The following is a 72089-nucleotide window of genomic DNA, read 5'->3' on the forward strand; positions in this document are numbered from 1 at the left end:
CCGTAAAAGTAAACAAGCGCTACACAACAACAACAACAACAAGAACAACCACTCGCACACGACTTTTGAAGTGCCCACAAGAAAAGCAACAAAAGCTATGGGCAAATAAAGATCTACAATAGGCAAACTCTTCGTCATCGCGGCAAACGTCCATTTACGATTAGAATATTTCGTATACCCTAGCAAAGGTTGTAATCGTTTCAGATACATTTTAGACCCTGTAAAGAGGAGTTATTTCTTGGGATTTTAATGACCAAGAACATTACAGTTATAGAAATATACTATCAGAACGATAAGATAATTTAGGCATACTTTTATCTTATTTGGCTGAGGAGTATTCAAAAAAATATACATACATATGTACTTTTGTTAAATCCAAACCTTTTGTTTATTGTTTTAATTGTAAGAGAATATAAAACTCGGCTTTTCGAATTTACAACTTCCTAATAGCTTGTGTATTTTGTGTCGCGCCGTCGAAATATTTTTGGCGCCTTTTTGGGCTGTTTTTTTTTTTTTCAGCTGGCTATATTTGCTTTTTTTGCATGTTTTTTTTATAGCCCGCAGTGTGATTAACACCTGAAAACGGGCTCTTTCATTATCAATTTTTGGCACGTGTTAAGTGCAACAACTGCAAGGTTAAAAATCGCCAGAGAAATGAATTTCGATCGTAAATAATCGTAAAATGCAAGAGTTTCGGGGGCTTTGTTGCTTTCCGCTTGAAAAAAACATAATAAAATGTTAACAATAGAGAGAGCAAAGCGACAACCTGTTTCCAAGCAGCTCTGACTTTTGTTATTTTTCGTATTATGTTTTTTTTTTTTTTTTTGCCATTTTCGCTTGGCTGCGTTGCGTTTTTGAAGGTCAACTTTTAGCTATATTCCGTTTTTTTTTTCTCTGCCTGTTAAATGAGCTTGAAAGAGTTGATTTTGATGTTTAACGGATCTGGCTAAAAAATCTTCCGCAATTGCGTGTAGTATGTTGTATGTTCCTAAAAAACCTAACCAAAGTACAAAAACATGTCCAACAAATGTTGGACAAGCAATTTTGGCGGTCAGAACAAACACGCCACGAAAAATTAGTGAAGGGAAAAATACAGAAAATTCATAAGAAAAATGTGTCAAAGCCGGCAAAGCCGAAAAATAAAGACAAAGACAAATGCGGCATGTCTTGGGGTACATGAGAAGCGATTAGCGACAATTTCTGTCCAGTCATAGCTTAATAAAGTGGGATAGAAATAGCACTGCCAAGGTCAACATTTTAGAAGCATTAAAAATTAAAAAAAAATCCGTTTAAAACCTTTCAGTACTAAATACAAAACCATAACCATAATAGTATGTACCATCTTCTATTTTTTTTAGTTTTATTCGTGCTAAATTTTTTTAACGCTTTTCAAACTACTATTATTTTGACCTCAACTGTGAAAATGGAGATGGACAGCTGAAAGATGCGATGATGCAATCGCATTTAATTAACAAGCGAAGAAAGAACTTTGCTTTGTGGCAGGTTCTCTTGACCAAAACCGAAAAATGGTAAATGGAAAAAACTACGAAATCCGAACGAGAGATGAACATAAATTTCAAATTTATGACTGCCACTTGAGCACACAGCCACATAGGAGAAACGTATGGACACCTTGACAGGGCCCCTAGATTTATGAGAGGCCCATACAATTCATACATCAACAGCTCTTTTCATAATCTCCCCACAGAATTGTATTTCTCTTTATTTCTTTTATATTTCTTTTTCAATAATAGAATTTGGAAAACATTATAATTTCCCTTCGTCCCATCGAAATAAATCTTTGATGGCATTGCGTAGGCGCACAAACGCGCACATCATTTAGGCCACGCCCTGTTTTTGTTACTTTTCATTGAGGCTCATCCAAGAGCCTCATGAATTTCAATGAAATTTATGACAATAAATCAGCTGGGCCTAAAACTGAAACGAACCCAAAGTTTAACCAAATTTTTCAAATTTGTTTTTCGGTAACTCTTTGGCAATCCAAAAAAGGTTTGTTACACTTCACGGAAAATTTAGATAGTTTTTTTGACGGCCAACAAACAATTTTATAGTATTATTTGGACACATATTTCAAAAATTCATATTTTAACAATGGAAGGAAATCATTTTAAAAACTTTATTAAGCCAATCATCTTTTAAGATATGACTTTAAATATGCACCATTTAAATTATTAAAATCAAACTGCTTTGTGGTAAACTCATAATTAAACCATTTAAAATTATACCCGTTATGATGTGGTAATTGTATGCTTTGATCTGCTTTAAATTGTGATTTAAAATTAATTGCAGCTTTAATAATTTATGTTTTTTTGTTATTTAATGTGATAATTGTTGCACCATAAAAAGCGTAATTTACCCAAAGCTTTTAAATTGTTTTTTATGTGTGGTTAGAGTGAAAGAGCGAGGTAGAGTCTGGAAAATTTGCGATTGCTTCTTATCTCGCTCGTTCACATACAGATCTGTGTCAGCAGACAAACTTTTTTTCGGGCAGAAAGTTTGTGGCACACTTTTTCCCAACACTTTTTCTTTTTTCTTATTTTGTTATTTTTTTTGTATTTTGGGGGTGCCACAAGGCGACGCCTACAATCATGTGTGAGTGTGTGTGTGTGTGTGTGTGTGTGTGCGAAGGACAAACATGGCTGTCAAACGCCTGAAGTCCTGGCCAAGAAAACCACCACAGACACACACATGAGAGAAAAGTTATGAACTACCCAGGCGAAGGCAACAAAAATTGTAACACATATGAGCGAAAGGGAGGAATTATATATGGATATAGATCAGGGGTGACTTCCCCCACATTCGTCGTGTTGGCCGGGTATTACTTATTGATTATTGTTTTCCTACGGCAAGGAAAAGTCAGGAAAGTGGGGAGAGTGACGCATTTTCCGGCCATCCCTTTCGCACATTGCGTGCCTATTATCATTCACATGTTTTTCCTTTTTCCTTTTCCCTTTTTTCCTCCAGGGGAAATGTCTCATAAATATGATTTATATAGCCCCGCATATATAGCCCAAATACGAGTACATGTACATGTAATTGCGTGTACAAATCTGATATAGAAAGTGTGTTCTGCACCAGCTTATTAAGACTCCGCAGATCCCGCTCTCAAGTACCCACGGATTTTGGGCCATCTGAGGAGGTGTCTCGGGCATTTTCGAGTGCAGTATTAACAAAACTGCAAACCGAACGCAAAGCAAACACTTGCCGCCAAAAATAAACGATATGTGTATCGCTGCCAACGCTCCACTCCCTCACTCATTCATTCGCCCGTTCAATCGACCATGTCAATCATATGCCGGACGAAAAGCAGATTGAAAATAAAATTGAAAATAAATTCATTTGGGCTTGCCTTTTGTCTTCAAAGAAGCACTGAGAAAAAAGATATTGGAAAATAGGCTGTTTTTTTAATTTAAATGGTTATTTTTATAAAAGCTTAATATTGTTGGGTAATTGATAAATATTTTTCTAAACCATTTAGTTAAAAAAAAAAAATGTATGAAAATGTATTTTTTCAAAATTTAAAGTCAGTAATAATTATTTTATTTTTAAAACCATTTGGTAATAAAAGTAAGGGGAAAAAAAATTAGAAAAACCTTTGATCAACCAGAGAAAAATCATTGTAAATGTAAATATTTTCAATTTGAATTAATTATTTTTGGTACTGATTTGTTTAAATCAAAATGTGTAACACTTTAATTTTTTAGTTTGCAATAATTTTATTTTAAATTAAAAAAAATTAATGTTATTGTTAATAATAACATGACCGTGTTCTTAGTTTATTTTGAGAAAGTTCATATTTCGACAAACAAATATTTTAACATTTAATTTTACTATGGGGTTTTTCTCTGGGTTCACTAAATGTTTAAATTTTATAGCATGCAAGAATAAGGTTTTTGAACAAAATAAATGTTTGTCTCTCAAATTTTCCCCAAGTGCATTGTGTTTGTTTTGCAATTGAAAGTCAATTGAGCAGACTTCTCATTTTTATTCAGTTTTTTGTTCTGAGGCTGAATTTGGGTAACTTTTTGCGGTCCTTTTCCTGTCCTGCGGTTCCTTGATGTAAATGCAAATTCACGCAGCTGCCCGAAAGTCCCCCCCACTGCCCGCCCCTCCCCCTTTGTTCCTGTCATGCATTTTAGCAATTTGCAAATTTACAAGTTGCACACATGAGAGAAAAAGAGAGGGAGACACGCGTGCATGTTTAATATCAAATTATGAAGCGGCTTTTACCCTCTTCCGCTGCAAAACCCCCACCCCCACCCCCCCCTTTTTAAAGCCCCTGTGATTGTGCAGTTTTTGAAGTGCGTTGGCAACATTTGTATGCAAATTGCTTTTGGCGAGTGCATGTGCAACATGTTGCCTTTGTGGTTCCACAGTTTCTCCAGTTCTTCAGTTTTCCAGTTCTTTTTCTGGGTTGGGGCTATGGAAAGTACGGGTTCGGGTACGGCTGCCGTCTGCCTGCAAATAAAGAACGCATTGAGTTTTTATTAGTTTTTGATGATGCTCATAAAACGACGCGACGGCAGCGATGATAAAAATCAGTTTGCTTAAGTAAAGTGAGGCATTTAGAGGGTAGGAAGAGTTGAATTGATTGTTCGAAAGTAAGCGTTGCTAAAATGCAATAAAAATAAAGTGAGCTCACTCCTTTGCCTTCGTGCCTTCATGCCTTTTGCCATTTGATGGCGTTGACAAGTGGCCAAAGTGGCGCTGCAGAGGAGAGTGTGGCTTGTGTTCCCTGGTAAATGGTGATTCAAACGATATGTTCGAGGTCGTATCTGTATCTGGGCATTCGTATCTGGCAGTCGATGAACCTGTTAATGTGCGCAGTGGATAGATACTCCTCCACCTGGAGAAAACTTTAGGGTTACTTCCATAAAACCAGACAGAAACCAAAATGGACCTCCATAAAGCAGCAATGCAAAAGTTCTCCAAACATTTATGGAGCCTCCATTATGATGCCCTGCCCATTGAAATCTTATGCTATAAAAGATGGCACAGACTCGGGCATAAGATCGAAAAACTTTCCATTGTATAATTTTTATGACCGATTTTATTTGCCTTGTAATTGTGCTTTATACGTGGCAATCTTCAACGATAAAAAATCTATAAAAAATATTTTTATTGGCTATTACTCGACAGTTCCATAATATTGGTGTCGTATACCAAAAATAGAATTGGCTAAGTAATTCGGTGTATTGGAGCATTGTGAAATATTTCAATTTAAAAACTATTTCTCACGGTTAAAATTAATAAATTGTAATCAAAAATTAATAAAGATATTTTGGTACTCCTATTCCTTGGTATTATAAAAGTACCAATAAAAAAAAATTTTTTAAACGTCAGAAGCTTTAAAAAATTCTCCGTTTTTTAGCTTTAAAGACTGAACCCCATCGATGTCCTTTGGTTATTCTGCCAGCTCGAGGCAAAATCAGGTTGCCCCATCATCATCAAGGACAGTTCACTGTCCCTGAACATAATGATAATGACTGTCGGCCGTGCTGGCTGCATGTCACACATCATAATAATTACGGCTATTGATGGGCCCTCTACCTTTCGGCCATAAGGCATAAGGTGTAAAGCAGAGGTCCCCGAGTGCCTAAATACGTATAGTTCCATCGGCCAGCCATAAGAACTGTAACGTTTAATGGACTTTTAGCTAAATTAACAAAACCAACAACGAGAGGGGGAGCAAAGCTAATCGCTGACCAGACGCGCCCCTCTTTTTCCTCTAATGACACAACAATTCATTAAAAATAATTTCACAAAGCATTCGACGTATTACGTGCAATTGGCATTTCTAATGACAAAACAGCTGTACATAGTCTAGTCCATCATCCCTATCTCTCCGGTTTTTGTTATAATTTTGTTTGTTTTGTTGCCGCGCTTGTTACACACTTTGTTTAGCTCGTTTTAGTTGTAGTTTTAGGTAGACAATCTTATCACCGTTAAATCACTGTTAAAACGTTTTTAATTTTCCAATCGCCGGGGCACAATCGCTTAATTATAGTACCTGATGCAAAAAGAAAAAAAATATTGATTCACTTGTAGATCTCTTATCAGACTTTTTGTGCTAACAACGATTTTCCCAGCATTTTTTTTTAAGTAAACCTGTTTTGCTTAAGCAAATCTGTGGACTCCATTAGGCATTATTTTGTTGTTTTTTGTTTTGTTTGCCAGCTGCTGTCAATCAAGTGTCAGATGCAAAGCCATCAACAATATCGAATTTCTGGCCTCAGCAAACTAATTAAATTACGAGAGAAAAGCTATATGTGCTAATCGTGTTCATAATGATGTTGTTGTTGCATTTGCATTGGCTAATTTTAAACAAGTTGAAGTTGCCGTTTCTGCTGGTAATATATTTTAATTTATGCTCGGTTGGCAATACTTTTGGCCAGGCTCGCAGGCACGCTGTAAAATTGCGCGTAAATAAACATTAATTTTAATTTAATGAATTAAATTCCAACAGCGAAAAAGTGAGAGAACGAGGCGGCCCATCACTTGAAAGTCACCAGGGTGACTCACTATATATCTGGCCATAGTTTCCTCGCTTGCCGGCGAGTTGGTCGCCTTGGCACAATAAGAGGTTTCCCTGGTCGATTATGCGCATAGTGCAAGTGTTTGCCACACATTGTTTATACCAACACCCCGGGTTGATACATATATTTATAGATAAGTCTGCGTATATATAGTCCAGCTGATGCATTAAACAAATGCAAATCGGACAGAAAGTTGTTGTCATTCACAAAGAGAGTCATTGCAGTTCATTCAGGAATTGAGTAATAGCATTCTCGAATCAAATTCCATTCCAATCTTATTTTGTGAAATTTTAATAAACTTAATAAACTTTCTTACTTAAAATCTACTTAATCTAAGTTTCATACCGCAAAGTTCAAAATATTTCTTAAGACTTATTAAAAAAATAAAAAGTAATATAAGCTCATAAAAAGCATAAAATTTCTTGGTTTTGAATTTAATTTTATTTGAGTATTAAATGTAAACTGGACAATTTAAAATCTTGATTACTGCTCAAAAACTATAAATTAAATGTATGTATTGGCTGGAATAACAATTAATTAATTACTGCTGGTTCATGGGCGTATCAGGTTTAAATGGCAGACATATTTAATCTTGTTTCAAGGAAATCAATAGGTTGTTTCCCTTTTTAATTGCGTTTATCACTTGATTGGCTCTCTCAATAAATTAACCAGCACTCGCTCATTAAATCAAAGCAACCACAGCACTGCAGCATAATTATGTTTGCAACCAAAAACTATGTACAATTAAATTAAGCCAGGCTTTGTTGCTACCGTTGAAGTTGGTGTTGTTTATGTTGCTGTTGTTTCTGTGGGCTTATCAAGCCATGCATCGCCTGTTGCAGGTTGCTGGTTGCTGGTTGCCAGTTGCAGGTTGCTGGTTGCCAGTCGCAGGTATTTCCTGTCAGAGATTTTGCATAAATAATTTTTGATAATCAAAGTTTGCGACGGCCACATAAATTTAATTAGCGGCATATGTTGCATTTAATTAAGCAGTAAGCTCGCTGACTTAGTGCGTCTAACTTTTGCTGTTGGCGGTGCTTTAATTAAAATTCACACGATGTGAAATGCTCATTTCGTAGGCCAACTGCGTGCCGCGGTTCGTTTGCCATTATTGCAACGCTCTCGTATTTGTATTTGTATCTTTATTTTTTCCTGCCTCCCCTTCATGATTTTTTGTTTTGCCACTGCATTATTATTATAATTTTTCGCTGTTGTTTTGTATTTTATTTTTTTTTCTCCTTGTCGGTTTGCATTGGATTGCATAAGCAGCCTGTTGCTGCCGTTTTTCTAATGCAAACGCATATGCGGCATGCATAATTAGCAGCCTCACACAGATTCACTCGCATGTGAATATTTTCATTTTTATTCATATTGCCAACAATAAATTCGTAATCAAAAGGAGGGAAAAACGCATTCGCATTCGAGGCCGCCCGCTCGCTTTTCTCGCTTTAATGAGCCATTAAGCTTTAGATTTCTGTGCTTAGATACGCCCCACCAATGTGGCTGAGCATACTCGCTGCCCATTTCCTCGAATCGAATTAAGTTATTAGTAATGCTTCAGCTGGAAAACTGTGTGCCAGCGCATAGAAATGTTCTCGCAGATACGGAGAAAATTCGTTGGGAAATATGGATCAGATATGGCAGATACAGTTAGGGGAAACTGTGTTCCACGCATCTGATTGAGAAAAGATATTGCGATTCCATCGAGGAGATACCTTTTTAGAGCGACTACCCAAAGGTGCTTGAAATTAAGTGTATTTAGCAACCTTAGCAGTCAGTTTACCATATAAATATATTTCCCCCTTTTCACTCGACCAACTGACAGCTATTTAATCCAAAGCAATCAGGCCGACAGCCAAGAGAACTTCATTAAATATTTCGACACAATTACGAACGAGAAAAAAATGTGGCAAATATTTTAGCGCTTGATTTTCAACTGTCAAAGTTTGTTTATTCCCCGCTTCACGCCCATTCTGCACTTTCTATGTTTGTTTTAGTTAATTTTAGCTCTAAAAATATGTTGCATGTGAAGATTTCTGCTCGAACGGGGTAATAACGAAAAAAAAAAAGTAATAACGAAATAATCAACAGAAAAACATGAATAGTATTACAAACAGCAGTTAGACAGAGTAAACAAACGCGGGGAGGCGGCGAAAAAAATACCGGGCAGACGGTCTGACGACAACTGGCATGTGAGTGTAAAAAGTATCTGTGTGAGCGCTTCTCTATGCGACTGTGGGTATCTGTGAAAGTCATGCAAACTAACTGTCAGACTGATAGATAGACGTTCCGAGCCCAGCCGAACCAGAGCAGCAGCAGCGATTGCGATAGGGAGAGGTGCTGAGAGGGCACTTTCAGACAACAGACAAACAAATAATAATAAAATAATAATTGTTTGTCAACATTCGTTTAGCATGTGGTCTGGTCCCTGGCCCATACGAGTATGTACACTGTGAAAACAGTTGACTTAAGACTGATTTATATCTTGATAAATATCATTAGATAGCAATAAACTTGTTTAATTTTACTTAAATTATTATAAGTGGCTTAAGCTTGTTATTGTTATTATCATAAGATGTGCATAAAGTGATAAACGTTATTTCTTAAAGAACAGATAAATAGGTTATAACTTTAGCTTAAAAATATACATACATCTATTAAATAGAACATTTAAAAAGACATATTTTAAAGAAACAATATCCCTTACAAATAAAAACAATAAACATAAAATATACAATTTTAAATTTTAATGAATTGTTTATTTTTAAGTTTAGTTATCTCAAATATTATTTAAAAGTAAACGTTTTTAAATGAAGATTTCATAATCACTAGATGTTCTCTAAGTGCGTTTATAAAAAAGCGGCAGAAAATATGAGCCAGAAAACTCAACTGAGCATGTGGAAAAAGGGGTGTAGCTGTTACAATTGACAATTGTCTGCATTTTGGCATGAAATGTCATTTATAGAGTTGAGGTAGATGGCATGGTTTCCATTTAAACTGCGTTTTGTGGTCGGGAAGAAGGTGAATGCCACATGGAATGGGCAGTGGACGTGCAATCGTCATGTTGGAAATTTCAGTTTCAACTGGCAGTCAGCACGTCATTTGCTTATTCAATTTCATGACACATGAATGAATGTTGCGTGTGCCTCGAACCTAGAATAATCATTCTCCCACCAACTCAAAAAAACAAAAAAACGAATGCGACACCACCAGCGACTCTGCGATAATTGATGATAAATGTTGTATAATTTGACAAACCCAACTTACAAAAAACTACACCTAACCAAACGAAGTAAAAGAAACCCAAAAGAACTGGAGTAAAAATGTAGTGCCACCTGGCAATTATCGCTTAAAAAGCATTTCCAAATAATTACACCACGAAACGGAAATTCTAACACAAAATAGCCAAGAAATGGTATGACAGAAAGAATTATTATAATAATATGCAGTTTAAAGCATATTTCACCTCGGCCTTTTAGAAGTGTGGGCGTGGCTGCCGCGTAATGATGGGAATAATATGCATATGGAATTTGGGAAAGGTGGCGCCTACAGTGCGTTTCAAGTATTTAAGATGTGTTCTTTATAAATAAAACAAATACATATAATCATGTATGTATGTATGTGAAAAAGTTACCATTTAAAAAATATAAAGAGTGCTGGCGTGTGTATTGTAAATTGTAAAAACGAATTTTAAATAAATTGTTTTCTAACATTTTTTATATAAAATAACCTTCTCTAAAAATACTGCTGTTTATTAACATTATTTTACTTTGAAATGCTAAATAACACATTTTGTTGGAATATACGAATTTTCGAACTTATGCCCACGACTTGCACTGTACAAAAGTGATAAAAAACGCTTTGGTCAGTTGGCCACTCGACCTGTATTAGGCAGGGTTCGAGGGGCACGGGTGTGGCAGCCATGCCTACCTTCTATCAATGAGCTATTATTAAAATTACGCATACGCCATGTTCCATTGATTCATTTCGCTTCGGTGCTTATTTTCTTTTATTTTATATCCCAATTTATAAATAACTTTTTAAGGCACGAAACGAGAGCAGAGTGGGAGAGAGTGTCGATGAGTAATTGCCTCATAAAAATTATGTGGAAATTAATTTTTAGCGTTTCGTTTTTCTATGCATTGCAACTTTTTTTTTTTCTTTCGATCGCCAGCTATTTTGTTCATTGTGTTCTGTTTCACTCTTCTGGGTACTGCCTCCTTTTTCCACACACTGTTCTTGGTGGCTATTTTTGGCCAACCGAAAATATTGAAATATGAATGCAGTCACTGCATCTTGCTCCCCATTTTCCCCTTTTCTGCTGCTGCAGGCACTTGTCGTTCATTTCACCTGCCAAAAAATTTATGAAAAAGCCCCACAACTTGCCTGACACTTTTAGCCCTAACCGCCTGGATACACCGATCTGCTTTGCACTCAGAAAAAAATATCCAGCAATATTAGATTTGGTATCATAACAAAAAACAATTTTAATTTCAAGTTAAATAGTAATATCATAAATATAATGTATTTGCTGTTTTGATCATACAATTTATACTGCTCAAACGGAGTATAGAAAAATTTTCCTAAACCTATTAAAGAGTGTTTAGTTAACACAAATTAGCTTTCTCGAATTGCAAGTATTATTAGGTAAATGAGTTTCATGGAAAGGTCAAACTTTTTGCCCAATACTGCTACTAAGTTATTATACATTTTTCTCAGTGCAATCATGCTGATATTTTTGGATGCCTTCAAAGTCGTCCGCGTGTTACGTATTAAAATTAGTATGCAATATTTTTGTTTCAAATGAGGGCCTGAGCGAGAAAGAGAGGGAGAGAGCGGGCGGTACAGAAGTTCATGTTGCGCTTCCCCCCTTTCACCCACCGTCCCCCTCCCCAACTTTCCCTTCTTCGTACCGCCTGCGTTTATTTTTGAAGTGTTGAAAATAAACCGTAAATAATCGCGTCGCTCGGTCGGTCGGGCAGCTTTACAATCAATTCACTTGCACACACGTCCATCTATATATACCGATGGATATGAGTATGCACGTCTATATGCGCCTTCATAAGTATCTGTGTTTATATTTATAACAAGTTGCTTGCACCCGTCCAACGAAGCAGAAGAAAAAAAAAAAAATATGAAAAAATAAAATAAAGCAGAAGCAGCAGCAGCAGCAAGGCAACAAATTTTAAAATTATTGGTAATAAAAATCCACCTTCACTACCCCCTCGCATTATGGATCGTAAAATCTGGATATTTAATATATGTTTGAGTGCGTCGTGCTTTTGTGTGACTTTAAATATTTTAAAATGAATTTATATAAATACGGCATAGCTTGGCGTTTAAGTGATCACAAATCTGACATTTAGCTGTCCCACCTCCGCTCATGATTTTCGCCGCAGGGGTGCTGTTGACCCAAAGATGGGTTTTATATTCATGCAATTAGCTTTTTATTGGGTAGTTTAATGGGGACAAATTATGAGTATGGGGACTTTTTTGGGAGGATTTCAGGTGCCAGATGGCAACACTGATTGCAACTAATGACGGCTATAAACTTTTTGGGGAGTGTCATAGATTTTTGTGTATATTTAAGGTATAAAATCAAAGAAGAATTTGTATATGCAATAGTTCTATTGTTCTCCAGTATAATAATTTGTTTATCAATAATTTATTTTTTTTCGTTAAGGAGGATATATCACCTTTAGTGGTAAAATAAATTACTTATAAATTTGCAAACTGCGGTTCCGCAGAATCAGTCAAAGTATTTTTACGACATTCCTCAGTTTAGTCGTGGCTTTTATAAAATTATGGAAATGGAAGTATTACTAATAAGTGTAAAATATTCTTATTTGCTCAACTGCAGTAAAATTTATATATGCTTTTTGTTGATGTTTATGTGTTTAAAAATACTTTTGAAATTTAAACTTAAGGTTACGAAAAACCAGCCAAAGCATTTTTACGACATTGCCCCCGTTTGAGTTGGCTTTTATTAAATTAAATTGGGAGTTTCTCAAACAATTGGTTAGCTTACAAAGAAACATCACACAAGTCCACCCATCACAATTCTTCTCTGCCCAGTTGGCCTTTTCTGGTTGGGCATTCTCTTTCTTTTTATGACAAATTGTCACGAGTGCATTGATGCAAAAAACTTAAATGAAGCGACATGCTGTTGAAATGTCCGAACCGCCTTTTGGCCCTAGACATTGCATGGGCCGCAGATACGGATACAGAGATACACAGATACATAGATACACAGCCAACAACTACAGTGTGTGTTTGTGTTGCGTGCACTTGCAGATACTCGAGCTGTTTGTGTATGTTTTGTATCTGTATCTTTCGGGCTGTGCTCGTCATATCGACGAGAGCACAACAATGCGACCAGGGGGACTTGAAAACTAATATGGGCTGGAGGACATTACCCAGAAGTGACTAAGCCCGCAGCATGGCCTAATATCCCCGCCGTTCCCTGCTCCCAATGTCTGGGACATGCTCTCGGATTACAGGGCCAGAAGCAATTGAAAACTGAGCTTGACAGTTTTTCGTTTTCTGCTGTGTTTTATTTTCGGTTTATGAATTGCCCAAAAAACGAGAAGAAATTGAACTTGGGTCTGTCGAGGCACTGAGAAAAATGGAAAATAAATCATTATTGTTTTAAATTTTCTTTAATATTATTTAAGTTTGTGCACTAAAAAATACGTACTTTAAGACCACTTCTGTGGTTTTAATTTACTAACTCGTTTGACTTTTGTCTATGATTTTTACGAATTAAAAAACAAAAATTACCTTTGCAAATCAGACAAAATGTAAAAAAAATAGTATAAAAAAAACCAACTTTGTTGTTGAAAAATTTTTAATTTAAAAATAACCATACATTTTTTATTGCTATTTGAATTTATATGAGCTTAAGGCCGTTTTTAAAGAGATAAAAAAATGTAGCAAAATTGATCGCTAACTTTTAAATCTAAAAAAAAACCAAACCCTTTGATGGCAGTAAAAATGTACAAGTATTGAAAACTTTTTTTTAGTGCTTTTGCTCCCATCTCCATCTGTTTTTTTCGGTTATTTTGGGGTTTGTTATAGCTGCTTACCGTTAGAACGGAGTCTGGCTTTGTCTGGGCATTTGTGGGCCTTCTTGGAAGCGAAAGCAATATGCTCGAAAGGGTTTTCTTCCAGGGGCCGATGTGAGTGATCGGTGAAGTATTATGGTGGTAGAGGGGGAAGGGGGAAAGGGGTTGTGGCGCAATTAAATGTGCAACCAGAAATGGCAACATACGAAGCAAACTCTTTGTTGCTATAATTCAATTAGCACTTTTTCGGTTTCGTTTCGTTTCATAAATGTATTAGCTGGATCAGTAATTTCCCCCACGTTCGCTCTTTCTTTATTTTTTTAATTAATGTGCAGTTATCATGCAACCCGATTAACAGTCGAGTGCTGCCACTGCCGCTGCCGCGCTGTAATTGCAACTTGTTTGTTATTTGTAGTCCAAGTCGGCAGTCGGCAGTCAGCAGTCAGCAGTCGCCTGTCACTGACTCTGTTCTTGTTGTTGTTATCTGCCAGGAATGCTAATTATAAGATTAGCGCCGTAGCCCAATCTATGCTCCACTCGTATGGCATATATTATAAAGCCATATATATATATATATATATATATATATATATATATATATATAGATATTTATTCCCTGTCTTTTGGCCGTTGGCGTAGTGTGTATCTGGGTGTCTACATATCTCTGTATCTTTGTATCTCCATCTGCGGCACTTGGGTGATAGCGAACACGCACATGACACTTGACAATGTTGGAGGATCTGGTGGTGATTGTTGGTGAAGGTTGTTCGTGGTGTAGGTTTTCTTGTTTTAGTCGTTCATTTCCTCCGAGTTGTCTTACATCTTTTTGTTAGTTTTCCATGCTATGTTTCGTCTGTGTAAATAGATGTTGGAGTCTTAAAAACAGAATTGTGGTAGAGTTGTTGGTTTGGTGCTATACAGTTTGTTTTTTTGTGAGTGCATTGGCTAAATGGTGTATATTTTTGAATATTTTTGTTGTAAGGATTATGAAGATAAATAATATTTTTAAATGTTGTTTTCATGATTTTGGTTTATTCACCAATTTTGGTAAAATTTAAGAGTCATTAATATATTGGAATTTATTAAGATTGTTGTTTAAGTTTTTCTAGAGAATTTATCGTTAATGGTAAACTTAACGTATGATTAAAAAGATATTTAGATCAATTTAAGTTTTCACCAATGTTGTTGAGAATGAATTCCCAATTGTAGATTCCCATTCTTCAGAATACAAGAGTACAAGTTTCTTGTGGTTTTAAGAATGAGGTTGCATTTATCGCACTTGATATTACTGATTTTCTCATTTGAAATAAACCTATTCATTGAGGTTTTATGTCTAAGATTCCTGGCTTTGTCTTGACCTTGCTCCGAAGCTCATAATATTTCCCATCTGCTACAAACCCGCCGACCACAGCCCAACATTTCGTATGCGGTTGATCATAAAAATAATATTTTTTGAGTTCTTGGCTTGGCAATTGTTTTTTTTTTTGTGTGAGTCTTTTGTTATCAGCATCAGTTTTTTATTCTTTCCTCAGCCCCACATTATCGGCAGCTCAGGCCGCAAAAACTATGCACCAGGCATATGCATTCCCATCATGTGCGGAGCACATAGACGTAGATACAGATACTTATGGACGCGCTTGTATCCGAGGGTATGTGTGTGCGAGGCCTCGGCTGCTCTCCCTGTTTCGTATCTGTCGTGTGCATCTCTTGAACTATCAATTTAAATGTCAGTTTAAATTGTAGAATTTTTCATTTCGTGGACTTCGTGCATGAAAACTATAAAAATGTTTTCATTGTTTTTTCTCTGCCTCTCTCTTTGTGTTTTGAGAACTTGCTTAGAGAAGGCTAAGGAACATTGCCGGGCCATAAGGTGTACTCAAGTACAGCGAGGGTTAAAATAATAGAAGGGGTTTTAAAGCAGAACGAAGTGCCTTAATATGATTTTATAAAACATTTCTGTGAGTACCATAAACAAAAGTTACAAAGCCGTCTGGTTAACCGTCTTATTTAAGCTGCTAGTATTACATTTTTATTGCTTTTAAACACGATGTTATGCCGTAATAAAATATTATTAAATTTAACATATGTAATAATGCCATTAATAATAATAATTTTGCCGGCCAATTTAAGACACTGCTATTACTTTTTATAGGTCACAAACACGATTTTTTTATAGCGAGCTTTTAATGTTGTTAATAACTTTAGCTAGCCATATAAATTTCTATTAACATATATAGAAAACTATTAATTTACAATGTATAATAAATTAAATTTATATTGACCTTTAAAAAAATCTTTTTGAAGTCGACAAATTTATTATTATTATTTTTTAATTTATTTAGTAGATGTACATAAATAAATGTTTTTTGAACATCCCATCACTGGGGGACCTTGTCTTTTGAATTCGAAGGACACTCTAATTCAAAATTTTGAGCTAAAATACATTGAATTAATTTTTTTTAACTATATAAGCCTGCGTTAAAAATTTGTAAAATTCTTAGACTCCTATTAGATTAGGCCCTGGTGTACCTGCCCATATGTGTGTTGGTATAGAGATGTTTTGGCGATATGCCTCGGGCCCAGAGACTCAAAGACCGAGACTGCAGCCTGGTTCTGATTCAACTCCGACTCCGACTCCTACTCCGAGCTCCAACTTCGACTCTTTTCGTGTGTGACTTGTTTTAGATTTCTGCTTGAATGGGAGCTGGGGCTGCCTTTCAGCATTTGACAGCAGCTGTCAAAAAACGAAACTTGAAAGCGAACCGACCTCGGGGGCCCAAAAGACCAAAGCCCTCAGATCCAAAGTAAAAGTTGCAATATGTTTGTTTTGTTTCGTAAGTTTCTGCCTGGCCTTTTTTGGCCAAGTTTCTCCGTTGGCTGTTTGCTTACCTTCGGGGCCCAGAAGTCGTACTGATTTTCCCCTGTAAATAGAAGAAGGGGAGAAGACATTTGTTAGGAATTTGTGAATACTCTACTTTGTGTGTGTGTTGTGGACTAAGAATGGGAAAGTGAATGGTAATGGCGGGAAAACTTAACTCTCCAACGAGATATGTCTGGTGTGAATGGACATATCCATTAAACGAACAAATATTTTTATCGAGCTCTCCAGCAACTTGGACACTGTTAAAACATATCGAAAACATTTGCCCGACAGACATTGCCCATTAATTTCACATCTCATCTCTCTGCCAAGTGGAATTTGTCTTGAATTTATGAACCCCGAATCTGGTTTCCATTGCGACGATAATTATCAATTCAGCTTTGTTTTGCCAATATTAATATTTGACACTAATTGCTGCCACCGTTTTTGGCTGGAATCGATGCGATAATTGGTTGTGACTGGCCATCAATGGCCCGAATTAACTTGTTTACAATTAAAGTGTCATTAAGTCATTATCTATTGTGCGAAGTCTTGTTTCCCTGTTTCACTCGTTATTGTTATTTTTTTGGCAGTTTTTGCAATGCGCCCTTAACAGAAGGCTTGGTTTCAGGGTCCTGAATACGGGGTTCTCTTCAAGAGTGCCAAAGTCAACTACGGGTTTGGCCCGTCGTGCTCATGTGTCGAAAGTCGAGAGTCGAAAGCAACCCCTGTCTTCTTCAGTTGTTGCCATTTCAAATCGCCAATTATCGATGAATTTGCAAAAACACAAACAGACAGCCAAAGGGGCGCGGCTGTTTTGCAGCTTAAGCGGCTCATTCTCCATATCACTACATTTCCCTTTCCCTTTCCCTTTTCCTTTCACAATCCCCAGGTCCTGTCAATATTTTGCTAGTTCATTTTTTTTCGCATTAGGGTTGGGTCTTCCTTTCTGTTTGTGTGCTGAATTATGCAAATCAAATGGCACATATCGATGTCGGTTGCAATATTATTGCTGCAATTCAGCAGTTTAACCCCCTTTCAAAATGCAATCAACATTTCCTGAGCGATTCGAGGTGGGGCTGGCTGTCCATTCAATTCAATTCAAGGAAAGCAAATAGAAAAGTTGCGATAAATCCTGCCAAAGGATTAGAGCTTGATTTGGTGAATACTAAATTTAATTTCATTGACAGGTTTCTTTTGAAATGCTTTTTTGGTACTCATTTTAAAATCGTTTAGATACATTTTTTATAAAAGGGATTAGCATTTTAATTTCCAAAATAAGTTTAAAGCTGTCTTTTTTTATAGATATTGTGATTTATAAATAGTTAGTTAGTTCAGAAATGACTATAGAAAACAATGTATGATAATTAAATTCCATTCGTTTGATATTGTTATATTCGAGAACTTATTTTCATGTATGTATTAATAGGAAACTTTTTGATTGAGTTTATTTCCATAATTTATTTTGGGTTATTTATTTACTTATTTTTCTTCAAATTTCCATAATGTTTTTCCCATATTTTCCCTTTACAAAAACCGTTAGAAAACAGTGAAAAACTTGTTTAGCCTTCGCCCTATTTAATCTCTCCTTGGGTTCCCTTACTGATTTTGAAATCGGAGACCAGCGGCAGCTGGTTGAACGGCGATATTGCCACGCCCTAAGATTTACATATGACTGCGCCTGTCAATTGCCATTAAGCAGCCAGCGAAACTTTGGAGAAGAAATCAGAGGAACACAAAAAAAAATCGGTTTTCTTAATAGATTTTTTTATAGATTTTTCTCGGGGACTTGAAAGGCGGCGCGGCGAATCGAATTGAATGGAAATGAAAGGAAACCCTAAGCAAACAGGGCAGGGCAAGTCCTTTCGTTTTTCAAGAAAAGAGTAAGAATTAATTCAGCAGTAAATACAATTTAGAGGTATGGGGAGGGAATGAAGGCTGCGGCCGCTGCTATTTAACATTCAAATTACAAATCCTTTTTTTTATGACGGCAGGAGAAGGGTTCGAGCAGAACAAATCGTTTTTGCCTGGAAACCCTCCTTTTCTCCAATCCTCATTGACTTCAGCCGCTCGAGCTGATGTCAGCATCATCATCATCATCATCGTCATCGTCATCATCATCATGATGATGAACCCTCGTCCTGAATCCTTGTCTGTATTTGGGATGCAACTCATTTGAATATCTATCTTTGTGCGTATCTTTCGAGTCTTGCGAATGCGTGAGAAAATCGTCAGCATATTGATTCGATGATTATCAACAGTTATGCGCATATTTAATTGTCCTGTCCCCGCGGAATTTATTTGAATTTGTTGCATTTGCATTTGCATGCGTAGTTTAAGCTAAGTTGAAGTGCAAATATCTATTGAGAGGCTGAGTTTTGTTTAAATATTTGAACAGCTTTCGGTTGATTGACAAGCCGCAAGTTTTTACTCGTTGCCTGCCCATTCAGGCAGATGTTATTTTGGGTCACCTCCCTTCTGATTAGACGCGTAATTAGGCGAGGCGCGGTTTGTAGTCTTCGCTTCTGACCTTAAAAAAGGATCAAATGCTAGCTCTGCACACGCTGCTATCTAATTTTCTTTTTTCCCCCACTCTCCTTTTGCCTTTCTCCGCCGTTCGCTGGGTTTTTCGCCGCTTTTTCCCACCCGCTGAGCGTTTTTGGCACCCAACAAATTGGGGAGTTGCTTTCCATGCGGAGAAACGCCAAAGTGATGAATGTCGTCCCACTAGAACACAACAAAACATGGGAAACCTCTTTCCAAAACACTAAAAGAAAATATTCCATTTTTTTAATTTTAATTTATGTATTGCCCTTAGAAAAAAAATAATTTAATAATTTATTGTTTTACAAATTTATTTGTGCTACTAGTTATAATAGTAATCTCAAAAAGGGGATTACGATTGCATAATAAAACCATAACATTTAACCATTTTTAAATTCTTGTACATTTTTAGCTCAGTGCATAGCTGAAATTCCTAAACCAGACCGAAAGTTTCCCGTTTGGCTGCTTGTGGCATGTTCGCTTGTTTGGCTCTTTTAGCCCCGGCATTAATCAGTCGGTGGTGCGTCTGATTTTGTCAGAGAAAGGAGAGAAATAGAGAAATAGACACACAGGGAAACTGAGAAACTGAGAAGAGTGGTGGGGAAACGGAAGGGTGCACGTCGGAGGGATCTACTTATTATTTCACTGTAATTAATAAAGATTAAACGTTGTGACACGGCTAGACTGACGAGGAGATTGGCTTTTGAGGGTCTGGGGGGAAGCTCTCTAGTTGCTCTGCTCTGTAATTTTCAGCATTTTCTCGCTAGTAGTTGCCCGATTTGTCCTGCTCGTGACAGTTGCCATATTTAAGCGAATAACAAGCGGCAAAAGACTAAGCAGTAAGAAATACATTTAAACACTCAAAGTTTAAAGTTTGCTAGAAGAACGCATTTTCCATTTGAAAACCATGCCTTTGGTCATAAATATCCCCTGATCCCATAAAAGCAACATAAAATCGTATTATGTTGATCATAAATTCTCAGTTGGGAGATCACAGCTCTGATCTTTTATGCATTTCTTGGCGGTATCAGCTTTCAGTTTTTTAGCAACAGTTTCGGTTTTTCAGCTTGTATAAAATTTGATAAACAAACTAATGAACGTAAACTAAGATTAATGCATTCATATATCACTCAATGAACTCAAATTTGGGTCATCAAGTGCAGTCGGTCCGTTTTTGTTTTGCTGTCTGCTGTCGGGGCTTGAATTTGTATCTATGTTGGCGAGGGTGCCCCACTCGTACTTATGCTTAATTGCACTGGTAATTAATAATGTTATTTATTAGACAAACATGGGCTGCGCTGCTCTTCTTTGCCTGGATGACCTCACCCGAAAAAAATTGTGTGTGCATGCACGGTGAAAAAAAATTGCATTAGAAGTTTAGTATTCTTTTATTACTAGTTTAAAGAAGATTTAAATTAATAAGAAGAGTTTTTAAATTGCATTAGAAGTTTAATATCTTTTTATAACTAGTTTAATGTAGATTAAAATAAATAAGAACTGTTATTATATTACAAATAACAGATAAAAAATAATTAATTTTTATTATTTGGTTTACTGAAGCCAGGATTTTCCTACCATTTAAATTCAACAATAAATTAATTTGAACCGTTCAATTAATAATTACAATATTTATCTTAAAAAAAACTGAATTAACATTTCATTTTTTAATTTTAAGTAGGTAGAAAGACCACATTTTCTAAGATAAAGAATATAATAATATATTTTTTTAGGTGTCGTTTTGTGACTCGTGCTCCTCTCTAGATGTGTGTCATTAAGTAAATTAAGTAAATAAACATATGCCCGCTCCTAAAGGGAGGGAGGGGCGAGTAGTGCAGAGGGAGAGGGCAGATCGAGTGAGTGAGAATGAGCGACTTTCGGCATAATTAATTGCCAGTCAGTTGGCCTCGTTGAAGTTGAGTTTTACCCCCGCTGAAGCAGACAGCTGCCACCGACCAACCGACCCCCCAAACTACCCGCCACTGTCCGGTTTTATCTTTTCCGAAACGCGTTAGTTTTTGCGCCCTTTAACTTTCGGCTAAGTGAAGTGACCAGCCCCGAAAAGACTCCTCTTGGCCTTATGTATATGCGCATTTCAACGCCTTCATTTGCATGCGTTTTATGGCTTAATAGTGCCCCGCCTTATCTGTTGCAAATTTTCAGTCAATAGATTACCGATAAGCCCCCGTACAACATTTGCATTTCATTTGCGCCCCTCCGAAAAAAGGGTCCCAGTTAATAAACCAGTTGAAAATTCCTCGGGGGCCTTGCCAAACGTTAAGGTAGAAAGTTGTGTTCTTTTTCAGCTCTTGTTGTTTTTTTCTTTGTTCGGTTTTTTATCGTACTTTTTGTTTGTGTCGGTTGAATTTTTCGTGTTTTTATTTTCCAGACAGCTTCCGCGTAGCCATTTCTTAACCTTTCCTCGGGCCAAGTCTGCGGCACCTCATCAAGGGCAGCTGGAATCCTATGGGCATGCATCGGCATTGGCATCGGCACCTCCGATTCCTGTTTCCAGCAAATTGAGACACAACTCAGCTTTAGTCGCAGAAAATGTTTAATTTACTTTTATAGCCCCAGCACGATTTATTATTCACGGATTGCTTCTGTGCCCTTTCATAGTGTTTTTGAAACCAGGAAAGGTTTTTCGTATATTGTTTGCCCGCGGACAATTGTTTTCGTGAATTTGTCACTTTTTCATTCGACTTTAAACAAATTAAAAATATAACCAACAAGTTCCAAAAATTATTCACAAAAAAAAAGATTACCTAAGGCGTTTACGACATAACTAATTTTATTAAACTGGTTCTCGGAAATCTTAGGCTGCAACATAAATTCAAAAAATATAGATTTAATAAGGGGTAATCTTTACCATTTCAAATCAAGGCCATAAACAGTGAGATTTAATTTTCTATATTAAGACTAGTTCTGCCTGCATTTAACAGGCTTTTGGTTTTTATGGGCTTCGTGGCATTTCACAAAATGAAAACTCATTACCGATTATGCAAATAAAAGTCAGTTTTCTGTTTTATAGGAATGGGGGGGGGGGGCTGGGTGGCAAATGAATAATGTTTGTCGCTCGTGCCGTGGCCCATAAAACCATAAAACCATAAAACCCTCTTGCGATCGATCAAGTACGAAGTGGAACTATTCGCGTTACTTAGATATATAGATAGCTGCAGATTTGTATCTGCAATGGCAACGAAGGAGTTGCTGTAATCGAGACTGTTTTGCATATTTATAAGCCTTTTTCTATATGGCTGCGATCTGTTTCTCTGTCCAGTTTATGTTAATTGCATGGGGTCTATGAAATTAATACTTCTTATCGCTTGCTCAATCGCCGCGAACTTGTAGCTCACATGTTAGCTGTAAATTAAGTTGACAACTTGGCGCTGCCGCTGACTTGGCTCAAAAACTGGCTCTAAGCCACAATTGAAGTTGGCCAGGCCAGTCAATTGAAAGTGTCTATGAAATGGTGATATATATTTTGTAAGAATATATAATGCATTAATCTGTCTTAAACTTATGGAAAATGTTCCTTAATATGACATAAAGAATGTTTAAGCAAATTGAAAATCTGTATGTAAAAATGAATTTTATGTCTGTAAACGGTCTGTTGGTTATATAAAAATTATTGATGTGCTTAATAAAATTAATTGATAATAAACATTTAAGAAGTATTTATTTAATTTTTGCAATTCTTTTTTTGGTTACATTACATGAAATAATTAAACATAGACCTCGAAATTCATATGTAGTTCTTTAAATAAATATGTTCATGTAAATTTCATTTAATTTAGGTAAATTTTAACCACAAATACTGCATACAGAACTAACTCTTTCTTTTCGATTGTAATTAAAAGTTTTCCCTTCGAAAGCTTAACCTTATGAATCCGCCTCTTTTGTCCATGGCAATGTACTGAAAATTTGTAGCCCGACCAGGGCTTTATTTTCCCATTGAAGTCGCAGCTGGGGCCGCTCACAAAGGCGACCATCAATGTCCATCAAGTGCTCCCCACATACGGGCAGCGATACACCGATATCCAGGGGGTATGCGAGTATATAGGCTGCGGCTGTCCGTCAGTTGGTCTTCCATACACTTTGCTACGCAAATAGCCGGGGCTATTCAAACGCCAAAAGCAAAGCCACTGCCATTAGCTTGGCCTTCGTTTGTTCGCTGGTTTCGCCAATGTTTGTCTACGCCTGGCTGCCTACACACCAAAGACAAGTCCCCATTCCCATTTCCATTCCCGTTTCCATTCCCATTCGAAGCTCCGCCTGTCTTCTCTATTATTTAGCAAATATTTAGAATATTTGAGCAACAGCTAACGGAGTCCGGCCACTTGGCCACTTGGCCACTTGGCAACTTGGGCTACTGCACGCGCTTCGGCAAACAAATCATGTTTTTCGAGGGGACGAGTTGGAGTTGGAGGGTTTTCGAGGGAGCCAAAGAGAACTGCATGTCAGAGTTTTGTTTTTTTGTTGGATCTAGCGCTGCTCGTGTGTGTGCTAAACTTTCTATAAATATGGACATGACTTTGGCTGGTTTCAGCCAACAATATCAGCGTCATCGCCCGAAAAGAAAGAGATATATTGATTGTTGAATATATTTAGAAATACATTTTTAAATAATTAAATACTATTTTTCTTAATATATAATACTTTAAATTAAAAAAATTTTAAATAAATAACTTTAAACTTATTATATTATTTCAGACAACTGATTTTAATGATATTAAATTTTAATAAATATTAATTCTGTTTTCTTAGAATTTTTTTGCTTGTATCATCTTCGCCAGATGGCGACTCATATATCACTTTGCTGTCCTACACCATGAATAACTTTAACAATATACTATCCTCTAAATGACTTTTCTCCCAGTGTGGCCATCATCATTATCAACATCATGGACACATCGGCATGATTGCGGTCGTTAAAGCCACCTGCTGTCTGGTATGTTGCGTCTAGCTGCCGTATTTTGGCCTTTAACCTTTCCGTCTTGCGTCTCTTTGGATGTTTTTGGCCAGGCCAAAAGCGCAGGCTTGTAGCCTTTCGCTTGTGGAGCTGGCCATCTGCATATTGGCCAGACTGCGACTGGAACTTTTGGGCTTGGGCAGGGCCCAAAAGCCGATGCGCCGAGCGGAGAGTTGTTAACAAGCTTGTTAATAAATTACCAACAAAATGGCCATAAAATGTGCCAAGCATAAATCATGGCGCGCAATCTGTTCCTCCGCATACATAAATAAATAATAGCAAGTGTGGACACAACAACGAGACAACGCGACCAGGCAAAATTAGCGACAAGAAATACTATATATATAAATTCGAAATTGAAATTGATAGCGAAAACCAACAAAGCCCCATGCCAAAAACAAAAGATACGAAATCCAAAAAGGAAAAACAAAAAATACTGAATCTAAGCGTGGCACACGGAAATTATGAAAAGCTAAATAAATTCAAATGAATCAAATCGAATGGGTTAAAGCAACAGCGGCAGCTGCATAAATCAACTCAATTAGCGGGGTATTATAAGCTGATCACAGATTCGAAAATAAATGGAAGCCAGAAGTCACAAGGAGTTGTCTCACCGTTTGTGAAGTGGCAAAAAATACATTTCAATGGGTCCAAATTATATGCTAAAGCATTCAGAAGTTCTGCTTATGAAAGTTGATTTAAGTAATAAATAAAGTATAAAAAAAAGAAAACTAAGGAATATGTCTGGATTTGAAATGTCAAAGTTTTGTTTTTTGAATAAGCTTACACATAACTGCTTTGAAATAAATTATAATTTAGTTATCAACACTTCAAATTAGTAAAGCAGATTTTTTTTGGTATGAGATCTTAATACTTTCCATTAATAAAATAAATTTAATTATTTGAATTATACATACCAAAGAATGCTGTAATACTCATAACTTATAGTACATTAAAAGTTGGTGTGTTTTCATAAGACCCTAATTTCCTAAATAATAAAATTCACCCGTGTGAAACTTAAAAAAATGTTTGGATAAAAACCAAAGGGGCAACTTTTAGCCAGGTGGTAAATGCATTTTAAAGGAGGACCCCGAAAGGCATCTCATCATTATTGTGTGGTGCTCTCGGTTTTGGCTCAACTTTACTGCTGCAGCTCATTTCGTGTCGTAAAAAAGCATTTTCAACACATTTTTTAACGACAAGTGCCGGTCGGCAACAATGGTGAATGTGGCCAGCATTTGCAGCTTTTGTGGCCCAAAGGCGTTGGCGTTTACCATGGCAACTGCAGCTATAAAGAGGGATACATAATGAACAAATTATAATAATGATATGGGGGGATATACATATGTCATACGAAACGATCGCCGGCAATTCAAATGTCACGAAGTCAACGCATTTATTTAGCCACAGATACTGGCATGTGCTTATGTTATATCCGATTTGGCTAGTTGTTTGCGCTTAAATTAGTGGAAATCGCTTTGAATTTATAATGTGCGATGTTAGGCAACCGAGACGTACACAAAACAGACGCCATGTCATGTCAGATCATTAAGAAAATATGGTCAAAAATGTTTCAATTAAAAAGAGAGGAAAAAAAAAACAAGCAGCCCAACTCAAACTGAAAGGAAACTCACAATCAAAAATTGTAGGCGGACAAGTTTCGTTTCTGTTTCTATTTATTTTTTTTTTTGCCATAAATTGTGTAGGCTACTTTACTGTCAAGTCATCAACAGCAACAACAACACTCATCGCACAACGGCAAGTGAATCATTAGGAACAAAAGCCAAGGGTATAAACTAAAGAAAATGAGAATTTCTAAACAGCTTTTTGTGGGTTTTTTATAGCCTCAGATCCCGCCTTCTTTTCGGATTGATCTGTTGGGAAATTTGTTCCACGGCTTTCTGTCACAAACATTTTCCATTTGGCATATTTTTATAGCATGTCGTTAATTAGTTGACTTAAATATAAAATATACCTAAACTTGAAGCGATTTTAAACAAATTTGTTACGATGTATTTTTATTATTTCGCTTTTTTATCTGATCTCTCTCCGAAATATATTATTGTACTGATAGGCCCATATTAAAAAGGTTAAGAGTAATCATTTGGAATATATCTCATTGAAAAACATTCAAGTCTATTAATACCAAGATATAAAATGTAACTAAAAACCCACTTGAAAGACTTTTAAAACACCTTTAAGCTTGGGTATCATTAGACGTTCGGCCTGCGGTAAAAGTTGCGTTGGCCGAGTTTATTCAAGGTTAAATCTGTAATTGACTTATCAACCCACTCGTCTCATTTTCAATTTTTTATTTAACCTCAGGCGATTTTATAAGCGCTTTTAAAACTGCTTAAGTCAAAGCTTCAAGCGATGTGTGGAATAAGCCGCAGCCCAGCAACTACTAAATGAAACTATTTTATTTGAGTTATTTTGCACATGCTTTTAAGACCGACTAAGCTGAAAAAAAAACCGCCAGAAAGTCTGATCATCGCGCAGTTTAAACCGCTTTTAAGCCCCCCAAAACTTTTTGTTTGGTTATATTTTATTCACTTTTTTTTATTTTTGGCTCGTCATGCCCCAATGGCTTGTGTCAGGGCATCCGACACCCACAACGATGCCGGCAGGCCATAATGGAAAAATAAATCTTCGATATATGTTGGTACTGTAACAACGCGGCAGAAGTTAAAGGCCGTGTATCTCCAAAAAGCCAAAGCTGAGAACCGAGTTTGAAAAGGCGTTAGATTCGTTGCGGGCGCTCGCGTTCGTCGCCGTTTTTTCATCATCTCCCCATTTTTTTTTCGGTTTTTTTTCACTTGCTCACATCAAAGCGTCGAAAGCCGCTAAGCAAAATGCCCACACTTGGCCACAGCAACATAACAAATGCCTAATTGTCTTGGCGGCACTCGTAAAACCTACAAAATTATTACGGCTGCACGAGAAGACAGCGGAAAAAACTACAGAAAAGAAGAACACATTAAACAAAAAATACGGCAACAAAGTACACACATAAAGCAACATATACCCGGCAGAAACAAACGCGCCACTTCACATGTTCTGACCAGGCCTAAAGCCCCTTAAAAAAAATGTGAACCTCTCATGACGGCGACAAAAGTGCCAAAGGGTAAACTAATGACAGTTTAATTTACTCCCATTGCGATGAAGTGTAACGACTCTCAAAACTCAATTAGGCCTAGGCCGAATCCATCTCTATTTTGCGATTAATGTATACCCCAGGTCAAAGAAATAGAAATTGCACAGGTGAATAATATATTAATGCTTTTCAAGCTATAACCTAAAGGAGTTTTTAAGACTTGTGTTGCGGTATTCAATCTATATATAATTATACTCATTTTAAAATCATATTTTAAGTTAAATCTTTTATATACATAACCTTTTTAAACTCTTTATTTACTTGGCATTTATTGTACATTTAAAATGTGGCTTAGAAAGATAAGATTTTATAAGTATAATGTTATTCTACTAGATATGCACTTAAACAAGATACGGGGAAAAATAAACTAAAAGAAAAGCCAACATAACTACATTTTATGTAGTTTTTCCCAGGCCCACTTATTTTTCTCTGAGTTTAAATTTACCTATGATAGTTTAGTTTCAGTTATGTAAGATGCTAGTCTAGTGTTTTGCTGACATTTTATATTATACTACATTATATTTTTCCTAGTCCTAGCATCACAATAAAGAATTAATTTCAGACTGCTATTATTTCCACCTCAACTGTGAGTGCCTCAGGTAGTATTTGGCACTTTGGCCAAATGCCGCTCTAATGCGATCGATGGTCTATATGTGGTCCGGTTTGGTTTCTCCATTTACGGGCAGGTGCACTCCAAATCCAAAATGTATGTGACTGGGGATGGGTCACGACTTAAAAACGCATAATTTCCGGGCTTTATGAGCCGCTCTATTGGTATCTGCCTGCAGCCATCTCTTTCGAGACCGCTGCACCTCTCTCTGTCTCAATTAATTCGCCTAGTTTATGTTTATGACATTGGCTCTACGCATATTTCTGGGTCATAATTTATGATAAGCGCGGCCACGGATGGGTTGGCAAACTCCTTTTCGGTGCCGCGTTCTTTATTATAATGAACTTTTACGCAGTGCGTATCTCACAGATACAAGATAGCATAAAGGTTACTCCCCCCCCTTTCCCTTTTTGCATGAATTTATGTTATTAGCCTCGTAATTTCGTTGAATATTATTGCATTTATGTTTCGTAGGCGCTGCGCCTAATGAGTTTTTCGCTCTGCATCGCATCTTCGGCCAAAAACTTGCCGTGTTTGGGTTGTTGTTCTTGAAATTTATGCATTGCCATTGTTTTCCCTCAAAGCCAAAGCGCAGTTGTTTGCCGCTGGTGGGCGGTTGTTGTAGTTTCCGTTGCGGTTGCCCCCAGTTGGCCGCCTTTTGTGGCCCAACTCGACTCCACAACGCCCATCACACACAGTCTGTCAATTGTGTGGGTTGTTGGGGGCAAGTGCCGCAGTCCCAGCTCAGTTTCCCTCCAAGGAGGCTGGCACATCCGAAGGATGCCCCCTCGGCTGCAAGCCGGCTAATTGGGCTGCGGCGAACAGATGAGATACAGCTTAGGATGTAGACTCCATACTCCATACCTTTAGTTTAAGATAAAGTTCGGCCTGGTATGAGGGGTAAGACATTATAGTTTTGGAACAGCTTAACAAACTGTTTGCAATGAGTGCTGAGAAAGATAATATTTTGATTGCAGTAAAAGATACTCTTTGTAGAGTAAGGTAAAGGGTAATAGGTACTCTATAACCAGCAGTGTTCATTTTTGAATAATGTAAGAAATGAAAGAGTTCACAGTTTGGTTTAGTTTCAGATTAGAATACTGATACTGGTAGAAATCGAATGAGAGGTGAAAAAATGTTTTTTATAAATACAATGCTCTTAAAAACTAAATATATTGTCAAAAAATCTTCTATGAAAAATAGTTGATTTTAACACTTAAACTATATTTTGATTAAATAGTCAGATTTAGCCACAGAGTTTTGTAATATGTACTATGTGGTTAAATCTGCATATGTTCCTTTTGACTCAAAGAATGTCCCAACAAAAAATTAAAGAAAAATTTTAAAAAAACATTCTACAGTCAGATTTGAGTGATCTATCTGCTTTAACAAATATTTTTTCAACATGCTTAGCTGATTATAATAAGTCATGAATATCTAATGCGCCATGATTATAAATCTCTTGGCAAACATTTCAAAATATTTGAATGCTTGAAAGGAGCCCCTTTTACAGCGGGAAATTCCAAGAGATCAAGCCGACAGATATGTGAGGCCCATTTAGGCTAAAGAAGATGCCCTTTCCCAGCGAGATCCCTAACTATCCTTTCACTATCCATCAACCGTCAGCGTCAACCGCAAGGCAATGGCAATCCATCAACGGATCGAAACTTGTCATGCTCCAATTTGGAATGCTTTTCAATGGCACCTTTTAAGCAGTCGGCAGTTTGTTGCTGGCCTGCTCCTTGGGCCAAGGGAAATTCAATTAGAAGACAAAGAGGCCCCGAAAACCGCTGCGATGCGATGCGAAGCGATACGATCCCGCTTGGCATTCTAACTAAATAGCATTCACCTGTCCGGCGAAATACCTTCACACACAAAAGGAGAAATACGTAGATACCCTATCCACGAGCAGCTGTCAATATGTGTTGGCGCCAAACGAGAATTCTTTTCGTGGTGGAGTCGCAGTCGAAGTCAAAGATCCATGGCCATCCATTAAATGCCTACCGTCAAATCATAATTCATTTTTCCCCTGTCTGGGCCCCGATATTCCTCAGCTATTAGGCACCGGCCACTCCTAGACACGCAGCCTCGGGGCACAGACCATAAAGCCATTTGCAGATGAAGGCAGAGGAGGGGCAGGTGAAACGACGGAGCGGACAGGTACGGACAGGGTTACAGGTTCCTCTATTCTTCTACCTTCGATGCTGCGGCAATCTGGGCTTGGGAATTTGCACCTTGCAGTGCGGATCCTCACTTATTCGGTTGCATAGCCCGCGGCGCTGGGAAAAACTCTCGAGTTCATTGATACTCTGTTGCAGCTCAGGTGCTCAATCAAATGCAATTAACCGGCCGACTAGATGGCCAAGGAGTGAAGTAAGGGAGTGGTCACTGCATATAGCCGGCAGAACGGAAGTTCGCCTCTTTGCCTGGATGTTGTAGCTATTGAAATGTCAGCTTGGGTTAGTCACTACGTCCCATGTCATTTGCATGGACCGGACAGCAAAAAACAAATGGCACTGAGAAAAACACTACTTCATAATAGGTAGTGCTAAAAAGATGAATGGTATATAATTTTAGGCATCTAATATTTATTTTCAACATTACATTAAAAGTTTTCTGTTTAACAATTTTTACACAATCTATTTCTCCCCCAAAAAATAACAAGAAAAGCATATTTGCTTTGAATTTAAGTTGTGAATTATGAAAACTATTAAAGAATTAAGTTTTTATTTAAATAAAAATCTTTGGTTTCATGCCATATAGACTTAAACACTTTATATTTGACCTTACATCTAAAAGGCAAAGATAAAATAAAGCAATCATTTTATTTTGTTTTTATTTCAGTCAATAATATTTACTAAAATTCTAAAAGCTTTCATTTCTTTTATATCAGTATCAATAAATCAATAAAGTTTTTATTTCCTAGCGTACGTAATGCAGACACAGCCAATCATATAGAAACCGATATAGCTAGACCAACTATGTCGTGTTTGCCAAAATCAAAATATAAAAAATAAATGTATAGAGAAAAACGAGAGAAAAAATAAAAACTAAACACACAAATGCCAAAACTTTATTAGCCCGTTGACGCAAATTAACGGCGACCGCTTCCATTTCGCATTTCAAAGCGTCAAATCGGTCGTCGCCGCTGATGTGGTGCAGAGTGGTGCGGAGTGGGGCAGGGTGGTGCAGAGTGGTGCAGAGTGGTGCAGCGGTAGTGCTCTGTACTCAGACCAGTTCGCTGCCAGCAAAATAATTTGTAAATGTCAGAGCATTTTGACAGTTTGCGGTGATGTTTTTCAAATTACAATTTACAACAGCAACGACAACGACAACGCCAACAAGCGAACAGCGCCAAAGTTAAGTCGAGAAAATAAAATAATCAGGAGATTTGGTGGATTTCAACTTTTTTGGGGATTTTCACATTTTGTTTCGTTTTCGGATTGTGTCGGCTTAATTCCAGAAAACATAGAAAGGCTGCAGGATATTTTATATACGTCAATTTTATGGAGAAGCTTATGTGTCATGCTGGCTTTTAATTACAAAAATCAACTCCTTTGGGTTTGTTTTCATAAACAACCGAAAAACATCTCTATTATTTTTGAAGGGGGTGGCTGTAAAGCGAAACCAAATCTCGTAGGTCAACTTTTATTTATGTTTTATGATCGGACTTTATGCATGGACTTTTCATAGTTAAAAAAAAAAACCAAACGTCGAACTGTTAACGACTCGCTGACCCATAACTCAGACCATAAATTTGATGTTTGATTTTCATGGCCCGGCCGACAAGTTGTGGAAAACTTTGGAGCTTAAACTCCAGCCGGGCGTGGCTTTAACGACTCTTCAACGGCGGGACAGATGGCTAATCTGTTAATGCGAGAAGAGCTTTGGCTAGTGCTAGTGCCAGTGAAAGGTAAGCTGCACTTTCACCCGAACAAAAATGAGTCGCAAGTTGTCGGGCTTTTAATTTAATTAGCCACCAACCAGCCAGCATGTGACCCAAACTAATCAAACTTGGTTTCGGGGTGTGGTCACTTTGAAATGGAGAACAAAAGGTAGTTGGTATGGGTATATACGTAAACTAGACTTGGCCTGGGGAAATTAACTTCCAGGTGGATTAGGGGCACCCGGTGAAGGGTTGGCAAACGGCAAACGGCAAATGGCAAATGGCAAACAAATGCGATAATAGTTGGCAAACTCAATGGCTAGACAGCCAGCAAAAACCAACAGCACAACAACAATGAAATTGAAGAAAATTACACTAAATTGGCTTCAATTATTGTATTAATTTGGGTTCCGTGTTGCTTTCCGGCTTATCCCTTTTGGCCCGTTTTTCCTGGTCGTCTTGTTTGTGTTTCTTGTCTTTTTTTTTTGTTTTATTTTGGTTTTTTTTTTTGTTGGTCTCTATGGTCGCCGGTGTGGCCCTGATCTGCAAGCAAACATTTCGTTTTTCTAACTTGACGCTGGCATCTTGATGAGCCACTTCTTGTGGCCCCGGCTTAGTTGAGTTATTCCACATCGAAATTATATTAGACAGTCCGCAAAAGGCTGCCATTGTCCACTGACTTTGCCATGTGATTGCACAGTGGGAAAATTTCACCAAAAATTGACATCAACTAAGGTATAGTTTCCTATTACAACGGTATCTTGAACTGGAATTGCAGTCAACAATTTCACATTTATTTTCTTGTATTTCCCTTCTTGATTCTGATTTTTTAGACACTTAATTGTAGGTAAAATGTTCCAAAGAAAATTCATCCTTTAAAATTTAAATTTCAAAATTCTGCTCCTTTTTATTCATTAAAAAAAGTTTAAAAATTTTATGGTTATTCTGAATTTTTTAGATAGAAATATTTTTTTGGAAAATCAAGAGCTGCACAACCATAAATAAAATATTTATAATTTTTTCTTCGTGTGTTACTGCTGTTGCAGTTGTTGCTGTCGTGCAGGAAGCCTCCTCTTGACTTGGCCAAGAGGAAACGGACGATTATAGTTCGTAAGTAAGTAAGCCCGTAGATGCGAGTATGTGACTGGCTGGAGCCAAGTAATATTTTTTTTTAGAAGTAAAAGAAGCAGCCGGAAGAACTTCATTGCTTGACATCTGCTAGGAGTGTGTTTCTCTTTATCCTCTTTTTTGTGTTTTCTACAGGTAAATTGTGACTCTGGTTGGTTGGTTTAAAAGTGCGTGTGATCTGCGGAAAACGCATATCCATTTTTGTTGGCATACGTTTTAAAAAGACTCATTTGCAAAGGAAATGTTTCAAGTAATTTTCTAAACTGAAAAATTTATATATACAGAAAAACACATATGTTCCATTTTTGGTTAAACAAAGTGCGTTTAGTTTTTGGGGATGGTTGGTTGACATTTTCCTAGAAATGCTCATTTGAAGTTTTATTTATTTGTCTAAATAATGTTTTGCTTAGAAGCTTAACTTTATCATTGAGGCAAGTATTTATTTACCTCCCCTTTAAGTTCCAATGAATTTTCTTTATATTTGCCAAGCAACAAACTTTTGTTATTTGGTATGCAAAACTATTTTCCCCAGCACCCATAAAAAATGCATTTTAATGAAAACTTTTCTCTCGAGCGTTTTTCAATTAAAAATCCACAACTCACCAAGAAATTAAAGCTGAGAGGCCACAAAAAACATTGGCAATCACACGGACACTCGGGGGCACAAACACAAGCACACGAGTACACTGCCGGAAAATGTTCAGCTTATTTTTGCAAAGCTCTCTAATTTTATCTGCAACCCAAAACGTTTGTTATTATTTTGGCACACAGAGAAAACACACATTTAGCATGGAAAAGTTATTAAAAAAGTGAAAAACTGGGTAAGACAACGTAGGTCACACGTGGGCACGAGTTCGATTCCCAGGAGAATCTTTTGTCGATTCTCCGGAGAATTCCTGGCTAACTGTTCTTTTTGGCAACCCGAGCGGCTTCAAAGCCGAATAGCGAATGCGGCAATTGGCAACTGGCGGCTAAAAAAGCCACTCGCACCGCAGCAACAGCGCAACGTCGCCGTCGACAGCAACTTTTGGTGGGCAGAAAGAAAAAATCGTATAATCACATATATATATATATATAGATATATATATGTTTGCCCTCTCCCTCTGGCCCCATATAGGCCTCTCTTTCTTCAAGTTACGGGCCATGTGTATGAGTGTGTTTGCGAAATGCAATTTTGCAGCAACAGCAGCTGCAGTCAACATGTTGCTGGTGTGCTTTTGTGGCTTTGTAGCCCACCACAAGTTCGAGAACCCACCACACTCGACTGTAGCTGTATCCGTGAGAATCGTATCTGTGAGTCAGCCAGTATCTGTATCTGTATGTGGGCTTGCACGTGTTTCGCCAAAGGATTACCACTCAGACCCTAGGACCCAAAACTCAGCTGTTGTTGGCTGAGTGCACAGGAAGAAAAACTAATGTAATATACAAATTACTGTCCAAATAATTCTTATATATTTAGAGCATTATCCAGTTTATATAAAAATATTTTATTTATTTTAAGAACTTTAAACTTAACTATTACCATAATATTTTGCCTTTGAAAGTATTTCATTTCAAAAAATGTAATTAAAAAAAATCTTTTTCTAGCTGTGAGAGTTGAACTCAGATTTGTCTTTTATGCACAAGCAATTTCTTTTAAATACTAAATTTGTTTGTTAGTTTGTCTTAATTTCTTCTTTGGTGCCGATTAAAATATTTGTTAACGGCAGGTAGCAAGAAAGTTATTAAACCATAGTTAACATTTTTCAATCAATTTTTGTCGAGTACCGACGGCTTTTGATTCCCAAAGTTTTTGCGTAAGAAGGGAACTGCTAAATTCTTTTCTGTAAAATGTTCGTATCGAGCTATATATTTGTTTCAGTGTGATGTTGCCCGTGTTGCTTTCGCTGTTGTGGGCTTGTCGCCTGACTGACATTTCCTTTTGATGCGCCTACGTGCCCGCTTTGGCATATGCATTAGTTGGCCCCCAGGGGGAGGTCAAAGGGAGCGGCGGGGCAACTTCAATGATCGAACGTGACATTTCAGCCCCACACAGCACAGAACTCAGAAGGCCCAGAACTCTTGGCTCGAAACTCAAAAAGCCTTGCGCATGACGGAGCTGCCAAAAAGGGGCAAAAGGGAAAGGCGGCCAAACAACCGGCTTGAGTGAGTTTTTCCCGCCTCGAGTCTGTTTCTTCTCACAGTCAATTGCATTGTTTTTGCTCAGCCGTTGTTTGTGGGTGTTGTTCTTGTTTCGGTGATGCAACCATTAGACGATCAATTTGCGGAGCCAACATGCCTGTAAATGCATGTCAAAAGTGTCTATCAAATGGGGAAAAATTAATATTGCAATTCATAAATTTGGAAAATTCACAAAAACTATGTTTTTGAGACTGTATAGAGAATCTTTGAAAAGTATACTTAAAGGAAAACCCTTCAAAGATAGAACAAATAAATATTTTGAAAGAACGAATTCCTAATTCCTAACAGCAAATAATCCGGTTTATTTTAAGCGAAAAAATTTATTGATTTATTTTTAACGTTCAGAAAATTAATTTGTTCTTACAAATTCCTTCAAAATAAAGTTTTTTCTAATAGACATTAACCATTAACCTGTTACAATTTTCAAACCACTTCTAGTTATAATTTTTCGTTAACAAGACCTTAATTGTTTCTTATTGCACAGCAGGTAAAATCCCAGCCAAGTAATCCTCAATGACAGGAATGGCCTATAGAAGAAGGACACGCCCTTTCACCTGAAACCCCGGGCTAATTACGATGCACACACCTCGGTTCACAAAGGCCAACACTTGTTGTTCCCTTTTATCTTTATGACATAATCTCTGGCCCGCTGCTGACCACAAAGTAGGGCCAGGAATTCTATTCTCTGCCGCTCATTTCGATTTTTCCCACTAATCAACAGATTTTCCCTCAACTCAACGGCAATTTATGGCCAAGGAGGGCCACAAGCACATGTTCCATTCGGATGCGAACAAAGAGACAGATGCATTTACACAGATACGGATCGGCTTAGGGATCGCGGCGTATTTATTACATCACAGTCCATTCAGAGAAGCAGAAGCAGAAGCAGAATAACAGAAGAACAGAAGGGGTGAAGCAATCACAGAACTCGGCGGTAAAACCGAAAGTGCCATGAGGCAGTAGCCTATAGACCTACATAACGCAGGGTCACCGATAACAACAGGATAAAGAACGACGAAAGGGGCCCCTGCGACTGGCAAACTGGCAAACTGGCAAACTGGAGAACTGGCATTGTTTCGCTTTCATTCAGACTCGGCATCGGGAATTGAGATTGAGATTCAGATTCAGATTCAGATTCCGATTTCGATTCGGTCGGATCCCCCGAGAAAGGAAGCCAAAGGCAGCCAGCAATAAATCAAAGACATAAAGTTGAATGCACCAGAAACGGGCACCGAAGGGGCAAGGGCGGATGCAAAGTCGTCACCAGCTCGTTGGGAACCTGAAGATGCGGACGCGAACGCGGTCGCGGACCTTGAGAACCTTTAACGACTTTAACCTACCTCAATGAGGGATCTTACAAACAAATCTGAATGTGCTTGAGGTTGAGGTTGAGGATATAAAAAAATGCCAGAAAGAAGGAAACGGACCATGTGACGTTTGTTTTGAGAAACGTCAGCTGAGGGAGCTCTTGGGAATCGGGGTTACTTTTATGCCAAAAAGGGTTCTTCGACCATCGGGCATCATTTGGGGGGGACAGGGAAAAATGGCATAATTTGCTTAGGGAAACTTTTCCAATTTATAAATGACAAACACAAAAAGGCGAACGAAAAGCGCCCAAGTATAATGAGGAAAACTTGGAAGCGAACGGCATTTTTCACCCCAACTCTCGAAAGGACATTTTCTGCTTTTCTAATTAAAGTGCCTGGAGATTTGCATAAAAGGAGTCCAGCGTAAAAAGGAGCAAACGTTTAAGCATTAATCAAAAAATCAGCTGAAAATTAAAAACGAAGCCCAGGAACAAAGTGAAACGATCAGGGAGAGGAGGAAAAAAAGAGTGGTAGCACAAAGCAAAAGGTACGAGAGCAAAGGAAAAGGATAAAAATGTGCTGATGAAGCGATGGTTAAAAGTCCGAGGCAAAAAGTACAAAAAAAAAGAAAGGATTGTCTGGCGCTGTTGGTTTTTTACGGCGGAGATGGTGCAGAACAGTGGGTGGTGGGACTTAAAGTTCGGTTAAGAAAGATTTAAGCATAAGGACATAAGCGTATTTCCCACTAATGGCTAAAGTTTTTAGCCGAAAAAAAACAGGATTATATAGGCAAAGTCTGGTGCTTTGTGATGTTTTTTGCCGCCTAAGCTATTCCGGATATGCCGATCTAATTAAAAATCTATCTTTAGAAACTGCGAATTCCCAGTTCTCCTTAGAAATTTATTTTGTAGACTTTTCTGCACAACCAACTACAAAAAACCATCTTGAGTTTGGGAAAGTTTAAATTAAGTTCGAGCTGCTGTGTCTTAATTTTTTTAATTCGGGTCACCTTTTGCCACATGTATTCCCATATGCATTGACTGCAAAAGATGCAGATACAGATACAAATACATGTGATGCAGAAACGCCCAGACACGTGTAAGCTTATTTTACCCCCTCGAGAACCGCCTTTATAAATATATGAAAACGCACACATTTCACTTGCTATCATTTGGGTTGGTTTTTGTAGCTGCCTCTGCCGTTGCTGTTTACGTACGAAAACATTTCGTTTTCTTCTTATTTTCGGTTGTTTTTAATGACGAGACTGGTAGTGGGGTTTTCGGTTCCCGTCAGTCCAGTTCTGAATCAACAGCGATGAAGCTGCCAATCTGCACTTCACTGTGCTCCACATCCCCGTCCCCTTTTTCCACCAAAAGTAACCGCAGGTACACGTTGAATAAATTGTATTAAGATGGGTTTCCTCCAAATATTAGAGGAAAATATGACCCTTTCAATGGATAAAAATTAAGTTTTAAAATTAAAATATGCATAATTTAAAATGATTTGTTAAAGCTAAATATTTTCTTTTAAATGTTAATACATTAAATATAGTTTATCATGGAATTAAATAAATAGAAAACTAATTATATTTAAAACGTATTAAAGAAAGACCTAGAACTTATCATCAGTAACAAGTTTTCGAAATTACAAGTCATTACCAATTGGGAAAAATAAGGGCAAAAGCCGAAGTTGATGATATCAAAATGGAGTTTTTCGAGAATATAAATATTTAATATTTAACATTTTTCTAAATATCATATGATAAAAGTATTTGAAAGATGTTTTAATATTTTTTTGCTCCGTGCAATCTCGCACTGACAATTACTGCGAAAGAGAAGGATGCTGAATGATGGGGCCGTGAATGCGAAATTCTCGCAGTGGGTCGGCGGTTGTTTAAGTGGTCCTTGATAAGCGGCTGCCAGCTTAAAACCGTAATGCGCTTTACCAACTTCACTTCACTTCAGCCTGCTCAGTACGTACATATACTTTCGTGTGCGCCGATACATATGAATGTACGTATATTTTAAATAAACTCTTCGAGCTGCTGATGAAATATCAATATTGAAGCAGTGGCAGAGGAAATTTTAATTCGATAGTCGTGAGAGACAAGCCGGCAAAATAAAAAAAAATAATGAAAAAAGAAAAAATAAAAAGAAGGAAGAGGCATAAAGAGAGATTGCATTCGCTGTTGTTCAGTTAGTGGAAGCGTTAAAAATGCCACTGATTTCGCCGATTTTTGTTGCTGTCTTTTCATTATTTATTTAATGGCGTACAGGTGCAGATTCAACTCGATTGAACTTTTTTCCCATTAAGAAATGAAACGGAATGCGGGGGCATTGATATGTGTGTATGCGATTTAAAATAACTCTTTTGCATACACATGTGCAAATTGATATTTTTAAACGGCAAATAATGTTTATTGTAATGCGAAATTTTAATTCGTGAATGTCAATTAAGTGCTATTCTATATTCAATTAAACAGCACTCATGCACCATAAATGCAATCTAGATTTAATTAAAGTAAATCCAATTAAAATGGAAATAATTTGTTTTTTACCATTGACATAAAACTTTAGGATTTGATTGCTTAAATACTTTATTATTTTGCCATTTGAGATATGTAGCTTTTATAGTTATTTGTCGAGATTTAAAGAATGATTCTTTTTTTTATATTTTTAACAAGTTGAATTAATAATAAAGTGCATAAGTTTATGTTATTTAATTTTGTTATAAGTGTCTCATTAATATTCAAAGGCTTTAATTTTTTTAGGTTTTTTATTAAATAATTATATATCTTATCATAATAAACAAGCGAAATTAAATTTGAAGTGTATGAAAATTCTTAAACTGACCTCAAATATCTATCTACAATCTTTTTGATTGTCCAAACAACTTTTTCCGTATTTTAAAACTAATTGTGAAAAATAGAACGGAATAAATTAAATTAAACAATAAAAGCTTTTATTTAAAAGAACTGAATAAATTAAATCCTCTTTTAACACAACAGGAAATACATTTCGAAATCAAAAACATTTTGTTTACCTAATAATTGCCAGAAATAAATGTGTCGCTTAAAACTTACTTGTTGTTGAGCCAACAAATGCATCGCTAACTTTGTCCAGCGCGTGGTTCTCTTTTTGCGGTCCAAAGCGAAAGTTGTTACAGTTTGTTAAGTTGAAATTTATGTTTCAGTTTTATAATATTATTTATACACAAAGTTGCACACGGTTGTTGCCGTTGGATATGGTATAGTTGGGGTTGTAGATGTAGATGTGGGGAAAACTTCACCCAGCTAAAGTCAATGTCACATGACACGCGCACGATTCACCAACACAGACGCACTTTCGGGGCTTTACAGTTAGTGGCTAACAAGTTAAGAGCCAACTGGTCAGGAGTTCCAGTTCCCGGCCAGACAATAAAATTTGCGCCATAAATCAATTCAGACTCAGCAAGTTGTTGTCGTCGTTGTCGTTCCGCTGCAAAAAGGCTGCAAGTGTCACAGCAACTGGATTCTGGACTGAACCTGGCTGTTTAGACCCAGCTTTAGCTGATCTCGGCCAGTCTGCTGATGACTAAGATTTATTCGTGCCAACTGGCAACTGGGCAACTGGCAACTGGGCAACTGGCAACTGGCGACATCGGCTGCTGGCGGGTAACTGCACAAGGCCGACTGGCAGGATGAACCACGGAGCCTGTTCCGGCGATTTTCAGCAATGTTTTCCATCCAAAAAGGGGGTGGCATTGGCCGTGGCCGTGGCAAAAACACACAAAAAACAACTGAAAATAAATAAAAATCAGCGGGAATATATATACACACAGCCAGCCGCACCACAACACTCATACGTATGCAAATTAAAAGGGAGTTGGAAATAAAAATGGAGCAGAAGCCATCAACCGCAGGCGTCGACTGCGCTGCCGGCTGCAATTTTTTCTAATGAACCGCGTTTTGCACTCAACTAAAAGCGGGGAAGGCTTTCCGATTTTCATACATATTTTTTACGTCTTTTCCTCCTCTAAATGGAGTTACATTTTGAGTAAAAAATGTAAGGAAAATGTTTTACAAATGTGTTTTCTTCTAAACATCAATTGGGAACAAACTTCAAGTATTTTGTTTTTGATACCATTAAAAGATATAAACATATAAGAAAATATTGATATTTTATGAAAATATTTATTAAAAATCGTAAATTTTGAATGAGCTCTTACTCAATTAAAATGTTGCCTAATTGATTTATTAGAAACCAGCTATTCAATTTGTTTAAACACGTACTTTTAAAGACTTCCATATCATTTGTTAAGTTTTCATATATGTATATTCACAGATTTATAGATCGTACACGCTCAAAATGACATTTGTTTTAATAAATAAACATTTTATGTAGTTTATTTTAGAATGAAATTTTGAAATTAATTACTAATAAATAATATTATTTTTAGTAAAATTTTTTTTAGACTTTAATCTTGCATTCATGAATGTATTTAAGCTAAAAAGTAAAGAAGAGTAATTTAAATACCTAAGCATAGCATATTTTTCTATTAAGGGCTATTTGCTCTCAAAAATCGGGGAAATACTTTCCATGTTTCGATATATTTTTTCGTTTTTTTTCACCACCATCATTGGGAGTTTAGTTTTGAGCCAAAATGCAAGTAAATCAAAGCCGCAGCAAAAAAATACACCTAGCAACAAAACTCACCAATGCCAGCCACCCACCCCTTACCACCCCCTATTTTATGTACAATTTATGTGCGCGCGAAAAAAAAACGGAAAATAGAGAAATCAACTTTTGAGCCACCCTGCAAAATGAGGGTGAATATACGGCCCACAGAAACCGCCGGCATTTGGCCAAGAAGAAGACGGCGGAGGCAGTGGAAAAAAGTGCTAAAAATCCAATATGGCCACAATTTGCCAAGAGAGAGAGCGAAAGAGAAAAAAATTGTACATGAAAATGTGCTCGGGCGGTTTTTCCTTGTTTTCCTTCGCCCCCCTTCCCTTTATATTTTTTTATTTCCCACTTTTTTCGTTTTAATATTATTTGCCCTGGCAACGCAGCGAGACGAACTAAGTAAGCGGGTGGTTGAGTGGTTGTGGGTGGGTTGGGGTGTTTGTGATTGTGGGGGCTGTGTGTGGTTCGTGGGTGGTCGGTGGGTGGTTCAGTGTGTGGGTGTCGCACGCCAGCAAGAAAGTGTATTGAAAACAAAAAAAAACTCCGCCCCCTTTTCAAGACGAGCGTCTGCGCGAAGGTGAAGCCGAAACGCTGGCAGAACGCCAGCAGAAACAGAGAGAGAGAGAGAGCTCTCACTCACACAGATACAATAGAACGCACACAGATACTCAAACACACACTCAAAGAATCACCCACACACCCTCGCCCTCTGTCACTCAGAATGAGTAATTAAATGCTTATTAACGGCTCGCTGAGTTTTTTCGCTAGTCGCGCGCTATAATTAAACTCATTGCTGAGTGGAATTTATTCCGCAGCATTTCGTAATTGCAACCCCTGGTGCTCGTGCATGAGTTCTCTAAAAAACCCAACCCCCTACTTCGGCCAGATGCAGTTTTGCGGCTTTTTTGCAGTTCCTTGGCCAAAGATACCGCCTTCATCTTGCTGCCATTTTGAAAATGTAATTGATAGGTGATAGAAAAATGTACGAGTTAGGGTAGATTTAAAGGAAATCTTTATGTAGTTAAAGTAAACATAAAGTGAATAAAGAGGCACACTTCGTAATAAAGATGAACAACAAAGTAAATTATTAAAGAACTTGATAAAATGCATCGGTAGAACTTCAAAAAAATATTACCAATATTTCTTATTTGATGAACATTGAAGAATCATTTTAAATTAAACATTCGATTATTCCGCATTAGTTATTACGAGCTTTTCCTATGGATTAAATTTTAATAATGAATGACAATACTAGCAAATAAATTATAAAAAAGCTAATGACTAAAGGCATTCCAATGCCTGATTAAAAACACAAAAGTCATATCAGATAGTTGATTATAAATAAATCAGCCAGAGAGTTCAACAACCCCACGTTTTTTATCAGACCGTAAATGTGACAAACCACTTAAATAATCCCTCTACTTAACTCAGCCCATTTAATCTAAACTTGACCATTGGATTTGAATTGAATTGTTTCATTTTGGCTTTTTATTATACATCTTTAACGAGGGTTCCATTCCACACACACTCACAAAACGTAATAAATATCCGGCCTATCAATTCCAAATAGTTTTTGGCGGCAATTAAAATCGCTTTATAATGGAAACGTATAAATAAATGCATAAAATGTATTTAATTAACTTAATTGATTTTGGCCGAAATTGAACGCCTATTTTGCGGCTCATTAAAATGCCATCAAAATTAGTTTTTCGTTTAAATTAGTTTCTCGGTTATTTTCGGACGGAGGTCAAAGGGCGCAATGTGGCTTGTGGGTATGTTTAGTATGCGGAAATGTTGCTATGTGGATTTAAGCTTTACGCCAGGGGAATTAAGGGCCATAAAAATAACATAGCGGCTTATTTACAATGTAAATATATAAGTTAACCTTTTTGTTTATATTGTTTGGCTTTAATATTAAAAAATGTATGCATTAATTTCATGGGAATATTGTTAAAATCAATTTTCCGCTTTTCACTCACCCATTAAATTCCAGGCAAAAACCATAAAAATGCTCCCTTCTCAATTAGCCTTCAATGTGGCACTTAATTTGCCTTTTGGACCTGTGCCACTAAAATGCCATTCGAATTCCTTTCGAATGACTCATGTCCAATTGTTCTTATTTTCCCAAAATGACATTACAGAGATTTGCATAAAAATTGAAACTCTCAAGGAGGCACACAAACGCACATCGATAGCAGGAATTAGGAAAACTCATCCTTTCAGCCCGGAAAACCCTTTTCTTAAGCACGAACTCTTTCATTTCTTTTTTTTTTGAGGTTTTCTCTGGCCGATTGCCTCTCAGTTCTCTGGGTTTTTCTCTCACTGTTCGAGGCGAGCGACGCGGACAAACTGTCGTTGAAAATGTGGAAAGTTGGCATCAATTTTCGGAGGACTACAGCAAGACAAAGGCCGAAAGCTGCGTGCCATAATTCTCCCTTCGCCGCTCAAAACTTGTTCAATTTGGTTAGGCGAAAGGGTTGAGCGAGAGAGTTTGTTTGCGGGGGGTTGGCAGCCAGCCACTTCGAAACACCAAACGCGAAAAACAATAACACAAAATGCGTCACGCACAACAAAAACAGGACACGAACGAGTCCTAGAGTCCTGAAGTTCTAGAGTCCTGGAGTCCTGTTGGAAAAGTGCGTCATGGCCTGGAGAACACTCATGATGGTTGCAAAGTGTGTGTGCCAGAGAGTGTGGTCAGCGGGGAAGTGTCAAACGTTTAAAGGGTAAAGGGTTAGAGGTAAGGGTTGACATTCCCCTTCCCGTTCTCGTTCGCGTTCTATTTCCCGTTTGGGGGTGGTGCAGCAGGGGGATGCAAAGTGCCACAGGAAGCGACTAAGTGCCAGGCAGATGCACAAAAGGTGGGTTGGGCTCATGTCCACGTACAGTGGTCGCGTTCAAAATGGGTTTCTAATAGAAAACCAAACAGGCAAGCTTAAGGAACTAAAAAAAATAAAAAAATTTGAACTTTAATGACTGCTCAGAAAAATGTTATTTTTTGATAGTTATTTAACAGTCTCTTCTTCGAATACATATATATTTAAATGTTTTTAAATAAATTATGTAGCACTTTAAAAAATACTTTTCACCAAATTCCATTTTATAATGTCAAATATACTATTTAATCAAATTCTTCATAATAGAGCAGCATGTAGCTAACATTATATTATTCCTAATTATACTGATTGTTTATAATAAATAAAAATCATTGAAAATAATAATAATAAAATAATAATCATTCATTTTTAAGTTTTAAAAGTCTAGTGGCGCAGAAACTTACTAGAAAAAAACTTATATAGACTGTTAATTAATTGCCTTAATTTAAAACCGTTTAATATGAATTTGATAAACTAGTTTATATTGTTCATATATCAAGAGAAAATAATATTATTAGAACAAATTTTAATTCCACTGTGAAAGGCATGTATTCAAAAGCTGTATCTTATTTATTCAATGAATCTGTTTAAGCTTGTTAAAAGTGAGAAACAACTTTGGTGAATTTGTAGCCTGCGGCGAAATATATTTTCGAGAGGATAGCACTGATCGTTGATCGTCTGCTGGGTTTTTATACCCATCATATAATGAGAAACCAGTTTTACAATCGCTGATAAATAGAGGGTTAACTAAGGGTTGGGTTTTTGGGCATTAAACTAGAAAGGTGGTCGCGGTCAGATCAGAAATTTTTAAATTTGAAAAACGTGAGTAAAAAGCATTTTTTCCCCAGCTGCCCCGGTCACAGTGAGACGAAAAAACACTCACTCACTCAACGACTGTGAGGGGAAATTAATAACATAATCCACTCGCCGGCGATGTTTTCGATGTGTTCGTGTCGCGCCATTCACTCGGTTTTCAGACTCCGCCCACTTTTTGTATTGTTTTGCTGGCTGCTCGGTCGACGTGCGATGTTTGAGTTTGAGTGAAAACATGCGAAGGCGATGTTTTGAGTGGAATAAGAGGGGAAACATTCATGTCTACGTTTTACAACGGCAAAGACTTTTCAGTCTACGTTTGCCTAAACTGTTCCCATTGGAGGGGAACTGTACTAATGTCCTTTGACCCTTGTTAGAAAACATAGAATTGCGCCCCGGGGATGAAATCTTAGCTAAATATTGCAGTGATTTTGGTTGCTGTCTGGGCTGAATATGTATTTGAAATTTCAATTATCTTAAATTTTGTTTAATTTTTTTTTTTATGAAAAGAACTCAAGCTTACACAACAGCCTAAATAGCTGAGAAAATCCAAGCACGTTGCCCCTATTAAGACTTGTAAAAACGCATAGTTTAATTTGAAAACTGCTTTGTAATTGCTGGCTTAAATTAACATAATTGATGTGCGTGCCCCCAGAGATGTTCTGTCGATCCGCTGGATTTTGCCCCCATGAATGGCTCACAAAAGCCCAGCAGGTGGTCGATTCTTCTCGTCCGACGGCGAAACAGCAGGAGCAAATCGCATTGATTCTCATTTGCTTGTTTACTCCCGTCTGCCAAATCCAATAAGAACCAATTCGCAATATGCGAATCTGCTGCATCACTCCCGGTTAATTGATTTTATTTGCTGCGTGTTCTCGCTCTCAGGAAATTGCCATTAGAATGTCCGGGCAGCGGGAAATGGAAATTGATTCACATTCGGCTTCGGCCAGCCACCCTTGAGCAAGGACTCTGCAGGGCGACATCTATTGGCTGTGTGGGAGAAGAGGGTTTTCGTCCTCTGTCGGTGAATCACGTCATTATTAATCTCATTTGAAGGACATTAGAAATTGGTTAGGAACTTGGCTATCGAGGAACAGTGGCGTACCAATTAATCACACCTAACTGTGTTATTTTTTTTAAAGGATGATATGCTATCATTATTTCATATATTTATTAAAAAATTCAACATATTAATTAAAAAATTGTTTTCATTACCTTTTTTGCAACTTCCTTGCATCTTTCTGGTGAACAAAAATGATTGTATTCAGCAACATATTCAAAATAAAAAGAAATTAACATTATTTTTGCCATTTCTTTCTTCTTGCTTTTGTATTAATATTTATTTATAAAATTTTTAAAATAATTGTTTGTTTTATTTATTTTTAACGATTTATTATATATAATTTTCAGATCTTTTAATCGTTTTTGTTAAAGTTAATTACAAAATTTTATAAAACTTAAATAAAGATACTTTTAAGTTTAAATTGCTTCATTAATAAATAAATACCACTAAAATAATCTAGTTATATTTGCTTTACATGCTCATAGCTTTACGCTTCATTGACTTATATTTCGCACACATAATCCCTTTGTTTTCCCCTTCTGTTTCCTGTACTGTAACCCGTTCAGCCTTTACCTTTACCGTTAATCAAGTAGATATGAAAATCCGCAAAAAACAAATGAACCGTTATCAATTGCGTAACGGTTGCTCGTCCTTGCAAAATGTTCGCAATTAAACGTGACCATGCAAATGCTAGGATAAAGATAAAAACGCAGCGATAGTACCAAAAAGGGGTTGAAGGTCCTTGGCGAGCTCATGTCTCTAAGATGCAGTTAAAGGTTGTTGAACTCCCTTCGTCGTAGGATATCCGAAACGGTTTTTCATCTTCAAGGAAAGTGTCCGATGCGATCCGATCTCAACCCTTTTTTTAGGTTGTAAGTTAGGGGATAAAGAAAAATTTGACAAGTGGGCTTAAATGGGGTGATGAGAAAATATATAAAAGATAATACGATACTTTATTTCATTTAAAACAAGCGCTTTAAACTTGAATGTATTATTGATTTATTTATTTCGTAGTTTGACTATGGATCAATTTTGGAGAAAGGGAAAACATAAAAAGTTTTTTTAAAACATTTTTTTGTTTGTTTTTTTTTTAATTGACCCATAATTTTTTTTTTTTTTTTTAATTGAGCCATAATGTTTTAGGTACACTTTAACCTTAACTAAATCCAAGCTCTAAAATATATACAAACTGCGAACTAACAGAAATTTAGTTATTTTTTTTTAAAAACTTGTAACACTTTAATCACTTTATTTATAATATCTTTATGTTGGTCGACAGTCCTCCAAGAGCACGGTATTAAGTTCCTACGACTAAATGGAAACGTAGGAACTCTATACCTCGCTAATGGTAAAAAGACTTCGGTTTTTTGCTTTGAATGGTCACAATTCGATCGGTTACACTGCACTTCATGTGTCTACTTAGCTGGCTCTTTGGTGTTTGTGTTTGACTTGTCAGTCTTAAGCTGCAATTAGAGTCATAAACGGATTATGCTTGCCAGATATTGGCTGGTCTCAATAATGAAATTGGCTGCCAATACTTTTGGCAAATATCAAAGTCCCAAAAGCGTCTGCCAGACTCTTCGAATTTCCCATCCATCCCTTCCGTTGGCTTTCCTTTCGGCGGCGTCTTAAAATTTTATGTTTGCATATTAGCTGGCGCCGTTTTCTCTGCAAAAAAAAAAAAGAAAAGAAAATTGAAAGGCAAAAAGGGAATGTTAGTAAAGTTGTAGATACTTAGGCTAATGCATTAGCCGCAAAGAGTGTGGGTATTCCCCAGATACAGATAGAGATATCGCATATATGCTTTAGCGTTGGCATTTATTTGATTTGCACTCGAACCAATGGGAAACTGAAATTAAGACAATTTCAATGGCTGAATTAACCTTGTAGAACTTTCCACCCGCATTGGATACTTGTTCCCATATTGAGAGTCACACCCTTACACGCTAATTACCGGCTGCAATACTGAAAACAAAACTAATCAACTTGATTGATTTATCTGACAGAACTGCACAAGTTGACATTTCAAGAAGGCGACTCTTTAACGCCCACCGCAACAGCGACTACAAAAGCACTTGACTGCACACAAATTATCATTTGAATTATATGCAAAATAAATGCATTTGATTGCCAGCCCAGCCTTGTTGTATCTGTATCCGTATCTGTATCTGTATCAGTATATGTGTTTGCAGTCGAGTTTCTTAGTACCCAAGTATCCAAGTATCCGCTGGATACGCTTGCTCTGCAGTGGTAACCACCATGATTTGCATTTAGTTACTGCCATTTCAGATTTGACTGTTTTGTTTCCCTGCCCCTCTGCCATTTGTCTGCCAGCGACGTAAATCAATTTGGTTTTGGTTTGTGCTTTGGCTTTGCCGTTGGCTTTAGCTTTTGGTCTAAGGTAGCCGAGCAAATGTTTAGCCGCCCGCTGAGCCAACACAGCAGATATTCAATATGTGCTCCCTGTGATGTCACGAGAACGCAAGGCGAAAGGTTCACTGTCGCAAAAAATGACACCTGAAATCAGTAGCTAAATTATTTAGAATTTTTAATTCCTGATATCGAACAAAATGACATTTCTCACACATTTCATGTTTGTCTTATTAATGAAACATTAAGCACTTGCCTCCATTGATTAGTTTTTATACAAGAAACTTTAATTTAAAACTACTCCCTAAAAATTGCCTTAGAAAGAACGTAAGTATATCAATACAAATTAATATTAATCCGAAAAAAAACTCCTATAACTGTGATCATTTAAATAATAATAATAATAATAATTTTAGTTTCTAAGTTCTTTGATTTCTTAAAAAGGGTTTTGCTAACTCTAAATTTAGTTCTGGCTTTCAATCTTTATAAATAGTATTCATTGAACTTTGGCACTCTGGTAATTAAAAATAAATTTATTCCTCGATTTGTTAGGCATTTTTTTCTATCGCTTAACAATGTTTTCACCATTTTTTCTCGGTGATTCTTCGTAAAGCTCGGTGGCAGCTGCTACCGTTCTTCGTGGGCCATAACAGTGCCATAACTTTGGCACGGCCAGTACATAAACTGCCAAAGTCTGGGCTGATTAGCATCGCTGCCGGTGCTGCTGTCTTTGATTGACAGTTTGCATACACAAAGCCAAGTCAGCCAAGCAAACAAAACTCGCACATAAATCGCACCGGGCCGAACGTTTGGCAAACTTTCGGATGCTTCTGCAGGAGCGCCTGACTCCAGCTGACGAAGTGCCTGGGTTGAGGTTTATATGAGCCTCGGATTGGCACTTTTATCGCCGGGCCTGAAGTGTTGACGTTTGCCTTGCCTAATGATCAGTGATCTTGATTAGCCGCCTGCTTTATGAGCTGTTTAAGTGGTGAGAGGCTATACCCATATATTTCGCCTAACGAGAATGGGAAACAATTGATTTGCGAATGGATATATATTCGATCTTTTTGCCACGCTTTTTTTTTGTAATTTGAATCAGAAATTCTACGCGGATCCGACATGCTTGAAGTCCATTTCAACAATCACTTTGATTGATGCCAACGGGCACAGACAACCTCCCACCCACTGCCAGCCAGGCAATTTCTCACTTAGCAAAGAATTAATTAAACCGCCAAAAACCATATCTGGGCGAAAAAATCTCAACTAAATAACTGAGCGAAAAAAAAAATTAATTAAAGCAACTAAATTAAAATGTATCAAGCTGGATACACGCCCAGACAGCAGCAAATGTGCCACGCCCCCTGGCAGGGGGCAGAGACGTGCTACGAAATTTTGATGAAATTGCATACAACTTTTGACGGCCTTTGCTGAAGCTCATATAAGCTTCATAAATTTAACAGAGAAAGATCATAAAGGCTTGAGTCGCATCATTAAATGCTTTCAGTTATTGTGCAAATAAAAATAAATAAAAATAAGAATGAAGGCAATAGATTACTGTGGAAAGTTGAAAAATATAGCTTAGTAATATTATCAATTCAAACAATAAATAAAATATGTAAGCAGACATTAAACTGAAAAAAGGTATATAAAATGAAATCGTTTACAGTTTATATTGTTACAAATAATTGTAATATTTTTAAAACTATTTAATATCTTTAAATGCAAATTATATTGTGAAAAGCAGCATGCAAAGTTAACATGCTCATTTGTAAATACAAATTACTCCGAGCAAAAAAATGGTTTGATCTAACATGTTTTTATAAATAGCATGCAAAGGTAACGGTTTCCTTTCTTTTGTTTACTTCTTTTTAATTGTTATTGGTTCGGATGTTGTGTCTGAGTGTTGAACCAGTTTTGTCGCTCATTTGTCCAGTTTCCTTTGGCAATTTTTTCTGTGCCATTTTTTATTTAACTGAGGAAGCGCTGCCCACATTGGGCCAGAAACTTGAATTGGGACTGAAAAACTGGACGGGATGATGGATGTGCCCGACTCGAGCGTTACCGATAAGCTTGAGGAAAAAAAAAAACAAAAAAAAACGTAATTAATTCATATGCATTGAACTTTAATCAAGCGCCGGGCAGCGCAAAAGTGAAGGCCTGACCATGGCGACGACCAGTCCAGTTCAGTCCAGCTTCAGCTTCAGCTTCAGCTTCAGATACAGATAGCCAGATACAAGATACTCGAATACCCAGATACTTGGGTACTCGGGTATTCGGGCTCACCTGCTGCGCGCTTTAGATACCTGTGCTATTAGTGTAAACGTGCAGTTTTATGTTATGGCAAATTGCCGTTGACAGGGCCGGCGCACATAGAATGCCAGTGCCATAACTCTCGGTGTGCAGGCACAATCCAATCTGCAATCTACCAGATACATTCTATAATTGTTTTTTTCTCTTTTCTGTTTTTTTTGTTTTTTTTTTTTTTTGTTTTTGCTTTGTTTTTTTGCTTGGTTTTCGGCACTCTCTGTGTTGCAATCTGCATCTGGGCAGATACGTTGCACAATATGCCACAGCTGCATCCGTGTGTATCTTTCAACTCGCACATCTCTCAAAATCGTAGACATTTTCATTACGTGGTCATTACGCCGCTGCAGCGCGCTGCCGCTATTACTATTATGCTGCATTTTATTGCTTTATAAGCGCATTTTAATTTTTGCCTTTCGCCAGGCCACAAAATTTATGTAGCTCAGCGTTGCAGCGCATCTGCGGCCGCAAAAGCGAGGCAAATGCTCGTAAAAAATGCACAGCACATGCGGCCCGATGATGACCAACTGGCGGTAGCAACAACCAAACAACCGAACGAACAACCAAACTCCGAACAACCCAACTCCAAGCAACCCAGAGAGCCACGTATCATGTGCCATGTCCGTTGTCAACGCCGACGTCGATGTGTCTTGTGGCCTGTGTGGTGTCTGTCTGCGTCTTGGCCACGTCAAGTGTCTTTTGTGAAAGGCAACCAAATTACGAGCACACACTCAAGCTGCCACAAACGGACACTAAGCGAAAAAGTGCGGCTATAAGATTGATTACCGCGGCGTTAAATTAAATTCAAGCATTTCAATTCGAACTTAATAAAAGAATCTTAACGCCGAAATAAAAAATATAGCATGCCAATTTTTATATTTTGAGACAGCATTAATTGTAAATTCAGCCAAAAAATAAAAAAGTACAAACAAAATATTTGTAAGAATGTAGATCTTGAAAATAGCAATTTAATAATTTAAAATAATGCTATCTAATGTTTTTGATTCCAGTTATATTGTTATATTGTTTACACATTTAATGTCCTTTAGAAAGAAAACATTTTGTTATAAAAATCATGTAAATTATTTATAGAAATTAAACAATAATTAAGCTAAACAATTTTTTTTATTGCTTTTATAGGCCTTCTTAAGGCCATGCATAAAAAAAGGTAAACCCTATTAAATAGATTTGTTGAGTAATTATCCCCTAGCCCTATACCCAATATTTTTTTTCTGTGTAGATGGTCAGTGAGTGCCACGTCTGCAGTTTGGACGAAACGAAAGGCTGGCTCCTTGTTGCAATTGCGTTTGTTGTTGCAATTATTAGCAAGTCTGACAATTTAGTGCGGTTCGCCTTTGACGCTGATTGATTGCGTCTGTAACTAATCTGTACATTTATTGAGTTATCTGCCTGGCATTTTTAATCGTCCGCCTTCTTCGCCCCACCGCCTCGGTGACCAATTAAAAGCAAACGGTTTCTGCAGCGCAATTAAACGGGGCCTAAGACCGGCAAATGCTGATGCAAAGTCGGCCAAATCGCTTTCTCATGGTCAGTGCAGTGTGCGCCCATTAAAATTTCCAGCCCGCTGCCTGGACAAACATAAATATTCGCACTGATTTCGACCCATTCCCGATTCCCAGTTCCCAATACCATTGGCGACCAGTTTCCGCCGTGCGAAACATGTTGTGGCAGCGTTTGGACACCGAACATGGCCACGCAGCACGCAGCTTATCAATCGCGCCACCGAAACACAGCATTCAGGTCCTACAAGTTTGCTATTAATTTGCACCACTCCCCCCATGAAAAACCCCTCCCCATTGCCGCCCCCTCAACTGGCAGGCTCGCCCATCTGCTTTGCATTTCAGCAGCTGCCTTGTCGAGCTGTCAGCCTGGCTGAAAGAGTGCACTGCAAAAAAACTATGCAATAGTTGATAGATTTAATTTGAGGCACTAAGAAATCAAGCTTAGAATTACTGGTAACTCGTGCAACTCCTTAATGATTTAAATTACCTAATATACTTCTCTTGTAATCGCTACCTTTTTTCTAATTAATTTGTTTTTTAAGACATGGTAGTTATAAATAAGCTTAGCTTAAAAGTCCTCTTAAACTCATCAGGCTTAAGTACTAGCTGTTTCAGTTTGTATCCTTCTTAGAGCCCATTTCTCAATGTCATTTTACCTACAATATGAGTAAGTCATATCACAACATATTTAAGTCTGGTGAGAAATAAGTATATGAAAATTAAACTTTACACAACTAAGATTCTGATATCAACATATTTATAAAGCAAGTAATTTATTGTATTTAACTCTCAGGATTTTGCTATTGTTATTTTTTCAAAAAACTATTTTAAGCTTTGTTATTTTATTGCTTAGTTCTTGAATTTTTTCCAGTGCCGCTAGCTGACTGGCTGGCTGCCTGGTTTTGCTGGCTGGGCGCGTGGTTATTAATGAAGTCAATCAGCAATTTTGACAGAAATTTATCTATAAGCGTCGGCATTCTGCCAGGCAACATGTTGCACGGTCTCTCACTCACTTTGCTAATTTTGTGCGGCACTCAAACATGTTTGCCGAGACCGCTAACTGTAGTTGGCTATCTTATTTATTTAATTTTTGTTTAATGTTAATTTGGAACCAGTTTAATTACCAACGACTACCCGCTGGTGAGCAACTGCCAAAGAGCGCTTAGCAATTTCAATTAAAGTGCGCTGCAGTTGAACTACGGGAGCGTGAAGTATCTGGGAGATACGTTTGTTACAAAAATGCATTTATAATATCTTATTATTTTTAATGCATCCTCATAAAGTTTTAACAGTTTACATTTCGCAATTGAATAATTAATTATTTTTTCTTATTTTCTGGCCAAATTTAGAAGTTTGAGTTTTCTGCTACCGCCTGGTAATTTGTATCTTAAGATTTTTATCTCTATAACTGCCGGCTACTTCTTCCTACTAACGGTTTTTCTTTTAACAGCTGCCATTTGTTTGCTCACGCCGCCTAATGAGCCAAATCAATTTACAGTTCAATTTTTTCTTGTTTGGTAAATTAATTTTGATATCTCTAAAGGAAGTTGTTTGGCCAACGAATCGAGTTTGAATAATTAATGGCGACTCGCTTACAAAGTTGCCGGGCCAAAAAGTTGATTTATCAGCCGTTAATTGATGGCAAAATGAATGCAAACGGAGTTTTCTGATAAGTGAGATGGGTCAATAAAGTAATTAAGTTATTTTTGGTGGATTACTGGAATTGTGTGTCTAGCTTATTATTGATCTTTATATGGTCATGTTATAATAATGTGGATGATATTTTTGCCTTGTCTCTCATGCAATGAGTTGGTTTTTGTAATGAAATTGTTCTTGGTAAATGCCAACTTTTATAGCTTAATTAAGTATTTGAATAGGGCCTATATGGTTTTATGGTATACCAATAAATAAGTTTGTTATTTTTTGATGATACTTATGAACTACTGAACAAAGAAACTTAATAATTCGTCTGGTTCATTGACTTTGACTGTGAGATACTTGAATTTGACCTTGCTCATCCGCCACTAATTTCCCTGCACTTCCATTTTCTGTACAGAGAACTTGGCTCCCTCTTTTCTTTTCATTTTAATTTCACTTTTCACGGCGAATTTTCTTTGCATTTTCTTTTTATTTTTCTCGCCAGACGCGAAGGAACCCGGCAAACTTTTTAATGTCGCGCGACTGCTGCAGCTAATTTAGCCTGCGGGGGAGGGGATGGGGGATGGGGATGGGAAAATCAGGGGGTGGGTGAAAGGCGGTGAAAGCCGGGAAAACTTGGAGCTCAGACTTCGGCTGGCAGTGTCTTTGGCTTCATTTTCGCGCTCCTTGAGGTTTTCTTCTCCCGGCTGTTCGTTCATTTCCTTTTGCAATGAAATTAAAAACAGCAAGGAGTCGTCCTTGCACACACAGATACTCACTCACACAGCGACGGTGGGTGGGAGAAAAGTTTGCTCCTCGGGAACCTAAATGAAAATGAGTAAAGTTCGCACCCACAATTTTCCTCTCTTGTTGATTATGCACTTCGTTGCCATCATCCTCATCATCATCATCATCATCATCATCGTCGTCTGCGTTTTGCTTATTAACCCAGTTCTGCCTGCTTTCTCCCGCTTTTCTTTTTGGCCTGGCCCACAGCTGCCGGCTGTTGCTATTGCCCTCTCCCTCTCTCCCTCGGCCGAGGACGATGACGCTTTTTTTGTGTCCTTGTTTTAATTTTAATTTTTGTTTGGTTCGCTTTCTTTTCCTCGTGTCTTGGCCTTTTTGGTGACGTCGTCTCGGCTTTCCCTCCTCATTTTCCGGTCTGGTGTCGTCATCGTTCTGTGCCTGCCTTTGTTTCTAGGTCAAGAACAAATTTTTCTTTTCCGCCGGCATCTTGAGGTTTTCTTTTTTCCTGAAGGCAAAATAAAAGTTGACATTGAAATTTTAATTGACTTGGAAGTGGAAATGGAAATGAGAGGGAAATACTTATAAATTTTGGTTAAAGGGACACAGATATTTTCCAAAACTAGTACTGAATATAATGGTATTTAATAAGTTAGTTTTGATACCAATAATTATTTAACAAACCTTTAAATTATAGACACTTAGAAAGTAGAATTTTGTTTAAAAAGAAAATGGGGTCAATAATTCTAAAAATAACTGAAAGTAGTTCAAATGGTTTTTAACTTTGATAAGAAGAATTTATTACTTTCATAAATTATGCTGAAATATTAAACGTCAGAATAAATCTAATTAGATTAAGTTGCAATTGGTTGGTCCTTTAGTTTGCCAATTTAAAACATTTTTTGTGGAGTTTAAAGATTTCTCAAAGGAAGAACATTAAACTAGACTAATACAATGCCATTCGGTACATTCAGTGAAGATACATAGGGCTGCTAAGCAGCAGCAGATACATATATATGTATGTATATAGTATAGTAAAAAGCTGGCATAACCACCTCGAATCGCTTAGAGATGTAGATACTTTTCGCTTAGCTTCTTGTGCCGTGGATGCGCAACTGTCATGCAAATGACATCACGCACTATAGTCATCAATTTTGCGAAGCGTCAGCTCCGCTGGCAGAAAGCTGAAAGCAAATCCCCCAAGCCGAAAAAAGCCAAAGTCGGGGTACGAGGATGTCGTGTGTTTGAGTTTGAAATATTTGCAATTGCGAATCCTGTCGTATTTGTCACAGGATGTACATACATTCCAAATACATATATATATATCTATATATATTTATATATGTACATATATAAAGAAGCGAAGGTACATTATTATGATGGAATCCTATTTGTTACAAGCCGTGTAGCCGCCGCAGTGCCAATGACAGAACGTCAGGAAGTCTGAGGATGAGTCCCAGGATACACCTACTCATCCTGCCTGTCCTTTTCCTTGCCGCAGAGTAAATTATGCTAATGTCAAAATAATGCATATTCGATGATGTGGGTGTGTCCCGCACACAGAAGATGAAAACTTTGCCGCCTTCGTTTCGGAATATCTTTTTCGGAATACATATTCTAGATTGATTTTTCGCGGTGTGTGTGGTATGGGTGTGAAAAAATCTTTATAAATCACATTTATGTTCAGCTTCAAGTGCCAAAACTAATGATGGAAATAAATTCACGAGAGCGCAGGACCAGAACAAGGACAATGCTGACTGCCAGAACCAGTCGTAGCCAGAAATTCTCTGTACACAGAGGGAAAACGCTGTGAGGTGGGAAAACTGGGTGGGGAAAAACCCCGGTAGTAGGGGGTTGGGGGGTGGTACTTTTGGGGATAGCAACGCACTCAACTGTGCGCCCGTCGCCTCGCGCAATTTTTGGCTGCTTTTGACGCCGGGCCAATATGCAGTAAATCTGCCAGAATGTGCCTCTAGATTTGGCATCGCCCAACCATCAGTCCCAAGTACCGCCCTCTTCCTCCGGCTTTTCCCCATTTTCCCCACTTCCCCCATTTTGCCTTTGAAATGGGTTACATATTTTATGCTTAATATTTTGCATTTTATTCAGGAAGAGTGGAGCGGGCAAAACTGTTAACTGTACTTGAGCTCAACTTGGCCGGGGATCGTAACGTTTGCTTTGTGCAGAAATTGAAAATGTTTTTCCCCAACAGCACAATTGTTTGTTATAGTTTCTTTTTCGCGTCCATAAGAATGCGGCAAATTGTTTGTGCAAAGCATTTGGCCAACGGACGAGAATGAGAATGAGTTGAGATGTCGAGAGGTTACGGAAATGTCTGGATTAGAGTTCTAAACTGGAGTTGAGATTGTAAGCAAATAAAGAATAATGATTCTAGCTTGGTGGTTAACGTTTTTACAATTACAAAAAATAACTAAATATTCTACTTTGAATAAAGTTAAAATAAAGTGATAATAGGATCAAAAACTTTTCGTGCCTTAATCTAATTATAAGTTATCTACCAAACATATATTATCTCTCCGAATCTTATTTACCCTCCAATTCTGAAGCTCTATCCCATTGCCACATCAACTAGTTGTATGCCAAGTAAATTGCTAGCTTTCTGAAGCAAGAAAATCAATAACCAGATTTCTCTCTATATTCGGCTTATCATCCCTCAAACCCCCCAGGTCATGTGCAACCCTAACAACTTGAGCTTCATTTGCATATTTTGCCAGCTCGCCTCGCCTCTTCTCGAATCCTCCCTCTTTCGAATGCAAAAGAATAAAAATTGCAAAATTGCAGAATGTAAAAATTGTAAAATGTCGAATGCGTTCGCTGCAAAACTAAAAAAAGGCGAAAAAGAAATTTCCGCTGTCCGTAGGTGAAAGCCGAGTGGGGTGTGTGTGTGTGTGTGGAAATTTATGCAAATTTTCTTTTCGCCTAACACGATGCTTGTTATTGATTTGCAAAAAATAAAAACTTGTTCGCCGTTAATTTGCATAATCTGTCCCGTCTGCCTCGTTAAAGGATTTGCCCGGCTAAAAAACCTTTCACTCTCGCTCTGCGACACCACCATCCTCATCATGCCATGGCCAAAAATTGATTTGCCAGCACTGCATTGTTGACTTTGACAGACGCATTCGGCTGTCTGTCTGTCTGTCTGTATTCCTTTTTGTGTGTTTGTCTGACTGCTGGTGTGCATATATCTCTGTTTAGTCAAGCAAATATTTTGCCAATGAGTGGCCTGACAGCCAAGAAAAAACCAAGTGAAAATATTTGAAAATTGGTTTTGTCGGCGCACCTGACAAAGGCAAACATTCAACGAACTCTGAGTCTGCGAAAATTGGTGTAAGGTCCAAGTTGAAATACTCTAAATGATTTGGGTGGATATGTGAGAAGGGAAAATTAAACAGCTTCCAGATGCAAACAAAAACGTGTAAATATAATAAATGAAATCTACCATTCTTCTTATGTAAATGGTAATTTTATAGTTCTGGTATTTAAGTAAATTAATTTAAATAAATAATAATTTTTTTGTAAAGTAAAAGACTTAGGTTTTCAGTAAATAAATTTAAATAAATACATTTTTGTTAAGTAAAAGGCTTATATAGCTTTATATAACTGAAATCTAACCGAATATAGTTTTCATTTTATTAAAATATTGTTATGTTAAGTCTTATTCTATGTTATTCTATATATATTCTATATAATTTAAAAATCAAATAGTTTTACAAAAGTGGAAAAACCCTAAGAGTGTCTTAATTATGAATTCCAAAATAGTTTTTGTTGTTATCTTAAATATTTCGGAATACACTTTAAATGTTATCTCAATATTTTTTTAGGTGTAGAGTTTTCTGCTGAAGAGAACTTCATGTATGTCTGGCTATAATTCAATTCCGTTCAAAACCCGCGACAGTTGGACAGAGAAATAGATGGCGACGAAGTTACAGCGAAAGAGTAGATACATTCAGGGGCGTGGCGGAAATGGGGGCGAAGTGCTTGTCGTCCTATCAGTTATTTTCAACATTTTGATAGGTATTTTCCCTCGTAGTTTATTTCTTTTTTTTACAGCGTTCGCTTTTTGCTAAAAAGGATTACGCTAACACAAAGCAGAGAGCAAGGTAAGGAGACACAAAGGAGTGCGGCGGAGGTGTAAGGCGGGGGGTTTAAAAGTGGTTTTCGAGGGGGGTTTTCGGGGGCCAAAGAGACTCGGCAGCCGCAGATACAATATTTGGTTTATTTCGCTGGCGCTGTCTCTCATTTTTTCCCGGTTTTATACTTTTTGCACATGCCAATATGGATGGAAACACGAAGCACTCAACCACCCCCTTGGAAAAGCAGCCACCCCCGAACTTCATGTGTGTGTCCCACGCTTTTCTATTTTTTTTTTCGGCCCCTTTGTTCACCCTCACAAAAATTGTGTGTCTGTGGTTGCTGTTTGTATTTGTATTGGTACAGCAACCATCAAACATTTACTCATGTGTCTCGATGAAGAAAACGCTCCCAATTCGAACATGTGTGCGTGTGTGTGCTTTGCGAAAGCCAAAAGAAAATGGCAGTTTTCCGTCTGCCATGTGCGCGTGTGTGTACGCACCGGTGGGTGGCAATATCCCATTTAGTTTCAGCGGGTGGGAAAAACGTTTTAGATTTGAACTATGGGTGCGTTGTCATAAATGGCCAACGCAACGGCGTTTCGGGCCTTATCTAAAACGATTTCGCATGGCGATTGATGGCGAAACGAAATCGCGAAACGCATCTAGAAAAAGCCGAGCGAAAAGATATCGATTTACGGGGTGGAGTTGATTTCGCCGGGGGCTTAAGGTCCTTTTTGGGAGCGGTTAGATATGTGTTTTGTGGAAAAAGATGAGTCGGTGAGCATAGGATATGCGTATAAAATTTTTATTTGTATATTTAAGAGGGTAAGGAAATAAAATTTTATGAGGCATAAGTAACTAAAAAAATTTAAAAACGAATTTATATACTTTTTCAACCTAAGATAAAAATTAAAATAAATATTTTATTTATACTTAGAATGTAAATATGGGTAATCTATTTTGTTTAGATAAATACATTTCTTATATTTCTTAAATATTTGTAAAAGCTTGCAAGATTGTAAAGTCAAATATTGTAATGTATTTTTTACTAATTTTCACAATGATATATTAAAATCGTTCTTTGTTTGACTCCTTACAATCACTTTTGAGTTGGTCCCTTTTACAGATAGCGATTCCGTTTACCCCCCAAGCACATCTCGTTAGTAATTCGGTTCTAAGCTCATAATTGGCAAAGGAGACAACCCCTACCTCCCCTGGAAACCCAACCCCAACCCCAATTCCACTTTCAATCCGACAACTAACGACAAGCACTCAAGCAATCGGCATCCGTCGAAATCAATTCGGTAATTGACAGCGGAGTTGCCCGCGGAACATGATTTGCAAATAATGCACTTGAATTTGCATAAAGAATTTGCGCGTATGCAAAAAAAAAAGAAGCACGCAAAATTGCGAATATTTATGCAAATTAGCCGGCGACTGTTGTGATCGATGTGCTGCAATTAAATCCCGACCAGCTGCAGCAGCCCCTAAAAAACAAAAACCAAAATTATAAAAAAAAAAAAAAAACGAGGCCCTCAGGTAAGGGCCCGAAAAAAGCTCATTTGCATAAAAAAAGAGGAAAAATAGAAAAAGCGAAGGGTTGTATCCTTGGGCTCATTAACATAGAGCGAAAAGTACAAAATTCTGATGCTGTCTAACAGCTGCTCTCGTCCTGATTTCCCGATTTTCCAGCCAGCCAGGTTCAACGCCCGTTTGTCTCACTAACCCAAATTAAAATTATGTTAATGAACGGTGGCTTCGACGGGGGGAAGAGGCGGCACGAACAGGACCAAAATCACGGCCAAGGACAACGAGTCCTGCGCTTCTCATTTGAGTAATGAGCAGAGCCCGGGCAGAGGCAGAGGCAGAGGCAGCGACTGTGGCAGAGACAGCGACTGCGACCGCGACTGCGGCAGAGAGGTCCTTGCTGTTTTTACTCCTGTTACTCTACTACAACTGCTCATTAATTTTGCCGTCGCATTTTTGCCTTTTTTCTCCTCTTGTTTAATTCTCTCGCTCTCTTTCGTCCTGTTTCATTTTTCATTTTGTCCCTCGCTCATTTAATGACGTCACAGTCGAAGAGAGAGGGAGAGAGAGCCCCAAAGAGCGAGCGAATCAGCCTCTCTGTTGTGTGTGTCCTGGCATAATTAAGATTTTAATTTATGCAATTATTTTGCCGGCTGCCCTTGTTTTCGTTTTCGTTTTCATTTTCGTTTTCTGGCTCTGATTTTGATTTCGCAGGATGTGAAGTTATTTTGGCGCGTTGGCTCGTTGGGTGCGGTTGTGTTTATATTCGCGAGCTGATCGAAAGTGGTGATCTTAACTAATACTATATAGTGCCTACATTGACTGAAGTCTTTCAATAAATACAAACATCTTTGAAAGTGACAATAAATATTTAAAAGTCTGTTGAACATTGTGTAATTGATTGCTTGGGAAACACATTTGCAAAAGACATTTTAAAAATGATTTCACAAAAAAAAATATCACAAATGGATTTGTTCAGTGATTTTCATATTAATTAAAAATATTAAAAAAAAACAACTCTTTTATAATAGCAAAGCCAAGTGCCCATTTCAACTAGTTCAAAGTGTTTAGTTATTCATTATTTTAATATTTTTTAATTTCTTCACTTCATGTATAAAAAAGACTTATGGGACAAACTTAAGGATATCCGCAAAAAAAACGTTGTTAGTTAAAATATTTATGTTGAATAACTAAAAATCTGTTCTGGAAGGTTATGTAATACAGTTTCTAGTAATCATTTGTAAATTTTAACAAAACACAGTACTTAACATCTTAAAAAAAAATTTAGTAAGAAAAAGACTTTTATCAAAAATGTATATCAAATTAGTAACAGGTGCTAACAGAATTTTAATTGTACGTATATAATCTTGATAAAATCATTTCCAACAATATAGGATTTTTGTTTTTACCCTACCATATAAATTTTAAATATAAATAAGTTCAAATTTGTTTGGCATTAGAAGAAATCAATAAAGTAATACAAACTAATTTTTTTAAATGGTTAAATAAATGTTGCATAGATTGAAAATAATTAAAATATTATTAACCCAAACTAATGTTGATGATGAAACATTTCATTATTTAACTTGAACACTTTAAAGCAGAAGCACTTAGTTTTTGTCACTTACTTACCTCGATAACTTATATTTTTTTTTGAGTTGAATAGTGTTTTCTTTTTAGAGTTTCCTTGGCTTCACACTTTTTTTATTTATTAAAATGGCTTAATTAATGTGTCAATTGAAATTTTTCTTTGTATGTTGTCAAAGTTCACGGCGATGTCACACTATTAATCCACGGATATGCCCTGAGTTTCTAAGGATTTGCAGTGGTATCTGTAAACACAACCGCACCGAGACGCGTCGCGTTAAGGAATGATGTTGCCAGCGACTCCAATAAGATACTTTGGCTGTGGTCCTCGAGTTTCGAGACTTCGCCATCGCCTTCTTATCGCACGCACACGAATTGGAGTAATCGCGAGGCGTCGGCGTCAGGAATCCAGTTGGACTCAGTGTTCAGGGGACTTTGGGGTGTTCTGTTCAGTTATGGAGACCGAAGAACGAAGACCGAAGAACGAAGACTTGCCGGGCGCAAGGCCCGCCAGCTACTGCCCACAGAACTTCTGGCTGGCATTTGTTTTTGTGGTCCGCTCACACACACACTCTCACACGTGAAACACACACCCTCACAGGACAAACACACACACACTGGAAGACCAAATGCCACCCCCAAAGTAAAAAAAAAAATATCATATTGAGGGAGAAACGTCAAGTGTGCGACGCTGGCAGCGCTGCTTTATAAGTTACAACGCAGGCGCACTTGCTTTTCTCTCTCTGCACAGAGACCTATTATAGCCCTCTCTTTTCTGCCCGAACAACCCCTCTCTTTCTGCCCTCAGGTGTTGGGCCTTTCTCCTTCGCAAAGCCAAACGGAAAAAAAATAAACAGGAAAAGCTGGAGAAAGGCGAGAGAAAACCATTCCAGGAAAAGACGTGCCCCTTAGACCTAGTACTCACCACGCTTTCGAAATCTCTGTTTCTGGCCATTTGTTGAGCGGGCTTTAAGGCAGTACTACTAGCCACGTTATCAGCCAAATGCCAGCCACGCATTTTGTCAAATTCAAAGGCAAACAAGGGGGCGGAGAAAGCAGAGAAAGCTGAGAAAGCTGAGAAAGCCGGGCAAGGGAAGGGAAAATAAAACGGGGACTGGGGGCCTGCTAAACTGAGCAGCGACTGAAGTAGAAATGCTTATACGCTGGGGATTTGAGCTTTACAAGCGTAACAAAATATGTAAAAAGAAATAAAGAAAAGCCCCGGCATGAGAGGCCCTCAACCCCCAGGACTTAAAAAAATAAAGAAAAAAAAAAACAGAGAAGAAAACCTCCTTCTCATACCCTCACATTCAGCTGCGTTGTATCTGTATCTGAGCGTGCAGGTTAGCGCGTATCTATGAAGTTCCTTCCGTTCGCCGCCTGATGAATGATAGATGGATTATGATTTTGTTTGGCGTAAATTGAATTTCGCTGCCTCCCTAACCAAATATTTAAACTTTAAACACGCTTCGATCGCTTGAAGCTGTCAAGTTTTTGCGATTCGCAACCTTCTCGCCTGCATTCATTTGGCGCCGGAAATCAAGTTAACGAAGTAAAAATGTAAAATGCAGCAGCAACATGCCAACAAGGAAATGTCCTCGGGTAAATGGTATGGGGATGATGGGTCTGACTTTTTTTTCTTACTATCGATAAAGGGGAACGAACGGATTCGTGGAGCTGAATCGATAGTGGAGGCGGAGGCACAACCAATAACAAGCAAACCAATCGAATGGGGCTACCAAAGAGTTGAAGAAGCTTAAAGAATGGATTTAATGGTATTGAATAAAAATAATACCATAAATCTATAAAGTTGTTATATAAATAATTTTGCACATTTCTTTTACAGTTTCAAGTGAAACGCTTTACTAAAATTCGTAAGTGCTTCACTAAAAGAAGTTGTGCAAAATCGTTTCTTTAAAAAACAGAATTTTTTTTACAGAATTTCGGTATAAAAAAAAAAAATCAAACTTGAGAAAATTTTATTGCTATTGTTCGACAACAGAATGTAGCTTTCAAATGCATTGTTGTCTAACTTGCATAAATTTTCACTTTAAGCTAATCCAAATTGCATTCCTGGGCAAATATTTCCCCATCTCTTCTGGCCGCCTCTCAATTTTGTGCACATTTTTATAGATTTTATGTTAGTTGGATTTTTACTTCGTTTTTTTTTTTATGAGCCACAAGCTGTAAGTAGCAGTACTCGAGATGTTGTTGTTGCTGCTGCTGTCGGGCTGGATGCAACATATTTTCATGGATCAGCTGCAACTTCAATTCAAAGGGATGCCAGAGGCGTGGGCATGGGGGCGGTAAGGGGCGGGGACTTGAAAAATGAGGAGGAGGGGCCTTGGGGCTGTGATTTTCTCGAGCCATGTCTGTCAGCCTTGGCTGCCATGCTTATTGCCAAAGCTTTTGTTATGCCGCCTCACACAAACTCACATCCAACTATGGGTACTATGTTATATCAAAGTTGAAATCCGCTCGAATGTGTTTTTTTTCTCTGCTTGTGTGTATGTGTGTGTGGGTATAGTTACCGACTTTTATAAGCAGCAAATTTTTATTTTCCCCCATACTTTTGCTTACCATTCGCATGCGTCATAACTCAATAACCAGCTTAAAGGGGGGTTGGGGGTTGAGGGTTGAGGGTTGCCAAGGGCGGTTGGCAAAACTGTAAGCTAACTGTAATCCTAATGAAACTACAACACACACTTACTCGCAAGTCCTCTGCATTTGCATGCAAAAATTTGGGCAAAAAAGGAAAAATAGGGAGGCAAAAGTTTCCTTCTTCCCATTGAATCCTTGTCGTTGCTCGTCATCCTCAACTCGTCTGCCCGTACGGGAATTTATTATAAGATCCCTTTCTTCATATATGAATGCGAAAAACTTGTAGTTCCCGCCCATGTCGTTGTTGCTGTTGCATGTTGCTGCTGTTGTGCTGGCAGCAACATGAATATTTCTACAACATCAAAAAGGCATTTCGAGTTATTTGGCTCTCGCAAAATATTTTTTATTATAATTTCCCTAGTTAGTTGCTGCATGTGTGGGTGTAAACGGTAATGGGTATTAATAAATGTATTTAAATTTGATTTTGGTTTCCTTTTATAAAAATTAAATATTAAATATAAACATCATTTTTGGAATTATTTGGTTTTTAAATTTAGAGGAATATTAATAAATTTCGATATTATATATTATCATTACAAAAAAATTGAAATGGATTTTGTACCTAGTACACATTCAGTTTAATCAATAAAATGTTAGTAAAAAAGAAATATAGGTCATCAACACATTTCCAGAATATCAGTCAACTGGCACAACTATTGAAACTCATTTGAAAAATATATGAATAAATTGTACTTAGCTATTTAAAATTACAATCTATTTTAATTGACTTCAATTGAGATGCATTACCCTGATTTACATCTCGACTTTTGCTTTCTTTTCTTTTTGTTTTATCCTATAACTTTGATTGAAATTTAATAACTGTTTTTGCATTATTTTGTTCTTTATTTTATTATGTTGACCCGCATTGTAGTCTGCGTATAAGTTTGCATACGTTTGCATCTCTTGGAATTTCATAAAAGCAAATTCCTCCTGAGCAGCGCCTAATGACCATCGCAAAAAGCTAATCAGGCTGGCATGGGGTCGGTTTGGAATTTTTTGGGGGCGTTTCCTGGCCCTCTCCACTTTTCGCTGCGAAATCATTAATCTGCCACACTCGCCCAGACATCAGACGTCAGTGGCAGGCAGCCACCAGAGGCTTCCCACACCTTCCCCATCACCTATCCCCAAAAAGGAACATTAATTTCCTCTGCTGCGCTGCTTAGGCGACATTATATAGTACCTGGGCGATCGAATTTTGCGATAGCTGTAGCTGATTGCACACAAAACGGATTTGCCCAGCTGCACATCGCAAAAAAGAAAAACCGAGCACCGAAAATTGTAACATATGATAAAAACTCATAAGCGCAAACGAGACGAATCATTCGATTCCTTTGAGGCAATGTCTATATTTCGCATTACGCATACGCCACGTGTGGCTGCGTTGGCTTGTTTGATGTTTCCAACTCGGCTGTCAGTGTGTTTATGTATTTGCGCCTATGTGTGGGTGTGCGGTTTTGATGTGTGTGTTAAGTGTGTGTGTGCGTGCTTGTGTTGCTTTATGATGACATACCAAACATTTATGCAAAATGCTAATTTAAATCCAAGACTTGAGTTGAGGAAGTTGTTCAACTTGCTGGCACAGTGGAAATAATTATAAAATTCAACTTAATAATGATATCAGCGTAAGAAATATTCAATGGTGTCATGATGAATAAATCCTATTCAATGCTGCCAAGTATTTATGATGGTTAAGAATGTTTTCTTTCTTATTGGTTTTTTAAAAGAGCCACATTTAAAAAAGAAAAACTAATATTGCTAGTTCTCATATTTCATATATTTTGTCTAGACATGTCAATTAAAATTAATTACTTAATCAGTTAATTCATTAATCTGTGAGTTGATCAATGCGAATTTATAATGATTCAAAATTATAATTTAAAACTCTTTTTTATTTGACGAGATACTCTATTACATAAATATGTCTATCATTTATTAGGCCGAATATTATGCTCTTTAATAAATTTTTTTGAGAAAGAGATGCAATTGCTAACAATGAGATGAAATTAGGGCCAAGCCTGATATATGTTATTGTAGTAACATTTTAAGCAATCTTATTCATATTCTGTCATTTGCAAATAGCTCCCTATGTTATTAGCCCACTGTGCCGCTGTCTTGGGCGTAAACGCCTCTTCATCAGCATAACTCGTCAGGCATGACATTCCAGCCCCTGCAGTTGGGACCGAGTTCTGGTCGTGCTAATGCCTCAATGTCCGACATTACCGAATAAATAACTGAATAGCCCAAAGAATGATGGAGATGGTTGGCCACACCTTCGGTGCATTTTGGCCATCTTCGTTCCACTTCGCCCCATTGGCGTGGAAATCCGAAAATGGCTGCGACAGGAAATTACGGGAGATCTCAAGCCGATATCTCGCATGGATATCCATCTAACTGGTGCAAATCTTGGGGGGAAATTAGCTGCGAAAATGCTTAAAATTGGAAATTGAAATGTGAGCAGAGCGGTTAGTTGTCGTTGTTGTTGCTGCTCATTGTAATTGGCTAAAGTATTTGTGGAATATGAATTGCGAGCATTTGCATAAATGAAATGTGTATGTAAATGTCGAGCTCGTAATGCCAATCAATCACCCCAAAAAAAGGGAACTCACACACATTTAAGGACGGCTCCTCCCACACGCATACAGGCACACAAAACCAATAAACTAAATTCGCAAGAAGCGAAAAAAAAAAACAGAAAGAAGGAAGGACGAAAAACTCCAGCAGAAATCGTCAACAACATACATGATGTAGTGGGGAGGGTCCTTTGTGTGTGTGTGTGTGTGTGTGTTCGTGTGTGAGTGTGAGTGTGCCAACCCTTATCCTTGGCAGGATATTACATGCTTCAACAATGTTGTAGCATTCCCAATAACAACAACTCCGCTCAGAGCATTCCTGCCGAAAATGAAATTCTGTTTTGCATTTTATGTCGACATCTCGTGAACCCAAAATGTATAAGAAAAAAAATACACAACAAAAATACGTATAGAAAGACGAACCCGCCAAAGAATAAAGCAGAAGGAGAAACAGGAGCAGGAGCAACAAGGACACACAGAAAAAAAATGAAATCTAAACAAAATGCGTTCGAGCGTGTGTGTTCAATTACAATGTGTGTGATTGCTTGGCTCGCTAGGCATCAGAAAGGGGGCGGAGGGGTGTGGCAGGACCTTTACCCCTCCCCTCTGCTCCCTCCTTTCACACACTCCCACACCCACACACTCCCGTTTTAGCATAAAAATTTACAATGCGAAATAAGCAAGCGAAACGAACGAACACAAAACGCTTTTTATTTCAACGTTTTTTTCTGGCTGCTGGTTTTCAGGACCTTCGCAGGACCTTTAGGACCGCGAGCATGCCATCCTTATGCAAATAACATCAGCCAGCGTCCTCGGCACTGGCACATAAAAATAATATAATAACAATACAATATTTTTTGATGACAGCCGCCGCCCCAGAAGAGCACACACAACAATGGGGGTGTGCCCCCGCCCATCATCTATATCCTCGTCGAATAACGATTTGGGTTCAAGGTTTGCCCATCAAAGAAAGGTTTAATCGATAGCGCAAAGCTCAGTCCGTGCTTCTTTATTTCTTCCTTCCCATTTTTTACTGTACATTTTTAAGATATTCCATCGACACCATGAATCATGATGGGGTGTCGTCAAATTTCATTTTTAATGCCGCCAAAAGTTATAGACTGCGATGAAATGGGGTTTTTTAGGATCAATAAGATGGCATGAAGATCCAATTTGAAAATTTGGTATTATTTATTTTATTTGTCTATACTTTGGATACTCAAATTATTTTAAGTGTTCAAAATAATTTAAAGTAATCAACTACAGATGATAAATTGAAAAGCCTGTAGAACTTTTAATTAAATGTTGAGACATTTGTTAGAAAATTGATTCCATTATATCTAAACTTGCTAATTAAATAAAAATGTATAAATCAGTCTTCAAATTTTAGTTTCAAATCAAGATTTTTAAGTCAATTTAATTAAACATACAGAAAATATTAAAGCTTTGTAAAATGTCCATTTCAATTTTCCTCATCGTTCCGAGAATAATTAAAAATTCTAAAAATTCGTTCAGCATAAATTTTGCAAAACTCTCCTGCTCTTCGAATGCAACAATATAAATAATTATTTTTGCATACACAATGAAAAGCAAACAACACGATAAACACAGGCTGGCGCAAAGGATGCATGGGAATGCGAGGAGAATATGAAGCGAAATCACATTTGAATAACAATCATCATCATGCGAGTTATTTCAATTGACTAAGGGGCGGGGCAAATCGGGGGCGGCAAAGATATTGAAAATATGAAAAGACACGAGAGCTGAAATAAAAAAACACACGCGAAATCACAAAGAATTCATAATAAGCGTCATTGTCGATGCCAGCGAGCGGGAAATGAATAAAAATCAAAGTACAGTGAGGAGTCTGCATGTTGACAAAGGTGAAAGGGGTACGAGTAGGGGGCAACTGAAGGACGAGTGAAGAGGCAGTTTTACTAAGGGCACGTATGGGAATGTGGAATTGAATGTGTCGTGCAGGATGTGTGTTTTTTTTTCTGAACATGCACTGCAACCAGGAACAAGAATTTTTAGATGCTAAGTTTTTTTTTTTATTAATAAAAAATAAACGCACGATAACATAGCTTTAAGTGATTTGAATTGCTGAAATTAGGAACATTGTTATTAAATAAATACATATTTTAAACAAAAGATACATCGTTTTTTTATTCGCTATTTCAGTCAATTCATTGCATTACATTTTTTTCTCAGACTTATGGCTTTTTTAATTTCGATTTACTTAACTTAAAATTAGTCAAGCAATGTATTGTTATGAAAGTGAATACAATTTTCTGTTTTCTTAAGTCCCACTAAAAACAAACCTGGTTCCCATTGTTTTGGTAACTTTAATTTCTGCTGACCATTAGGCTCGAAAATGGCCAGCTGTAAATTCGAATCACCTTATTTTTTCGCCGTGCTCAAGACATTTCCAAAGCCCGCCACCATCTGCATGTGTGAGTCGAGTCGAGAGCCTGCCGAAGGACGTTTTTCCTGGTGCTGCATGAATTTTGAATGACAATTTGCAGGCGGCAGGAGAAGCAACCAATCCCAGAATTCAGCCATTGTTCGCTTATTGAAATTTCAGCCAAAGGAAAGCGGAACGAGCCACTTGAACTACAGGATGTAAGGATGTGAAAATAAGGACATTCCATAGTGTGATGTGAAGCTGCTGTTGTGATGTGCCAGTTGACAAATTGTGTCAGCTAGCAAGTGGCATTTCATTTTCATAGCCACCAGTTGCTACCAGCTGCTCATCCTCATAATTGAATTCATTAAATGGCAAGGCAAGGCGAGCAACAAGTTGCCACCGGAAAGGCAAAATGAAAAAAGGGCCACCCACTCCCTCGGTGCCCCACTGAAAGTAAAAACAAATTAAGCTCTCGACGGCGACGCCGAAATAATTGGGGGAATTCCCACAAAACGCCCCAGACAAGCGAAAGAAGAAGAAGGAGCAAAACTGAGCCAGACACTTTGACATAATTTCCCCGGCAGCAGACTTCGCCACCCACTTTATGCCACCCACCAACCACCACCCACCACCCGCACAAGGACACGACCATAACCAACCCCAACAAAGTTTTAATTAATTGCGCCCGAAACACACAAACACACACACACACACACACACACACACACACACTCAAATGTTTGGCGGGTAAAAAATGGGAAAGGGAAAGCGGGGGAAAATGAAAATGAGTCAAGCTGGCAAAAGTTGGGCGTTCATTTTCACGTACACGAATTTCTCTTGGGTTTCCTGAATTTTCCAAAGACACAGCAGCAGTTAAACGCCGAAGGAAAATCGGGGTACTGGGAGGAGAAAGGAGCTACACAATGTGGCTTAATTTCATTATGTTGCTGAAAATGTTGCTGTTGCTGCCGTCGCTGTTGTTGTTATATGCTTGATGTTGCTCTTGCAACTGAAGATTTGCCTGCTTCTGGGTGTCTCAGACACTCAGACTTGCTGTGCAAGTTAGAGTTGCTGCGGTTCAGCTGCATGTTGCTGCTGTAACTGCAGTTTCTTTTGTTTATTTATGTGTAGACTTTGTGGTTGCTGTTGCTGATGTTTTATTTGGATTGTAACTAAAGTCAGTTTGTTTTTACCAAGAGATGTCTCTGAACTAAAAACGATTTTATATTCCTATTCAAAGGTCTTCACTTGTATATTTTATTGTTTGTTCAAGTAAATGCTGAATATTTAATTTAAAATTGATGTATAGATAAAACAAATCGAGTAATTTTGATTTGCGAGTGAAATTATGAAGGAACTTGATGTACCAAAATATTATATCCTCAATAAAATTTAAAAAATTTTTAACCCCCTTTAAAGTCCCCTCCCTCATTAACCAACTCAATCCAAGGTGACTGTCAAGTGCGTTACTTGCAAAACATTTACCTGTTTTTGCACTTTCACTTTTTGGAAAAAGTTTTCAGAGCGCCGCCAATAACAAGGGAAAAGAAAATCTCTTGAGAGAGATATTTCCGCCGGGCAACTTCCTGTTCCGTGTTGAATGAGGAGAAGCTGCGTAAAATTATTGAATGCAAAGCATAAAATCCTCAATCAAATTCATGATGCGTGAAGACGAAAGACAAAAGCGTTTCGAATTCGCTTCAGGTAGCCAAGGAAACGATGCGGGCCTAGATTTTGTATGCAGATGAGAGATTCGACGCGATTTGAACCCATCCCCACATCAGCTATTTGAGCATGAAATGTGTATTGAAAGTTTGGCATAAAAGTCTAATTAAGTGCGGCCCAGAAAACCAGAAACCGATACCAACCGCAAACACTCTAACCGAGCAGTTCAATGTTTTTGCGTGGCGAGCGATGGAAAGTCAGGTATTCCGGTGTTTTTTTTTTATTTTTACTACCCCTATTGTCAATAAAAACCGGAGTAAGCAAACTGGTTAGATAGGATGCTCTCGAAACGAAATGAAACCCTTTCCCTTTTTGCCCCGGCCCATCGGGCCATTGTCTGAAGGCGATTTATTGCCGATTTGCCCCTCGGATCGCAGAAAGTGCTTTCTGGCCAGAGAGATAGAGCATTTATCTGATCTAACCCCTTTGTGATCTGCCATTGTCCCCTGGCTTTCGGGCATTATTATAAATTTGCCTTTTAATTTACGTTACGCCGATCCCAGACAATGCCAGCCTATGAATATTCATAATGCCGAATCACAACCGAACTGACAATCGCATGTTAATGGGCTGGCATATGTTGAGGATTCCCCTACCCATTTCGCGGATCAAAGGGGTTAGTGCTCTGCTATCTCCTGCAATTGCATAAAAATTGTTGATTTATGCGCGCTAACTTGGATTTTTCGCAATGCCAATATTTCTTTATGTCGCCGTCGCATTTAACAACACATTTACATGCTGTTTTGCTTGTCCTCTATTTTATTTTTTACATTCTAAATTTAACGGGTAAAGTTGGGTGTAAGGGGTTTAGCACTGAATTGCCCATGAAATTTCAAGTGCTGTTCTGGATGTCACCCAGAGTTGGGTAACTCTTTGGTTTGTTTTACAAAAGGGTATTGTGGTTTGTGCACAAAAAAACGGAAGTATTGTGGAATTTAACGTAAACAAATAAAAAATAATAGGCTGTTCAAGATCAAACAAACAAAAATATTTGATCTATAACTAAAATTAAATAAATAGTGCATTCTAAGAAATCAGGCAGATTAAATATTATTATCTTTTTGTGACTTCCAATATATTTAGATTTTAATTTTTAGATTTTGTTTATTAATTTCTTTTTATATATCAAATTTAAATACATATTTTATATCGATTAGCCATAATATTCTTAATGCTGTTTTTAGATCTACAGATTTAAGCTTTATTTTTGGCCAAAACAGTTTGAATGTTTCAAATCAATATTTATGATCCAAAAAATTGCAG

The 72089-nt window shown here is 37.6% G+C and overlaps 1 long non-coding RNA gene across 1 annotated transcript; it reads right to left on the minus strand.

The window, feature by feature from the left end:
* Positions 1 to 3791: 3791 nt before the first annotated feature.
* Positions 3792 to 33940, minus strand: LOC128258330 (uncharacterized). The gene is made up of 3 exons (XR_008267952.1): positions 33376 to 33940; positions 16511 to 16542; positions 3792 to 4479 (listed from the first exon to the last, which is right to left on the minus strand). It is a non-coding gene; the product is annotated as an uncharacterized LOC128258330 (long non-coding RNA).
* Between the last annotated feature and the right edge of the window lie 38149 nt (positions 33941 to 72089).

The sequence above is a fragment of the Drosophila gunungcola genome (assembly GCF_025200985.1).
Source record: "Drosophila gunungcola strain Sukarami chromosome 3L unlocalized genomic scaffold, Dgunungcola_SK_2 000003F, whole genome shotgun sequence".
NCBI classification, from domain to species: domain Eukaryota; kingdom Metazoa; phylum Arthropoda; class Insecta; order Diptera; family Drosophilidae; genus Drosophila; species Drosophila gunungcola.